At 38.8% G+C, this 60948-nt stretch overlaps 4 protein-coding genes, 1 long non-coding RNA gene and 1 other non-coding gene across 12 annotated transcripts; 2 read left to right on the top strand and 4 right to left on the bottom strand.

The window, feature by feature from the left end:
• Window positions 1-8215: 8215 nt before the first annotated feature.
• Window positions 8216-8316, bottom strand: LOC121766211. The gene has a single exon (XR_006042942.1). It is a non-coding gene; the product is annotated as a U6 spliceosomal RNA (small nuclear RNA).
• A 1609-nt stretch (window positions 8317-9925) lies between these two features.
• LOC121765557 (RNA polymerase II transcriptional coactivator KIWI-like) lies at window positions 9926-13310 on the bottom strand. Of its 7 annotated transcripts, none has more exons than XM_042161759.1 (7): window positions 13067-13310; window positions 12907-12944; window positions 12764-12821; window positions 12536-12675; window positions 12358-12463; window positions 10237-10259; window positions 9926-10149 (listed from the first exon to the last, which is right to left on the bottom strand). In XM_042161759.1, exons 4-7 carry the CDS (start codon window positions 12656-12658, stop codon window positions 10093-10095), a joined length of 309 nt encoding a protein of 102 aa, XP_042017693.1. In that variant the 5' UTR covers window positions 12659-12675; window positions 12764-12821; window positions 12907-12944; window positions 13067-13310; the 3' UTR covers window positions 9926-10092. The 7 variants fall into 7 exon arrangements, with proteins under 7 accessions (XP_042017693.1, XP_042017692.1, XP_042017690.1 ...); XM_042161758.1 differs by having other exon boundaries at window positions 13043-13310; XM_042161756.1 differs by lacking the exon at window positions 12764-12821 and having other exon boundaries at window positions 12536-12664; window positions 12859-12944.
• On the bottom strand, window positions 10914-12349 carry LOC121765558. The gene is made up of 2 exons (XR_006042845.1): window positions 11514-12349; window positions 10914-11425 (listed from the first exon to the last, which is right to left on the bottom strand). It is a non-coding gene; the product is annotated as an uncharacterized LOC121765558 (long non-coding RNA).
• A 17423-nt stretch (window positions 13311-30733) lies between the features above and the next one.
• Window positions 30734-31426, bottom strand: LOC121764186 (secreted RxLR effector protein 161-like). The gene has a single exon (XM_042160242.1). It carries the CDS (start codon window positions 31424-31426, stop codon window positions 30734-30736), a length of 693 nt encoding a protein of 230 aa, XP_042016176.1.
• A 10353-nt stretch (window positions 31427-41779) lies between these two features.
• LOC121764187 (protein FAR1-RELATED SEQUENCE 5-like) lies at window positions 41780-43288 on the top strand. Its single transcript, XM_042160244.1, has 3 exons — window positions 41780-41969; window positions 42115-42847; window positions 43015-43288. The coding sequence occupies exons 1-3, from the start codon at window positions 41780-41782 to the stop codon at window positions 43286-43288; spliced, it is 1197 nt and encodes a 398-aa protein (XP_042016178.1).
• A 93-nt stretch (window positions 43289-43381) lies between these two features.
• LOC121764188 (protein FAR-RED IMPAIRED RESPONSE 1-like) lies at window positions 43382-44525 on the top strand. The gene is made up of 3 exons (XM_042160245.1): window positions 43382-43447; window positions 43543-43953; window positions 44073-44525. The coding sequence occupies exons 1-3, from the start codon at window positions 43382-43384 to the stop codon at window positions 44523-44525; spliced, it is 930 nt and encodes a 309-aa protein (XP_042016179.1).
• Window positions 44526-60948: the final 16423 nt, after the last annotated feature.

The following is a 60948-nucleotide window of genomic DNA, read 5'->3' on the forward strand; positions in this document are numbered from 1 at the left end:
GGTGAGAAAGGAGTGACTGAGTGAATCCAACAGTAGTTTTTAAATTGAGCAATCTTTACAAGCTGACACCTTGATCAAGCAAAGGCGAAAGAGAAGGAACACAAGCTACTGACAAATGGATTGACCTCGACCTCGGGTATGATTGTTGGAAAATTATTCAGTCTAATGCATACATGTGAATACATGTTTTTATCTTAAAGTTTTGTTTTTCTTTTCGTTTTCCTTTACTAGTGAAATAAGTAAACCATGCCTGAAATTTGCCTTATCTTTTTCTTTTATTTTTACTTGAGAACAAGTATGCTTTAAGTGTGAGCAGTTGGATAAGGCTCATTTCATGCATCGGTTTAAGGGTGAAATACATGCTACTTGATCGGTTTATCGCGCAAAACAAGTGTTAAATGTGCAGAAATACCACTTAACCAAGGCAGCAAGGCCGAACTAATCAAGCAAGTACAAAAGGCGATAAAAGGCCAAGAATCGGGGGAGTTGATCAAGGGTGAGTGATCAAGCAGTTAGGTGGGGACCGCTGGCTTCTAGAAGAAGAACACGTGAGGAAATGAGCTGGATATAGCGCACCATTCTGTTATCAAGGACGACGTTCTAGAAGGGGACACGTGCTGGAATATGAGACGCAAGGACGGAACTGAGTCACGAATCTGTTACCAAAAAGCGTCGTCATTCTAGAAGAACAGCACGTAGCAATCAATGAGTCGCTCACTCTCAGAATGAGCGAATATTCCCTGTCAAGATCGTTATCCAACTGGCGGCCGAATCGAGCTTATAAATAGAGGGTGTGCTACCACAAGAAGGCATCGGAGACTTTACTTTCCGTCTAGTTTAGCTTAGCTTAGTTATTTAGCGTAGTTCAGCTCTCTAGCTTAGTTTATTTCAACTCTCTAGCTTAGTTTAGTTCAGTTCTCTAGCTTAGTTAGATAGCTTAGTTTAAAGGGCGACCGAAAGGGAGCGCTGCAGAATACTCATTTCTGTTAGCGTTATCTTAAGTTTCCCGCTGAGATTTTTCTCAGTTTTTACCGCTTTCTTAGATTCCAAAGTGTTAGCTTAGTTTAAATTTCACGTTGTAATCAGCTTTTAGTTTAATCAAAGTTATTTTCACTTTTAATCCGCGCATTTACTTTTCTGTTATTACCTGCAATTCACTTGATCCAGTAGTTAAATTTCCATTGATCAAACTAGCTAGTTTAATTCTGTTTAGATTAAAACCAGTAGTTAAAACTCCCAAGTTAAAGCGTGGCAGCAGCCAACCCCCCTGTTCACTACTCACACACTCGACACACCAACTTCTCTGTGGGATCGACCCCGAACTTGCCGCTTTACTGTTAAAGTTGTGCAAAATTGGGAGTTATAAATTACTTTGGCAAGGCGGAAAGGGCGAGAGCTAGATTGCATTGATTAAGTGGCAACGACATATGCTAACTGATCCAATCGGTTCGGTTATCATTCCATATAACTTGATCCGCATTCTATTCGTGTTTTCGACCTCTTTCCAAGTCCTTCCAATAGTCCCAACAGCTCAGATTTCATTCATATAGTTCACGACCGCATAAATGAACCCAAGCATGATAAGGTATCATCCTTCATAGTTTAGATGAGCATAACACGAACAGATAAGTAAAACACTAACAAGCCCCATGGCTACTTCAGATAGTATGTTAAGCCTCGGATAACACATAGCATGCTCAAACTTATCGGAAGATGCAGATTCAACCATCTCGGTCAAGATATAGTAACTCCAAATCCGTCACCGAGGAAATAAAGCTTCCCCACTAGTAAGCAGTAAAACAGACCATAGAGAAAAGTTTAGGAGAGGGACTTAGCTTCGAGTTGAGTGATACTTGATAGGGGCGGACTACGAAAGCTCTGAAACGGTGACGGTGGCGACGACCCCGTGCTATCCCGAACCAGCAGCACGAATCACGCGGCAACGGTTAGCATAGCCGGTTCCGGCAGCTGTTGTACGAGTGCCGAAGAGGAGATGATGGCGACGGAACTCTCGGCCGGAACCGAGATTCTAGAGGATGGGATGTCCTCATCCCTCTCCCCTACCGAGCGTGACTGCAGCCGACAGCCAAATCGACGGCGGGAGGCGAGCAGCGGAGAAGATGGGCCGGCTCCGGCAATCTGGCCGCGACGAGATGCGCGACGGCCGGTGTAGCGAGAAAGGGGATGACGTACGAATTAAGAAGTCGTCTACCTAGGGTTTGTTCTCCCAAATTTTTGAGATGGAACCGATCGAATCGGAGGTAGAAGAGGCGAGAGAGAGAAGTGAACGGAGGTGGAGAGGAGAGCTGGAGCGGCGACGCTGGTAAGGATCTCCGGCGAGCGAGAAGCAGAAGAGAATGGAAGGGGAGGAAACTAGGGTTTTCTCAATTTGGGGAAAATTGTGAAGAGGAAATGAGAGAGAGAGGTCGACAGATTAGGGTAGTAATTGGGCCATGCCCAGTTATTTTCTTTGGGCCTCAACAGTTCAAAAAAAAGAGAAAGGAGAAGGCTGGGCCTTTTTGCTAAAAAGAAAAAAAATACATTCTAGGCAGGAATAATTAATTCCTAACTGGGCCTGAGAATTTATTTACTGGGACCATTATTTCGGTTGAAGCCATTATCTTAGATTATTTCAAAAGTAACGGAAATGATTTCCCTAAGCCACGGAAGAAGAGAAATTATTAAGCCGTGTTGAAATAGCACCCAGTAAATAAATAAATGAGAATTTCATTAGTCACAGAAAGTATTTCAAAATACTTAAGGAAAAATAATCCGGGAATATAGCATACCCGAGCAGTTCGGCAAGACTCCGAATAAATTAAATCGTTGATTTAATTACAGATTTAAGACTTCTAAATTTAGAAAGAAGGAAGTAAAACAATAAGCACATGCTTAGGCATGCATACATGCAAGATAAATAGTTGCTTAAAGCCTAGTTTAAGTATATTACTTGTTATAAAGGAACGTCGTCGCACGACGAGTAATTTCAAGTCAGGAAGCGTCGGTTTGAAGGAGTTAGGCAAACGAGGTGGGCTTCTTTTCCTTCAGAACGTGTATTATGTGAAAATGTGAATGTTTTTGAATGAGTTGTCATGCCCAGTTTTGATTTATGATTGCCTATCTGTTGGATATGCCCAACCAGTTAAATCGAATTCGGGTCCTAGTAGGGCCGCAAACCCTACTCGGACTAGTGTACACATAGGGACTGTGTGCTAGCGCAAGCGTTGGCCGGTCCAGTGACCGTCGTGGAATGTGGCCACCGTGGAATGTGGCCACATTCCCGGTTCACACAGATCAGATATGGTATTTCATGAGAATTTTATATGACTGCGGTCTACTTTCAGAAAGAAATAAACAGTTTTAGTGACCGAGAATTATTTTTAGAAAAACCCTGTGTTCACTCAAGTTTGGCTGACAACTAAAAGAGAAATGTTTTCGGCATGAGCCCACTGAGTATATCAAGTACTTAGCCCTGTATATTGTTTTCCATAATGTGAAGGTTGATCGGTCGATGCAGAGGAGGTGTTGGGACAGAAATTTAAATAAGTAGGAAGATAGCTGATGTAGTATATCTTCATACATATTGCACCGTCTTGGTACTCTTCCGCTGCGAGAATCTAGACTTTGTTTTTAGAAAAGACAATGCCCAGAAATTGCTCTGATTCAGTATGGTTGTACTCTTTATCGCATTTAGACAATGCTTCTCTTGAATTGATTACCCATTTTCTATGATGAATTTGAGACCATTTAGTAAGTTAGTCGCGAAATAGCTACACTTTCTTTGACTAGGGAGTTGTGGTCGTGACATAAACTAAATAAATATAAGCAAAACAAGACATGTTCAATCTAAGAAAAACTAGATAAAACTTGAAAGAATTAATGGTGTTCATTGTTCTTTCTTGATCTCCCTTGAATTCTCTGCTCCTTGTAGTAGATGGAAGAACTATGGAGAAATTTGTGTGTAAGGTAGGAGATGGAACGAAGGCTCTAAGATTGATGAATAATATGAATTAGGTTATGGTATAGGCTTGAAAAAGGTTTGGAGAAGGTTATATTCATCCTATAAGGAATGGAAAGATTTTGCTTCACAAGGTAATATTTTCTTCCTTGAATTCCTACCTAAATTCCCGCCAACTTTGATTGTATTGCACGACATTCGTAGAATGGCCATAACTTGAAGCTCTTTTAAAGACAAAGAGAATAGTATATAGTATACCTTGATTGGACTTCAGAATATCTGGAAAAATGGGATTCAAGTCGGCCCGTGCGCGAACAATCTCAGTGGGCTGATGGACAGTTTCTGACCTCTCGGGACACATCTCAGCGGCTGCTGGCTAGGGTCCAGCGGACCGCTGGAATGGCTTCTTCTCTAGTTTCTAGAATTCAACCTTTTTCTGTCATTTTTAGGCTTTATTTTGCAGAATTCTCACAAAACACGTTAAAATATCAAAATAGATAAAATATGCAAATAATGGACATGTAGCAATTTTGACACTCAAAACGGACTAAATAAAGCCCTTAAAATAGTGCAAAATTTGAGCGTATAACATATCTCATGCTATAAGTGTTACCAGCTGGTACATGTCTGATTTGGGCAAGGGGCACTGGAGTGCTCTTAAGTGAATTCTCAAGATATTGAAGGGTTCCGGAGATTGTGGTATCTTGTTCAAGAGATGTATTCAAGAAAGTCAAGAAGCACTTGTGGGATATTGTGATGCAAACCATGCTACTTTGGACAATATAAAGTTTTAGTCTGGCTATTTATTCACTTTGTTTGGATACGTTGTAAGTTGGAAGTCTAGTCTACAAAGTCTTGTGGCTCTCTCAACAATTGAGGCGGAATACATGGCTCTTCCTGCGGGTGTGAAGGAGAGCTTTTGGATACAAGGAGTGTCTGTTGATTTTGGTATAAGTCAGAAAACAGTGTTTGTGTTTTGTGATATCGACGTGAAGCTTCATTTTATCAGAGATGGGGTTGAAAAAGTGAGAGTTGAAGTAGTCAAAATTGATACCTTGCTCAATCTGGCTGATATGCTTACAAAGGCTATTGGGAGAGATAAGTTTAAGCATTGTAAAGAGTTAGTGTTTGTGTGTAGTAAGAGTTGATCAGGACATTCAAGGTGGAGTATTATGAAGATTGAATGCTCCAGCTCATCTGCACCGGATCAGTCCCTTGGTAGCTCGGTGTAGCTGCACCAGGAAACATAGCTGGCTTTTGAAAAGACGGTTACTTCGGTTACTCAAAGAACCAAACTGTTACAATAGAACTTGTATAAGAGTGTATACTTAAGTTCAAGACAGTTAGTTAGTCAGTTCATTCTCTCTGTCTCTAATTTAATGTGTATATTCATAAATGAGTATAAACATTAAATTAGTCATGTAGAAGCCCAAATTTCTAACAATCTTCCAGTTGGGCAACACATGACACCAAATAAATGTGTACAAACCGAATGAGCGCTCAAATATGCTATCATGCAGTGTATTCCTGAACAATCTTATCATCCACCATATTGACATAGGACTAAAGAGGTAGTCACCATATTTTTTCATGATTATATCCATAAGTAATCACATATGCAAATATAATCAACAACAGATCAATTATGGAGTGTAGCATGGAAATTTCATGCGATGTGATCGATATATCTAATACCAACTGGTCCTCCTAAATCCTTAGTTAGATCAAACCAAAACCGAATTACACAAGTAATAGACAAAATATAATATTTTAATTCTGCAGAGGATAACATGAGTTTATAAATACATGTTCAAAACACAATATAGAGCCATAACCAAAACTACTCTCACTATATAGAAGCATCCTCAATGACATAACACTCATTCGAGCTACATTCCCATGAAAGACCGTGGGTGATAGTCTCTTAATAAGCAAATCTCATCAAATTTGTTCCATTAGGCTCTATACATATTTTTCCATTTCAAACCCTTTATTTCACAATTAGGAAGGTCGTGATGTTTTGGAATATAATACTGCAGAGTTATTATCACAACATAACTTAAGCAGTCTTTCAATACCTTACAATATGCAGCTTAGTGACAAAATTTTGCAGTCATATTCAATTACTAGATGTCTAAAACAAGCTACGAATTTTGTTGTCATGACAGAGAGTGCTACAAGTGTCTGCTCAACACTTCTCCATGAAATGGCTCCACAGCCAGCCAACACGCCAATAGACATACGTAACTTAAAATTGATCCTTTACTGTATTGGCATCTAACAAAATCAGAATTAGAATGCCTAAAATCTCTCCAAATGATCTGATTTTCTATGTGAGTATGTAATGCTTAGTTCTCTGTATATATTTCATAGCCCTTTTTGCTGCTTCCTAATGAACCATATCGGGTTATTGAGATATCTGCCCAACATATTCAATTAAAACCAAATTGGGTATAATACATACTTGAGCACATGTTAGGCTCCCAATAGCTGAAGCATATGGAACCTTGGGCATTTTCTGAATCTCGAGATTTATCTTAGGGCACTGAATGAGACTAAGTTTGTCTCCCTTAGTCGCAAAGGTATTTCTTTACTTATATTATGCATCTCAAATACTTTAGGCACTTTTTTAGTATATCCAGTATATCCCTTTTGTGATAATCAAAAAATATCTCGAAAGTTATCTCGGTTTATTTCAATTCCAAATACAAAAGAGGCTCCCCTAGATCTTTCATCTAAAAGTTCTTTGAGAGTAAATGTCTTAGTATTGTACAACATTTCCTTATTAATACTGGCAATCAATATGTTATCGACATATAATACCAAGATGATGCATTTGCTCTCACTGAACTTGTGATACACACGACCATCAATAACATTCTTTTCGAATCCAAATGAATGAATTGTTTCATTAAATTTGTGATTTTATTGACGAGACTCTTGCTTGAAGTTGTTGAGGTTGACTTTGAATGATCTCATCGATATGAGGTTGAACGTTTACAACATTACCGTTTTGAGGTTCTTGATTTGCTTCTTCTTCAATTAAAGGAATGGATACCTAACCATAGTCAAAAGTAGTGGTAGGTGTCTATACATACTTCTCCACAAAAGTAATGTCCCTTATTACATTATTCCCCTCAAAGTCAACATCCTCAAGGAATACCACAATTCTCGTCCTTAAATTAGTTCCTTTTGTGGGATTATAAAATTTGAAAACCCCTAGATTTTTCTAGATAACCATAGTGAGAATATATGTTGTAGACTTTAATGCCTTTCCCCCAAAGTGATTGTGACAAGGAGGAATGAAAAAATCATATTCATTCACATATCGTTAAGAGTTATATTTCGTCTTTCAGTTACACTATTCATGCTAGGCGTCCCCAGCATGGTGTACTAAGGGACGATCGCACACTCTTCTAAATAAAAGGCAAAATGTCTTGACATTGTTCACTGAAGCAGCCATTTCTTTTGATAATGTTATTATTCTTATTTGACTATTTAACAAACGCCAAATATATCTATTAATGATAATATTTGAAGCACTATCGAAATATAAAAAGCGATTATAATGCACTCCCTCCATTCAACATTAGTTGGGTCGTATTCTATTTTGGATTGTCCCAAATTAGGTAAGTTATTTCCATTTCTGACAAAACCGGTGTGTGACTAAATATAATTTATTTTTAGGACAAGTACACCATAGTAATAATAAGACACTTGTTCATAGTAACCACGAAACTTTGAGAAAAACGACATTTTCAGAGCTGTCTACCCAACAAAATATTACTGCAAAAAATAAATAAATGTTCATCTCATTGAAAATAGTGATGAGCAACTTTGCACTTAAGACTGAAAACAATAAGAAAAAATCAGAAAAATTACTATATTTAAAATAAAATCTTTATCCTGAAACTTATAATGTTATTTATCGCAAATATACAATCTACATTCTTTAGGAATCAATCTCGTGGCTCACTCATTATAAGTACATAGTTAGAGTTGTCAACTGGGTCGGGCTAGCCCAAGCTCGGCCGAGTTGTCAACTGGGCCGGGCTAGCCCAGGCTCGGCCCACCAGTGAAAAGAAGCGGGCATGGGCTGAGCTCATTAGTTAAGATGGGCTCCTATTGGGCCATTTTGAAAACCCAGGCCCGACCCCGACCCAGGCTCAAGACTATCTGAAGCCCAGCCCAAGCCTAAGCCCATCAGAGGCCCACCTTCTATAATTAGTTTTTTTAATATAATTAGGTATCTAATCACTATTAATAGTATATTTCTCTATTTATGCATGTCATCTTGTGCACGAGACATGCTAATTTTTTTCTATATCATTCCAATTTTTGGATGTCTCCGAATGGACTCAAATAGTAATAGCTTAATATCAACATAAGTTTCCAACTAAATCATGAATGCAACATTCAATCTTGACTACATCTAATTTTTATTTTATTTGATGTTCCGAAGTTTAATTTTAAGAATATTACGTATCAAATATTTGATGAATAATTATAGAATTCTTTAAATTTGTTAGTTAGTTCATATACTTGTAGTTTTAAAAATACAACATCAACCCAAAAATACAACGTCAAGCCATAAGTCATCATCTACTAACAAAACTAACAATATTGGTTATTCCTTTAGTCATATATACTTACTTTTAAATAGAATAAAAAACATCAAAAAATATTGTTAATTCAAAGTTAATCAATGGACATAAATAAATTATTTAAATTTAGATTTAGTTAATGAGATATAAATATAAGTTATATGTTTTATTTTTGTATTATACATTTAGGATATCTTTAAAATATAAAAATAAAAAATTTAAACAAAGCCCGGCCCAGCCCGGGCCCACATGGCAAGTTGGCCTGGGCTGGGCCGAGCTTAGCAAAATTAGAAAAAGCCCGGCCCAGCCCAGCCCGCCTCAGACATGGGCCTGGGCTAGGTTGGGGTTCAATATAAGCGGGCCCGAGCCGGGCTGGGCCAGCCCAGCTCACTTGACAAATTAGTAAGAAGATGTCTGTCTAATCTAGAAAATATATTACTGCTCTAACTAAGATAGTTAAGTGAAGTAAAACGACTTTTCTTATGAATAAAACATTAGACAAACTCAGAAAATAGGAGAATGATTTTTCTCGACTTTTCCTCTGTATCAAACATACACTAAGGAACGTATAACTGGTTTGGTGATTTTCCTCCCTCTTATTTGTATACAAGCTATACTGCCATATGCAAAGTCAGAGAAATGATATGGTACATATCTTGTGTGAGTTCCTTACGTGAGCACCACTCTCGTTTAGACAACTTTTAGCATTGTTCGTTTCGATTTATATATTTAATTTGATTCAAATATATTATAAATTATTGCAATTTTTAATTTCTTAAAATTTATAAAAACCAAAACTCGATTTGCTCGTTTTCTCCATAATTTCAAATAAATTAATAAAATAACAAATCGTGCTTTGATTTTTATGAATTTTGTGTGATTAAAAATTGCAATAACATTTTTTAATGTATTAGAATTAAACTAAATATATAAATCGAAACGAACAACGCTAAACATACATTAAACGAGAGTGGTGCTCACATAAGGAGCCCACATGATCATTCCTTTGCAAAGTTAATGTCTAATGTATTGATAAAATATAAATAAAGAAAGGGAATATGTTTTAATTATAATAAGATTTGACATTATTATTAAGTAAATATGTAACATGCCGACTTTTTCCATCTTTGTGGTTATTCTCGAAATGATATCAAATGTTTAGCCGAAAATTTCAAACTAACTCTGCAAAGCCAAGTCACTACGCATAAATTGGATAAAAGGAGAAAAAAGCCCACTCCTCCAAATCAAAATAACTAAGTATAAATTGGATGAAGGGAGAAAAGCACAATGCCCCAAGATAAAGATGAAATGTTTCAATCTAGGCACATGCTTAGAATTATCAGTGACTAGAGAGGAAAAAAGATGATGAAACAGTCAGCACATTGTATTCGAGAATTATACTGCACATGGGGCTCCTTGTCAAGAAAACATTCTACAGATAGTTACCATACAAAGCAAATGTCATTAGTAAGTTGGAGGTTCCTTGCCAGTTCCTTTCAAGGAACAAAACACATAGATCCATAGACACCATTATGTATTCTCAATCTCCTGGTTAATTTCATCGACGTGATCTCTAAGAATTTTCCACTGCAAGAAGGGATGAACAACAAACACATCTTAAGATAGGGAAAGCATGGAGCATGTGCTTATGAGTGAGTTATAACTGAAACATACCTGGTCCATGGACAATGAGATACCTGTAATCATACATAAAGGAGAGTTACTTACAGCCACCATAAAACAAAACTATACTGTAGTAGTTTCATATCAACAATGTATAAGTTTTACATTATAGGCATCCAGCGGATCACAATACAATACTACAAATTTTTAGCAAACTTTCTCGGTAGTTTAGAAAGACTAGTATGAATATATAAGGTGTAAAGGCGACAGCCGCAAAATCCAAGTGAAGATATCAAAATAACAATGTATCAGAATCCATGTTATGAATTGCGTATGGCAGTGGTTTACTGTGGTTGACTAAAAAACTACCACAAGGATATGGCGGGATATTGCCGCCGCTACATAAAAAAATAAAATAAGACAAAAATTAAGTAAATGATAAAAACATAATATTTCGAATTTTAGAACAATTGAAATATAAAGTCATAACCATTACATAGTATCTCCAATAACTGAAGTTTTAGCTCAATAATTAAAATATAAAACCATCATACATCAATGCTAATTGAGTATAAATTTGAATCCTCCTCAATCAACATCAACAACCTCAACTGCCATCATCATTCTCATTGATATCATCAATATCAGAATGTGTATTTAATGTGTTTGACAAAAGGACCGACTAAATTGTAATGTGCACAAACTGTTAATATAAACGACTGGCCGGATTTATGGAAACGGAAGTCATACGCATCATGCATTCATGAATGTACTGTCGAACTACAAGGGAGATTCATTAACTTAGTCTTCCACGGCACTTTCTGGATTACACGTTCAATTCATAACATAGATAACCACCTTCTCTAATCCAAGTGGTATAAATAATAACTACACATAATAGCATAACTAACTCAACCCACTATTCTAATAACTACCCACAACAACTTCCCCCTACAAAATCCATCTGCACACTTTCTCTGATGGATAATTGGATATTAATAATCCCAATGTCGAAACAGCCTTGTCCTAAGGGAAACGATTAAAACCTAGACACGTTGAGTCTGGAGGTGGCTCATACCCATGCTTGCAGACTTGAGGGAAAGAAACACAAAAGAAGAATTGTCTAGAGGTGGAGACTTGGGCAATGTTGCTGACAACTTCTTTGATGTTCTGGTACTATTCTTGCACTAATAACTTTCAGCCCAAAGTTATCCCCCTTGTGTGTGCGAGATGCTACTAGCTAGTCATAGGAGAGATACTTCAGATATCGAATCACACTTATCTCAAGAATCATCAATCACAAACTGTATACTCCGTTGTCACCTTACCTAAAGGAGCAATTGGCGACAGTGGCTGGACAAGGGCATGATTGTGACAAAGGCACCCAATGAAGGGGCAAAGTAAAGAAGCAAAGCCTAAAAAGAATCATGGTAAACGTGTACTTACACGACCTACAAATAAAAAGAGGGGAAAACACAGACACACATGACACAGCATAAAAAAAACATACATTAAGAGCAAAATAACCAAATTTTTAGAAAGATCAATCTTCTTGGCTCCAACAATAATCTTAAGATATTATCCGATTGTAACAACAAAACTTATAGAACACAGGACAACAAAGAACACTGGTAAAAAGTTTAAGCTAGAAGCCTAAGCTCAACTCCACGTTCACAAGCTTTCCACCACTTCCAAGTCTCTAAAAATGATACACTATATGACACTAAAAGTCTAAAATTGATCAGTCAATGTATCTCATATGTTATCTTTACATCAACATAATGTCTCCTTCACAACTTCCAAGATGGTGATAACAGCACTCATTATCAAATTCGATAGAAACCAAGAATCTAGTAGTCAATGATATAAACAGTCAGAAAACCTAGTTATGAACCACACACCCAAAAACACTAAAGCTTTATGAAGGGGCAGAAACTAATGTATATTATGTAATTGGAGGTAGTTCAACCAAACTCATACACTCAACTTCAAGCACATGTAAACAAGCTATCATCTACACTCACAAGTCACAAAACATAACACCTTGGAGAATGTTGAGTTTGTATGTATAATTTTGTGTTTTCACATAGATACATACAGTTGACATAGCATATTATCAAGCTAAAAGGTCGACAAGAGTTTAAACATAGATTAGAATTGAAAAAGTGGGACCTTTCTTGCCAGGAAATTCCTTGCCGTCTTTGGAATAGAATTCCCTAATGTCAACCACAACCTTTCCCTGCCAGTTCCTCACCGACACTTTCCGATTCTTCGACAACTACATTCCACATAATCAAAATCATGGTTTGAAAAAATAAAGCAAATAATCTTTTACAAAAATCAATTATACCTCACATACTACAATTTGATCAGGGTCATCTGAATCATTGTCGGGCTTCGAAATCTTCTTTGGAGGCTCGTCGCCTTCGGAGAGCGCGCCTTCCTCCTCCCTCTTCTTGCCCTTGTTCGACATTTCCACCTATTTCAACACTATCACACAAAAACATCCACGCGAGCCACCTTAGTTGAAAGTGAGAATTATTATTGTGAGAGAAGAGTGAATGAAGAGAGAGCTAACCACGGAAGTTGGATGATTTTGGGGAAAGATGTGGAATGCGTTAGGGTTTTATTAAAATCTATATATATAAATAATCACATCATTAAAATCAGCACCATTTATGTGAAGAGAGAAATTATGCAAATCCAGGGATAGGTAGCTACTCAGCGAGTGGAGGTCGGCCCGACGGAGAGATCAGCTTCTGGAAGGGAGAGGTATGAATCTGTTAGATGCCTTTTATGTAATCCAACTAAAAAGAATCAAACTTTCAATCATCCAACTAAAACAAATCAAACTTACAGAAATTGAGGACGAAGAGCTTACTGGAGGCTGATAAATCAGGCAGACGGTAAGAAAATCCGGCGAGGAAGCTTGGTGGAGCGGCGAGGCAACACGGCGGAGCAGTGAGGAAGGAGGATCGACGGGGCAAGGCGCCAGTAGCGGCGGCCAGGTAGGCTGGAGGGCGTGGTGGCGTGGGAAGGCTAATTCCGCCGATTGAGAGGGGGCGGAGGCGCCAGAGGGAGAGGGAGAGAGGCGGCTTTTTGTCACGTAGGTTTTGTAGGGAGTATTACTTGTTAGTTTATGTAGAAGTATTTATTTCACAGCATCCGCAATGGTAAATAGGTCAGCATAGGCAAGTCACAACTCCTCATGCCGCATCATCATCAATTAAAAACTCCTCTTGTTACATCATCAGGACAAACAACTGGACAAACAATAGGCTAGCCATAGGCTAGCCACAATAAACAAAATTATAAAAATAAATAATTAACAATCACACAAAATACGGAATTAAATTTACGACACATATACAGAAAAATTAAATAATAATATTAAAATTAAAAATACATTAATTAAAAAAATTACATTAATTTAAAAAAAAAACTCCTCTTCCACACACGAGCCCCCCATCCGCCTCACTCCTCGCCGTCCGGGACCCCAAATCTGCGGCATCTGAGCCCGCGTCTGCGCCCCTCAACTGTGCCGCGGCGGCATCCAAATCGACCTGCATACTCACAAGCATTGAGTGAAGAAAACTCTTCTCCTCGGGGTCAGTTGCCGCCTTCCAGTCAGCTAATATCTTGTAGATCTAAGCCCGCGTTTGTTGACGCGCGAAAAAGACGAGCTCGACTGTCGACTTGCCAACAGGGGGATGCCGACTGGACCTCCCCTGGCGAGCCTGTTGCGCCAGCCTTTGACCAACCGGGCGAGTGCGGCGAGTAAACGCGGGAGGGGACGGGAACTCCTGAACATCCTCGGGGAGGTCGTGGGAACCGCCGCTGCTGCCGCCGCTGTAATCACCGGTATAGTTCAGTCGCTGCTTCTTCGGCCGGCCAGCATCGACACATGCCCGAAACTTCTCGAAGTCCATCACCACCTCATAGCAGTTCCAGTAGCTGAATTCCTTATAAAGCCTGGGCACGGGGAAGGCTTTCTCCGCTATCCTCCTGCAGTCCTCATCAGTTTGGCCACTGGTCTGCATGCGGAGGGCGTTGGTGTACAAGCCCAAAAATCGGGAGACCCCAGCCCTGATTCGGTCCCACCCCTTCCGGCACTCCTCCCCACTGCGTGGCCTCCTCTCCGGGCAAAATGCCTTGTAGGCTACTGCTATTTTAGCCCACAAGTTGACGATCCTCTCATTGTTCGAGGCGAGAGGATCATCACAAACACTCACCCACGCCTTGGACAACGCGACGTTCTCCGCATCCGTCCACTTACTCCGTGTCGGGCTCTCGTCATCAACCGGCTGCGACGACTCGCCGACCATCCTCTTGCCCTTGCCCTTCTTCTTCTTTGGCGCGCCCCGACCCCGCCCTACTCCCCCCGTTTGAACGGGAGTGTCAGCATCCCCGAGATCTATCCCCAACTCCTCTAAGGAGAAAGTATCACACCCAGTGAACTGCGTCTCCGATGGGGTCGATGTGTGCGAAGAAGCAGTCAAAAAATCAAAACTGGGGCGATAGACGTTGTCCCCCCCGGCGTTCCCTGCATCCCCGGATGCCACCCCGGGATCATCTGCATCTCGGGTGCCCACCCCGGCATCATCTGCATCCCGGGATGCATCCCGAGTAACCCCTGCCCACCCGGCATCGCCAACCCGCCCTACATCACCTGCCATCCCGTCATACTACCCCCGGATGCCATCTCGGGCATCATCTGTTGCCAAGAGTACATGTTGTAGTACCCGGCCATTGGACCCCATCCACTTCCCACGGGTACCGTGGGAGTTTGAGACCCGCTCATCACTGGAGTAGACTCGTTGTTGTGCTCCATTTCGCGTTGTAGCTCTTGTACAAAAATTAAGATAGAAAGAAAACTCGTTAAAACAAGTGGTGCGAATGAAAATGACGTGCAAATCGCGTATTATAGTGTTTCAAAAATTAAATAATAAAAAAAAATCGGCTGGCCGATCGGGAGCCTGCAATGGCGGCCAGCCGATCGGCGAGCGCATCGGCCAGCGCCCGAGAATCGGCGTGCGCTCGCCGTTTTTTCTCGTTGATTTGGCGCTCGCCTGCTGCAATGGTTCGGCAAGCGGACCGGCCAGCGCCGGGAATCGGCGTGCGCTCGCCGCCATTATGGATGCTCTTATGTAGGAGTATATAATTTGGACCTTTAATTTGTTGGATTCCTATATTTTGATAAGAGTTCTAAATTGGGTGTTAGGATTAAAAATTTATGTCTTAAAACTTAGGATTTAATTTGACTATTATTTATTGGATTTTATATAATAGTAGTATGTAGTTTTTAAAATAGATTAAGTAATTAAATTTATGTATTAATTTTCCTTATATTTATGTTAGAATTAGAATTGTGCTAAAGAGAGTGTAATTTGTCTTCTATTTTAATTAAATTTTAAATATTACTCATTATTGCAATGCTTCTTCTTCAAATTAATTCATAAGAGAAACAACTACACAAATATTTGACCTTTTCGATTTTCATTCTATATTTACTCGATTAAAATATTTAATATTTTAATTAATCTTCAATTTAATATGTTTTAATTAGTTTCAAATTAATTAAATAATACTACTAAGTTTATAGAATAAATTTTGAAATTTGATGATGTAACATCCCGACTTTTTTCATCTTTGTGGTTATTCTCAAAATGATATCAAATGTTTAGCTGAAAATTTCAAAAGATCTAACGAATAAAATAAGTTATTAAAATTTTAGTAAATGAAATGTCATACATAAATGAGTACATGGTCACCCTAAAGGAACCAAACTTTTCATTTTAGACTATCTCCATCTGTGACACTCACCCAACCCAACCCAAATCAACCTTTTAATAAAATATTCATTTCTCTATCCTCCACATACACAACCCTCCCTCAATTCAACCCCCATCAACTTTTTTACTTTCATTAGTGACCCCAACCCAATCCAATTAAATATTTTCTTTTTCATATATTTTATATTAATATTTGGCTTTATAATTAATTTAGATATTTTAAATAATGTCTAAAAATTGTAATAAAAAAGTATACGATTCAAATTTAAAACAGAAAATATTAGATATTCAAATAATTAAAGCATAATATAATTAAAGCACAATATTAGATATTCAAATAATTAAAGCACAATATTTGGATCCATGAAACCAAATTTATCACAACAAGAATGAAAAGAAAGTTAGTTTGTTTGTGAAGAGTTTTGCATGCTTAGTGGGATATATATAGAAAAAATGAAGCACAATCAAAAAGTAGCAAATAATAAAGAAATACTAAAAAATAATAATTAATCATAAATAAAATGAACTAGTTCACGTGAATTTTTCAGAAGAGGGGCTCACATGAATGTTTGGAAGAATAATTCACATGAGTTTTGAAATGATATATAAAGATAAAAATAATCATAATTAAATAAATTAAATTAATAACTAAAAGTATTAAAAATATCATAAATTCACAATGTTCAAAATATTCAAAATTTGATTATCTAAAATATTTACATTTCATATTTATAGTATACAATTCTCAAACATGTACATAATTAAATAAAGTAGTATAAATCAATAATTAATAGTAAATAAAAAAAGCAAAAACAATAATGCATTGACCCAATAGAAAATGGACATGTGTCCTTTGTCCTCCACTTTAGGTTGGGCCGGCTGACAAGACTACAAAATGGAGATTGGGTTGGGTTATTTCATTTTTACTTTATTTTTATTTTTATTTTTATTTTTATTTTTATTTTTCTCTAGTTTGTCTTATATGCTTGCCCCTCATCACAAAGTAATCGATGGGGGTAGTCTTACAAATCTAAGTACCTGTATGCATTACTAAAACTAGGAAATGAAATTCAAGAAATTAAGGGTGTACAATTTTGGGCCTATCAACTAAATCCCAGCCCACTTCATATTTGTTGGAGTCACCATGGAGAGGCCCAATTCATCTTCTCTTTTTTTTTTCATATGGCAGGCCCAATACACATTACACCTCCCAACTCCACACGTGGATTCCTCAAATTCTTGCCAAATCACTCCACCGCCTTGACAAAATCTCCAACAAAATGCCATCTTTTATGCGTATGTATATACTCTCGTTCCCCCACAAAAAAAAAGAACAATCCAATTACTTCATTCAAATTCAAAGAACGAGATTTGAGAGAGTTTAGAGTTAGCAAGGTAGTTTTTCAACAACAGCAGGTAACTACAACTCTTAGTCCATTCTATTTCTTGTCATCACATGGGAAGCTTGCACAACTTTATGGAAATCACAAACCTCACATGAGTTAACAAATCTTGAGTCTAGCTTTCACAAATTACTCGTTCCAGTGAGCAAAATATGTACATGTCACCTTAGTTAGAATCTTAGTCCTCCACCCAAATAGCTTTATAGCCAAAATAGAATTATGTTCACTTGGAGGCAATCGGGGCAATTCGAAATTAATGAAAACAGAGAAAGAGAAGAGAGGGTTAGGGACTTAGCTTAGTTGCACGAAGGTGAACTTTCCTATCCTACATACTAGTGGATAAAATGTGAAATATTTTCGAGTTCACGTTTACTTATGCAAATAATGTTATCTTACCATAAATAATTTGTTCAGTGTATGAAGCTTAGGGGCGGAGCCAGGAATTGGTAAGAAAGGGGATAAATTTATCTATGAAGAAAATTTAAGAATTCGAGGATGGGCATTTAATGAAAAATTAAAAGAAATAAATTTTATATATACAATATATATATGGAGAGAAAATTTTAATGTGGGGTAAATGCCCCTCCTAGCACTTTACTAGCACTTTATATAGTGGAGGCTGTTGGGAGGTGGCCACCTCCCCGACTGGAGAAAGATGTAGGTGACCGTGGGAGAGCACCATCTCCACATCACTTTGTGTTCAGATATAGTAGAAGTACAGAAAGAACTTAGACTGATCGGCCAAATTTCAGCTCACAGAGAATTTAGTAAGCTCGGGCCTTTTAAAAGAAAACTCTCTAGTGTTATTGTGATGGCATGACAATATTTTCAATGTATGTATGTATATTTCGGTAATGTGTTCACTGAGTACCTTTGTACTCAGCCCTGCATATATAAAGGTACTCAGCCCTGCATATATTTTTAAATGTGTAGGTTGAGCAGTGATGGTGAAGAATGCTGAGGAGAGTTCGATGATTATCCTTTTATTCTAAATATAGTATCTCGGAGATGCATGTCTTCAGACATGTGAACGTGTTCATTCCGTTGCGTACTAAGGTTCTAGATAACATCGACTGTTCTCCTATACTATGATAATTATTTATTGAAAAGTAAGATTTTCATTCAAGTTCTGGATTAAGAGTTCATTTGAAATTGTATCCCCCCTCCCCCTTTATTTCCAAATGAATATTCAGTCATTATTTATCCCCTTTACGTTCCCTTCTTATTTCCCACCCCTTGTCACGGTTTACCAGCCTTGCTATCCTTAGCAAAGTGCGGTCATGACAAAATATATAAAATATTATTATTTAATTATTAAAAAAATTATTACTCTCTCCTTCCCAATTAAGTTGAATAAACTTTTGGGCATATAAATTAAAAATTATATTGAAAAGTAGGAGAGATAAATAAAGTAGAAAATTTATCCAAGCCTCCTAGCTCAACTGGTTGAGAAGGGAGGCAAGGATACCGCGTCATCCTAGAGGTCGCGTGTTCGACCCCTGGGAGGCGCATCTTGGGGATTAATTTCCCTGGGGCCTAGTGGATTTACTGGCCTGACTCCAGAGCTTCGGGAGGTGATTAAGCCAGTACCCGTGCCTGGACCTAGGAGCTGGGGGAGGTGAAAAATCCTGGACCCGTTCCTGCGGGGCTGGTGGACCCATTGGGTCCCACCTTGACAACGAAGCGCAGCTTGGTAAGACGCTTCACCTCCGACCGTTAGGCCGGGGGTCCGAGTCACTTCGGGGGGTAGGTGGGGAACCACCGTCGATCCTCCTTTTTAAAAAAAATAAAATAAAAATAAAGTAGAAAATTTAAAGAGAGTAAAGTAGGTGGTGGAATAAAATAAGACTTATCGAATGTTTTGTTTTTTGTTTAAAAAGGAAATGACTCAAATAAGTTGGGACACCCTAAAAAGGAATACGACTCAACTTAGTTGGAGCGAAGAGAGTATTAAATAAGAAAAATAAACTAATGGAGATTATTCAGAGTTTCCACAACTCATCTCTTACATCTATAATTCTTTACTGTACTCACCCCGTCCTAAAACGCGTCCTAAAATCTATAATTCTTTACTGTACTCACCCCGTCCTAAAACACGTCCTAAAATAGTAGACAGATTTGGAAATAACATAGGTTTTAATGCACAATTAGTAAAGTAAGAAAGAGTTGGAAAAAAGTAAGTGAAAGTAGTGTTAGTGGGTTGTGAGGTCCACATTATTAGGGGTGTGTAATTAGTTAAAAACTTTCCATATTTATTAGACTTGGTCTAATTTTTTGGGACGACCCAAAATAATAAAACTAGTCTATTTTTTTAGGACGAATGAGTACTCCCTCCGTCCCAGCCTAAGTGAGACGTATTCCTTTAAGGTACGTCCCAACCTAAGTGAGACATTTCTTTTTTTGGCAACAATCAACTCACTCCTCTCTCATACTTTATCATCTTATCTCTCCTACTTTATCTTTTCTCTTACTTTATTCTATCTCTTACTATTTTTTTCTTTCTCTTTCTCTTTCCTACTTTACTCTCTCTTACTTTACCATTAATAATTTAATTCACCAAACACTACTACCTAAATTCTTGTGCTAAAACAAAAATGTCTCGCGGAGGGAGTATTATTTAAAGTACCCACAACACTTTTTTATCTCATTTCCTACTCAATAAAGAACATGTACAACTCTTCATTCCTTCACTTCTTACTCAATAAACAACATTTACAACTCTTCATTCCTTCATTTATATACTTACGAGTCTCACCTATTTTTATTTCCTATTCATTTCTTATTTTAATTTATTATTTTCAAATCTAATTAATATTTTAAAATTTATTTAAATACCCGATTCATTTGATTCACATAGTTATATAAATATAAATGTTATTCAAATCAGATTCACTAACAAAAATAAACATACAATTAGAAAAAAGAAAAGGAAAAATGAAATAAAAAAGAAAATGCTAGTATAAAAATAAAAAATAAAAAAATTATTGAATTGGGGTTTGAACTGAACCTTTAGAATTTATCAAAATAAATTTACAACTAGACTAAACATTAATTTTGCACTGTTATCTAACAAATTTATATAAAAAGCAATAAAGTTTTTTAAGTGCAAAACTAATTATCATACATCTAAAATAACCAATGGTGGAGTTGAAAAATTATCTATAAAATACTCTCTTAAATTATACTCCCCCATCTCCAAAGAATATGCACTTTGGGTTTAGCACGAGTTTTAATACAAAATTAGTAAAATAAGAGAGAGGTAGAGAGAAAAAGTAAATAAAATATTGTTAGTGGAGAATGAGCCCCACCTTATTAGAGAGAAAAGAGTTTCCAAAATTAGAAATTGCATATTCTTGTGAGACGGACTAAAAAAGATATAGTGCATATTCTTGTTGGAAAGAGGGAGTAATATTTACTTCTCTATTGTAAAGGATTATACACCAAATATTATTAATATTCAACTTTAAATATGGATCATTGTGAAATCATACTTTTATTTTATTTTAAAAATAGATTTTAATAAATAAAATAATTTTTAATATGTTAAAATTGATTTTTATAATGATATAATATATATAGTGGTACGTTATATTGCTAACTATTTAAGTTGCTAACTCATCAATGCAGTGTATTAAAAATGACAATACAGTGACATTAAAATGTAAAGACATAATGTCAACACAACGTATTGAAATTCAACAAAATTATGTATTGACATTTTAATGTCATCTTATTGACATTTTTAATACACTGCATTTATGAGTTAGTAGAGTTAGCAACTTATATATATAGGAATGTGATCAAATGCAAACTCTAAATATTGTACAAACTCCAAACTATGATCTGGACCGTTAGAAAATGTCAACAGATGATAAAATAGTAGCAACAGAAATGTCAACACAGTGTCAACAGTTGATGCTGTGTTGATATTGTGTTGACATTTTCTGTTGCTACTATTTTGTCATCTGTTGATATTTTTTAATGGTCCAGATCATAGTTTGGAGTTTGTACAATATAGGAGTTTGCATTTTATCACTGCCCTATAGTTAAAGTGACACCATACCATCAGTAACATCCGTTAGATCTCTATATAGACGTTTGAGATTGATTTTGCTCGATGTTAGTTGTTTTTCGATTCGTAAAGTAAGAGAGAGGGGGAGAAAAAAGTAATGGAATTAATGTTAACGGATCATGGGGTCCACTTTAAGTTGTTAATTATAGTGGTATAAGGGGTAAATAAATTGATGTACAGGGGTGTGTAAAGATTTCCTAAAATAGAAAATTCAAAAGTTGTTACTTTTAAAGAACGGACTAAAATGGAAAGAGTTGCTATTTTTAACAATCGGAGGGAGCATGATTAATCTTTCTCTTACAGTTAATTGACCGAAAATAATAAAATTACTCACCTTCCACAAAATTACTCATCTCCATGGCTGTCGGACTAAAATTCACCATGGATAGACGATAACAATTTTTTTTAATTAGGAGACTGTTATGCAAAGAGAAAGACTGATTTAAGATAGATGAAGAAGATGATGATTGCGTAAAGATCTTACGTGAATTTAGGAGTGAGAAAAATAGGAAAATAACATGAATTGAGGACGGGTCTCCTTATATGCACAACACCTCCTTAGTGTAGAACTAGAGACCAAATATTATCCATTGGATATAATTTTTGGTGGATGAGATGAGATACTGTACAAATAATTTTCGCCGTTCATCCAAAGAAAAAATTACTTCATACCAGGGGTTATTTAGTCATAATACATTATTATAAGTTATTTTCATTTCTCGGGTGAAGTTATTTGAGTTTAAGATGAAGCAATGTAATTATAAGATGGAGAAATTATGCCATAAGATGAATTTATTTATTTAGGACTGTTCAAATTTTGGCTCATTTTAACCGAAATGTTTCTATTTATCGGGTGAAGTTATTTCATTATAAGATGAAGTACAGTGATTATAAGATGAAGTAATTGAACGACGGTACTGTAGCAGCGGCGGCGGTGGCACACTACATTGGGGCCGAGTTGCGGGTGAATTTCAACTCGAGACTGACCTCAAGTCGGTGCCTGAACAACAACGCTGTACCACGAGTAGGGAGGGCCGAGGTGCGGCGTTGGGAGCCGAGTTATGGCGGTAACTGACGCTGGATATCAAGGGTGGCTAGCTATAAGTTGCTGAGAGAGGAGATTGATGAAGCGGATTTTTTGGATTGCTAGGGTTCGAAATTTGGGGCAGGGATGAGAGTGAACGAGTTTGAGCGAGAGCAAATAGTGAGAGAGAGAAAGAGAGGGGCCAGACGTGAGTGAGAGGGGGAATGATGGGTAGCATGCTGCCACTCGACGGTGAAGGCAGAGGCACGGTAGAGAGATGCAATGAGTGAGAGGTAGAAGATGGATGAGAGAGGTTTTAACCGAAATGTTTCCATTTCTTGGGTGAAGTTATTTCATTATAAGATGAGGTACAGTGATTATAAGATGAAATGATTAACGACAGCAGTGTAGCAGCGGCAGCAGTGGCATACTACATTGGTTCATTTGAGCTAGAGCAGATAGTGAGAGAGAGAAAGAGGCCAGACGTGAGTGAGAGGAGGAATGACAGGTGGCCTGCCGCCACTCGCCGGCGAAGGCAGAGGCAGGGGAGAGAGAGGCAGTGAGCGAGAGGTAGAAGATGGAGGAGGGAGGTAGAACAATTTTTGGGGTGAATCATGTATAGAAATAATCAATCTTGTATGTTGGTTTCCATTAATACCCTTAAGCAATTATTTTGTGAATAAAATAATGAAATTATGGTAAATTATATTTGACCACAAGATTATATCAGTAAAATCAGTTTATAAAAATGGGTGCACATGATTTATTCTCTAGTTCGGCATTTAAAATTGGTTCGACATTGAATATAATCCTGATGTACTAACATGTCAACAACATTTATACTAACAACGTACCACCAATATAACACCATTAGATTTTGAAATCTGGTGGCTTACAGCCTGCCACGTGGCAGGCAAAATTCAATCAAAAAATTGATTTTTCAGCGTGAAAGGGTAAAGAGGGCATATAGATTTTGAGCGGTTATTCTCATCCCTCAATTCACGTTATTTTCCTTATCTCCCTCCTAATTTCAACTCATATCATAATTATAAATTTCTTATTATTGTTTAATGGAGATTAGTGATGCTATAGTGGAGATTAGTAATTTTTCATTGACAAGAAAAGTCTTAAAGATGGTAATCGAGAGAGGTGAGATTGATAGTAGAAGTCATCGGTTTTGTATTTCTTTTTTTTGTATAATTTGTGTATAATACATCACCTTATATAGGCATAGACATATGATAACTAAGGAAAGATCAATCAGCCCTAATTGTATCAATTCCCTATCAATTCTCTATCAATTTGATTCTTCTACCTAAAATAGAATGATTTACTCTTTTTCCCTTTCTTGAGAATAATTTACTCTTCTTTCCTTTCTTGACACTCACCTCAAGTTGAGTAACGGCATCTCCGATACTTAACTTGGTCAGAACTTCTTTGAAGACCTTGGCATGTACCGCCTTAGTTAGAATATCCGCCAGTTGTTCTTCAGACCGAACGAATGGAAGTTCGATGATGCCCCCATCTAACTTTTCTTTGATGAAGTGATGGTCGACTTCCACGTGCTTGGTCCTATCATGTTGGACTGGATTTTCCGAGATACTAATGGTTGCTTTGTTGTCACAAAAAAGTCAACTTTTCTCTTTTGGAGGGAAACCAATCTCTGTGAGTAATCTTCGCAACCACAAGATCTCGGTGATTCCACTTTTAACTCCACGGAACTCTGCCTCTGCACTAGATAGTGCCACCACTTTCTGCTTTTTACTTCTCCAAGTGACTAAGTTTCCACCAACGAAGGTGAAATATCCTGCTGTAGATCTTCTGTCGTTCGGGTTACTGGCCCAATCAGCGTCCGTGTACCCCTCTATTTCCAAATTCTCCTTTTTTTTGAGCAGTACGCCATATCCTGTTGTCCCCTTTAGGTACCGCACAATTCTAAGGGCGACTTCCATGTGTTATTCCCGAGGTTTGTGCATGAACCGACTTACCACTCCTACAGCATATGCGCAATGTCTGGCCTTGTATGGGCGATGTAGATCAGTTTCCCCACAAGGCGTTGATACCTTTCTCGGTCAGTCATAGTGGCCCCTTCAGTGATCTTCAGACCGTGATTCATCATGATCGGAGTCTCAGCTGGTTTACATTCGAGTAGTCCGGTTTCTGCGAGTAAGTCTAAGACATATTTTTTCTGCCTTAGGAAGATTCCCCTTTTTTATCTCAGGACTTCGATCCCCAGAAAGTACTTCATTGCCCCAAAGTTTTTATCTCGAATTCCTGTGACGGATTCTTTTTCAGCCCTTCAATTTCCTCGATGTCATCACCCGTAATGATCATGTCGTCAACATAGATGATTAGACACGTTATCTTTCCTTCCCTTTTCTTCAAGAACAGAGTATGATCTGCATTACTCTGTTTATAGCCATATTTTGTCATGGCTTGGCAGAATCGCCCAAACCACACTCTAGGTGAATGCTTCAGCCCGTAGAGAGTCTTCCTTAGCTTTCATAGTTGCCCTCTTCCAAACTCTTCCGAGAATCCTGGGGGACCTCCATATACACTTCCTCATTCTTCTTCAACTCTCCATGTAGAAAGGCGTTAGTTACATCAAACTAGTGTAGTGGCCAGTGTTTGTGTTCCATCGCCTCTCCCCATGACCGAGGAATATGGACTTCTTCCTAAAGTGTTGCTTCGAAAGCCCGGGCCATCTCTGTGTATTGTCCTTGAATAGTGTTTGCTATTGAGTATCTAGGTTTCCGCCCCTGCCAATCTGGAGAGTACCGTTTTGGTGGTATACCCCTCGTACTCCTGGGTGGTAAGTATTCTCTCGATCTACTCGTGCTTGGATCCTCCTGTTGAGCCTCATTGTTTTCCTGTCTTACATTGTCAGTGCTAACTTGGGGACTGTTATGAGTACTGGGGCTTACCTCAGGACTTGAAGACGGAGTTAACAGAGGGGTAGAAGCGTTGAACCTCTCGGGCTGTACATGGGCGGATGAGGTCGGCTCGGCGGGTATGCTAACCTCCTCTGGTGGACCGACATCTAGCGCAGATTCTGGCATTGGACTGGAGGTAGGGACTTGTTGGTTTGGGGCTTGGTTTGGGATAGGTAGGGATGATGGTGTATGGAGCCAACTTAGCGAGTCTGTATCCTTATTCTCCCCCTGACTACTAAGGTGGTGGTAAAAGTATTCGGACTCGACAAAGTCACAATTCAAGGTGGTATGTAGGTGTTGTGTTTTGGGGTCATAGCATCGGTATCCTTTTTGGTTTTTTTCCGTACCCCAAAAACACACACTTAACAGCATTTGGGGAAAATTTTGATCGATTTTGTTTCGGAATATGGACGAACACTGAGCATCCAAACACTTTTGGTTCGAGGGTAAGAGATGATGGGATACTCGTATAGGCTGAGAGATAGTCTAGGGGGGTCTTAAGGTGTAAGGCATGGGTTGGGAGTCGATTGAGGAGGTAAACTGCGGTGGCTACGGCTTCGGGCCAAAAGGAGTTTGGGATACGAGATTCGATGAGTAGGACCCGGGTCATTTCTAAGAGTATCCTATTTTTCCTTTCCGCTAGCCCATTTTGTTCAGGTGTATACGCACAGGTGGTTTGGTGGACAAGGCCCTTTTCAGTGAAGAAATTTTTCATATTGGTGTTTACATACTCTCCCCCATTATCTGATCTAAGAATTTGAATATTTTGTTTGTATTGGGTTTGTATGAGGTTATAGAATTGGGTAAATTTGTCGAAAACTTCGGATTTAGAATTTAACAATCGAAAGCCATTATCACTAGTAACAGTCATCAACGAATAGCAAAAAATATCGAAAGTCATTATCACTAGTAACAGGTGTGGGTCCCCAGACATCAGAGTGGATTAAAGAGAAAACAGATTTTGCACGAGTATTATTGAGTTTATATGAATGTCGATGGATTTTGGCCAAAAAACATGTGTCACAATTCAATGGGTGTGAAGTGGCTAAATTTGAAAAAAGCAAACGTAAATATCATACGGATGGATGTCCTAACCGACGGTGCCAAAGTCAGGTTTGTCTGTCAATCAGTCCTTGAGTCAGCATCGCGGTACCCTGTTGAGTCATCCTATCCACGTAGTAGAGTCCTCGGTGTTCAGTGCCACGCCCAACTATCTCCCTCGTCCTCATATCCTGTAAAACGCAAAACCCAGGTTTCATTAGTAAGTTACAGTAAGTTCCCTCGTCGCTTGACTAACAGACACCAGCTTATGGGACAAGGAAGGGACGTATAAACAATTTGAAAGACTCAATTTAGGCGAGATGGTAATAGTCCCCGCCCCTTGAACATGTGCAACTTCCCCACTAGCAGTTCGAATGTATTTTTTTCAAGTACTAGAGACTTCCTTAAAATCAGAGATATCAAATGACATGGTATCCGTGGCCCCACAATCAAAAATCCAATGGTAGTCTTTTTCTTGGGTTTCGGTAAAGGTGGATGAGAGAGCTAAGGATTGGAAGGAATTTGTACATGCTATATTGGGCTCAATGTCAAGGTATGTATTATATTGGGCCTTGGGTTTCATCATGTGAGTTTTTTGGGGTTATTTTTGAATTTTTCGGAGTCTTTGGGTGTGTAAGTGAATACATGGGTAGGATGGGGCTGACTGTATACATCAAGGATATTAGGAGGACTAAAATGTTAATGAAGGAGAATTATGGGGCATAAAAGGGGTTTGTTGAAAAACTGAGGGGTTAAAATTGATTAACCCTCCATTACCTCCAGAAGCCCTAATCAACATCGCCGCTCCCCCTTCTTCTCCCGACTGATTCCTTGTTGGCGGCGCACCGCTGCTGCTCGCCGGTGTTGCACAGGTGGTGCCGGTGCTGGTAGCGTGGGTCTCCCCGTTCCAGCCTCCAGTTGCGGCTGCCGTCGATGGTCCTTGATTCCAGAATTGATTCTCGGTTGTCTGGACGCCGGTTATCAGTGTTCCTTGCATCGCCGCCGTGACCCCACGGCTGGTCGCTGGTGACGATGGCCGCCCGTCCCCTTGGATTTCGATTTCGAGCGGCCCTTGCCTTCTTCATCTCATCCCACCACTCTGGATAGCCAATTCAGAGGAAGCATCCTTCTCGGGTGTGCCTCTTTCCCCCACAATGGGTGCAGGTAAGCTTGCTTTTGTCTTCTTCCGGTTTCCGGTTGTTCCACGTCCGGTTGGATGTATGTGGAGGGTGGTTGGGCTGTTGTGGTGGCCGGCTTCTGTTAATGGCAGCGAGTCCGGAGCCTATTCCACTCTTTGGTGGCTCTGTGACTCCGAGAACGCCGTCGTTAATTGCCTGCCTTCGTACCATTCCGTAAGCTTTCCGGACTGATAGTAATGTAATGGGTCTTTATCCATGATTTCTCTTTTGATGCTCGCATATCTGTCGTCTAGGGCACTCAGGAATTGGTATAGGCGATGACGCTGTTCTCGTTTGTTGTAGTTTTCCACATCTGTTGGGCTGGGGCCTCGGGTATCAAGTGATATCCACAAGTCTTGCATCTTGTTCCATAGGTCTTCCAAGGTCGTGTTTCCCTGTTTGATTCTCATAGCTTGTCTGTGCAGGTCGTAGATCTGGAATGGATCAGACCCGCTTCCATAAGTAACCGCCAGACCTTCCCAAAGGTCCCTGGCTGTCGCGTACCTTGACAGTTCGTTCACAAGTTCTGTTTCGAGATTGTTGATAATCCAGTTGAACACGCAGTGATCCCGTTGCTGCCATTTCGTGTAGCCGGGATTGCCAGTTGGGGGGGTTTGAAACTCCAACAATGTTAGAGGTCAATCCCTTCCCCCCAATTGCTCGTTCCATGAGATTAACCCATAAGGGGTAATTATCCCCATTGAGTTTGATTTTGATGGAGATTTCTCCAAAGGATTCGGGTTGGTTTGAATTTGGTGGTTGGGAGGTCGATGACGAGTCCGATTTTTCGGGAATTCTGAGACTTTGTTTGAGAAATTCTGCAAACTGGGCAGCAAATTCCATTGGGAAGTTTGTGGTGGTTGTTGGATTGGCTTTTGGTGTTTTTGGAGGTGATCATGTGTCCGAGTTTTCTGTCTCTGACATGGTTATTTTGGTTTTGCAGGGCTGAGGTTTTAGTTGCTGGAAGGGAGGAGGACAACCTGCTCTGATACCATCTTAAAGATGGTAATCGAGAGAGGAGAGATTGATAGTAGAAGTCATCGGTTTTGTATTTCTTTTTTTTTGTATAATTTGTGTATAATACATCACCTTATATAGGCATAGACATATGATAACTAAGGAAAGATCAATCGGCCCTAATTGTATCAATTCCCTATCAATTCTCTATCAATTTGATTCTTCTACCTAAAATAGAATGATTTACTCTTATTTCCTTTCTTGACAATGAGGACCATGGTTTTCGAGACGATCTGCAATATGATATCATTAATGATGAGCATTAGAAGAACCGTGAGGATTGTCTGGAGATCAGTAATTTGTTTGTAGATAAGTAATTCCTTAATTGAGTAGAAAAGCAATTCTAATTTTATAAAATTGATATCATTTATCAATGGAGATGGTAAATCGGGATGTCGTGGAGATGAGTACTTGTTGATTTGTTCTTACTAGATAAGCTAGGTTTTGTTTTCTTACTAATTATAATCCCAGATTACTTGGCCGTGCAATATATACCGCATTACACAGACGGGGTATTTGCATTGTTGTACATGTGTAATTTAATTTACATTTTTACATAAAATGGGTGTGAACCATTGTAGCAATATTTTTTGTGGTTCACCAATAAGATAGTGGAAGATTTTTCAATCGGATGTAGTTGCAGTTCAAATGACGAAAGTGGTGAAGATGGGCAACAATTCTGCTAGCCGTTTAATGTCAATAAAGAGAAGGCTTTGAAGTTGGTAAGCAAACCTTTGCGTTGGTGTGCGAAATGTCTGGGATCTGTGTCCTTATTACTCCTGGAATTGCGACAAACAAAAAGAAAAAAATAGGCACTCGTTATTGTTTGTTTCGGATTATCCAGTTACACTCTCCGAACTGCAATGTTATTTATTGGATATTGCATGTTACTTCTATATGGTTTGCATATTACAAATTTCATTCTTGTGTCTTGTTCCAAATCAAATTGTATTTTTCCTTTTTGCGAATGACTACCAGTTTGTAGATTAATCTCTTGGATATTGCTTGCTACTAAATTAAGATTTGCATACTACATGACTACCACACTTCACTCAATTGTATTGTCGTAGATAGTATGATTAGTATATTGCTGCAGATTAATCCCTTGGATATTGCTTGCTACCATATTCAGAATTGCATACTACATGACTACCACACTTCACTCAATTGTATTGTCGTTGATAATGTGATTATCAGATTGCATAGTATTACGTTTGGTATTGCTTTTTCATGAGAGAATGTTTGCATGTTAATTATGAATACACCTCACATTGAAATTTATTTATGTTTAATACTTGCAATACAACGCTTCACATCTTGCGTTGTAACGATGTCGATATTTTCATAATTAAATGTATAACATGATTACAAAAATTATTTGAACCCAACATAATTGACCTTCCAAAACATCATTGTCTACGCCAAAATAAAATCATCACGTTCTCGATGACCAAAAGTTAGTAAAACACCATCATTCAATTTGTCTACACCCTCTTTCATGTTCTGAAGTTTCTTCATCTTCTGATTGCAAATTATATTCCTCTTCCTCCTCGTCATTTGGCTCTCTCCTCTTGTGGCCTTTCATGACGAACAATTAATCTGTGCAATTCAGAATAAAAAATGGTGTAGGTTTTCAGTTTCTACAAGGTCAAAGCAGAATCGAAACAAGGCCAGGCGACCACTATTATCAAGCAATTTTGTAGAAGTATAGAAATTCATAATAGAAGCTCCATAAATGGAGAAGAATATTATTCACTCAAAAATAGAGGAATACAAGATACAAAACGTGATTTCAGAATGGAAACCTATTTATATGAGCTAACACAAAATTTCTTCTAACTAACTACTCAACTAACTTCTCAACTAACTCTCTTCCATTTCACACTCAACGTCCACTTGTAGATGACGTGTAAGTGATTAGGATCCAGCTCAGCTCCAGCTCATCACTCCAAAGTTCCTCTGCATGCACTCGTTTATTATCTTCAATATGCCCCATCAAGATGGACCATATATAGTGTTGAAGTTCATCTTGCTCAGAATGGATTTGAAAGCAGTTTCTGCTAGCGGCTTAGTGAATACATCCACTAATTACAGATTGTTGCGTATGTGTAAAGGCTTGATCACACCCTTTAAATACTTCTCTCTCACTGTATGACAATCAATTTCTATATGTTTTGTTCTCTCATGGAAAACCGGATTGGAGCATATGTGAATAGCTGATTGATTATCACAATACAGAGGAACTGCCTTTTCAGTTTTTACTCCAAAATCACCAAGTATAGCTATAGCCCATACAACTTCGCAAGTGGCTTGAGCCATGGCTCTATATTCTGCCTCTGCAGAAGATCTGGATATAGTACTTTGCTTCTTAGCTTTCCAAGATATCATGGAGTTTCCAAGGAGAAGGCAGTACCCGGTCATGGACTTTCTTGTATCAGGACAAGCGGCCCAATCCGCATCAGAGAATATACTCAGAGTCGGTTTACTACTGCTTGAATAGAACAAACCATGAGCTGGGCTTCCTTTCAAATATTTTAGGACTTTTTCTGCTGCTTGCCAATGTTCAGCACACGGATTTGAGACATATTGGCTCAATTTATGAACAGCAAAGGTAATGTTGGGCCTTGTAATGCAGAGATAGAGAAGCCTCCCAATTAATCTTCTATATTTAGAAGCATCTTCCATAGGAGTTCCTGAGTTTAACTGTAATTTCTTCAGAGGATCCATGGGAGTTGCTGATGGTTTGCTGCCTATAAAACCTGTATCTTTTAGTAAATCCATAGCATACTTTCTCTATGATACTTGAATTCCTTTCTTATTTCTGGCTATCTCGAGTCCAAGAAAGTACTTAGGTACACCAAGATCTTTGAACTTAAAGTGTTGAGTCAGAAATTTCTTGAACTCATTTGTCATCTCTGGATCTGTGGTGGCAACTAAGATATCATCCACATAAACTACTATTCCAAATAATCCAGCAGCACCATCAGATTTCTAGAAAAAAGAGTGATCATAAGCTGACTGGTGCAATCCAAAACCCTTGAGAACTTCTGATAATTTTAGGTACCATTGCCTCGAAGCCTGCTTCAAACCATACAGAGATTTCTTCAGTTTGCAAACTAGAGTTGACTCATGAGTGGCCCCTTCAACAGTCAGCCTATCTACCTCAAGTCCAGGTGGTAAGGTCATATAGATATCCTCTTCTAAATCTCCATAGAGAAATGCATTATTGATATCTAAATGAGTAAGAGACCAGCCATTAATTGCAGCCAAGGCAAGCATTAGTTTCACAGTTGTGAGCTTTGCAACTGGAGAAAATGTATCTAGGAAATCAATTCCTTCTAGCCGTGTGAATCCTTTGGCTACTAATCTAGCTTTATATCTCTCTACTGAGCATCAGCATTATACTTCACCTTATAAATCCATTTGCAATCGATTGGTATTTGCCCGGAGGTAGCACAGTGATGAACCAAGTATTGGTTCTGTCAAAAGCAGAAAGCTCCTCTTGCATAGCCAGCTGCCATTCTTTTATAGGTGAGGCTTGTTTGTAGGTAGTGGGCTCATAGATAGCAGACATGAGGACAACATATTACAAGTATTCAGGAGTGAGTTTTGACAGAGAGAAATGGGCTGAAATGGGATAGTGAGAAGAAGATGAAACATTATTGCAGACAAAGTCTGTCAAGTGAGTTGGCTGTTTGGTGGGTCTGCCTGCTCTACTTGTTGTGGAGCTAGGCTGATTATTTGATGGAGAAGAGGTTACTGGAGAAGGAGGTATGTTTGTGGTTTGAGAGGATGGTATATGTGTTTGGGATTTTTCTGGAAAAGGTGATGGTGGAAGATGTGAGAAAGCGAAGATATTCTCATGAAAAACATGTCTTGATATGATTTCTTGTTTTGAATCTATATCAAGTAGCTTGTACCCTTGTAATCAGAAGGATAGCCTAGAAAAACACATTTTGTGGCTCTAGGAGAGAACTTATCCCTGCCTCTGTGTAAAGTTGAGGCATAGCAGAGGGATCCAATTACTCTTAAGTGAGTATATGAAGGAGCCTTTTGAAAAAGGGCTTGAAAAGGAGTGATATTGTCTGGTAGGACATATGAAGGGGTTCTATTTATAAGGTATGAGACATTTAAAATGCAATCTCCCCAATACTCAATGGGTAAATGAGACTGAAACAAAAGACTTCGGGCAACATTCAACAAATGCTTGTGTTTCCTCTCTACCTGGGCATTTTGTTCACTGATACCATGTAGAAGTATAGGAATTCATAATAGAAGCTCCATAAATGGAGAAGAATATTATTCACTCAAAAATAGAGGAATACAAGATACAAAACGTGATTTCAGAATGGAAACCTATTTATATGAGCTAACACAAAATTTCTTCTAACTAACTACTCAACAACTTCTCAACTAACTCTCTTCCATTTCACACTCAACGTCCACTTGTAGATGACGTGTAAGTGATTAGGATCCAGCTCAGCTCCAGCTCATCACTCCAAAGTTCCTCTTGCATGCTCTCATGCATGCACTCGTTTATTATCTTCAATAAATTTCGAATCATAAATCAAGCAATTTTGAATCATAAAGAACGCAATCACCTAACCTTTACAAACGCAGTCAAAGAAAGAGCAGGCAGATATGAAGGAAATCAAAAGAGCTTAGGCGACCACGATTATCAAGCAATTTCGAACAATAAATCAAGCAATTACCAAACCATTGCAAACGCAAGTATTAGAAATATACCGTGCACCGAGATTCAGCTCATGCTACACTTAGCTCGTGATATTGAAGATAGAAGTTAACAGAGTTTGTACAGCTGTCAATGAGCTGTTGGAGGTTCAGTTAGTTAGTTAAACCGTTGTATTAGTTAGATGGTTAGTTCCGTTTGTTATTGTGTGTTCTTGTTGTAGCTACACCACCATAGGCTTAGTATATAAGGTGGTGCTCTCGGTTGTATCTTTTAATTCAATCAATAAGAAACAGAATAAGTCTTTTCTCCAAGATATTTTTCTCTTCTCTAAATGCAGCAATGCTGCGATTGTAGTTTTGTCATGGTACCAGAGCGTACATCTTCCGCTACGTCTCATCAATCTCTTTTATCTCTCTTAGTCTAAAATCAATCGATCAAAATGAATGGCAGAGGTGGTCGTGGCCCTCAGGCTCCACAAGAAGATACATCCAGCCCATACTTTCTTCACCCAAGCGACAATCCTGGAGTTGTGCTTGTTCCTCAGCTGCTTATCGGCTCAAACTACATCACATGGAGTCGATCCTTCACAACGGCTCTACTTGCAAAGAATAAACTGGTTTTTGTTGATGGATCAATACCGAGGCCTAACCGAGAAGATCTTCTCTATCAATCATGGATTAGATGCAATAGTATGGTCACAGCATGGTTGAGAAACTCAGTCTCACCTCAGATATGCTCAAGCATTATGTATTTGGATGATGCGAATGAGATTTGGTCAGATCTCAAAGAGCGTTTCTCTCTTGGAGATTCAGCTCGATTATATCAGTTAAGGCAGCAACTTATGTCTCTATCACAGGGAAACTCTGATGTCAGTAGCTACTTCACGAATTTGAGGATTATTTGGGATGAATTTAAGAATTCTCAGCCAATTTCATGGTGTACCTGCGCTAGATGCAATTGTCAGAGTGCAGCACGTTGGCAACAACATCAGGAAAATGACTGCACTATGCAGTTCTTAATTGGTTTGAATTCCTCTTTCTCACAAATTAGATCTCATATTTTGTCTATGACTCCTTTACCTTCACTTTCGAAGGTGTTCGCCTTAGTGATTCAAGAGGAAAGACAGAGGCATATTGAAGGTAATCAATCCACACTTCAACCTACACTTCCAGTTTCTAGTGAGCAACCTTTTGCAAATGCTACCTCAAACTATGGCAGAAGCTTGAACAATTTTTTATGTACTCACTATGGAAGGAACAATCATAGTGTGGATAGATGTTTTTACTTACACGGATTCCCCCCTGGTTTTGGTCGAGGAAGGGGCAAACCATCAGGTATAACTAGATATGGATCTGGATATTCAAAGCCTGCAGCTGGATCTGCAGGATCAGCTTTCTCAAAGCCCTATCAACACAAATCTGTGAATTTTGTTGAAGAAAACTCATCTGGTTCAGAGTTGCAATCTCCTCTGAATGCTATGAATTTGCCTAGCATGGATCAGTATCAACAACTTGTGAACCTCTTGCAGAGTCAATTACACACTCAGAATTCCAACCCTCCACCTGAATCTACTGCACAGCCACCTAGCTCTTTTTCTGGTACAGTTTCTTTCTCCTCCACCATTAATTCTGTTAAATCATCATATTCCAGTTCATCTACTTGGATTTTAGATACAGGTGCTACTCACCATGTATGCTATGATCAATCTCTTTTCTCTTCTATATCTCCAATAGCTAATGCCTCTGTGAACCTTCCAAATGGACAGACAGCACCTGTGACTCACATAGGTACTATCAAATTAACTCCTCTGATTACCCTATCCTCAGCTCTATATGTTCCATCATTCTCTTTCAATTTAATATCTGCCAGCTCTCTCACCAAAAACTCCTCTTACACTGTTTCTTTTACTCACAATCAGTTCAAAATTCAGGAAGCTACACAGGGGATTCTGATTGGGAGGGGTAATCGTGTGGGAAATCTTTACATCCTTGAGCTTGCTGCTTCATCATCTACTGTTGATCATAACAGAACATACTCTTCCAGTAGTATACCTGATAGCTCTTCATCCTATACTCATTTGGCTTCTGTAAATGCTGTAGTAAGCCTTGATATATGGCACCAACGTTTGGGCCATCCATCTTTGAATAAAATGAAGTTGATATCAGATTCTTTGCCTACTTCAAACACACATTTATCTTCTTGTCACATATGTCCCTTAGCCAAACAGAAAAAGCTACCTTTTCCTATATCTACACACAATTCATCTGATATTTTTGACATGATTCATTGTAATGTTTGGGGACCTTTTTCAACCCCTACACACACTGGACATAAATTCTTTCTAACCATAGTGGATGATCACTCAAGATTTGTATGGACTTTTCTCTTCTCTAAAAAATCAGAGGTTCAATCCATAATGACTCAATTCTTTGCCACTGTGCACACTCAATTTTCCAAGAAAATCAAAATCTTGAGGAGTGATAATGCACCAGAATTTAACCTCACCAATTTGCTCTCTGAATATGGAACTGTCATCCAGCGTTCTTGTGTAGAAACACCTCAACAAAACGCTAGAGTTGAGAGGAAGCACCAACACCTATTGAATGTTGCAAGGAGTTTGTTATTCCAATCCCATCTCTCTTTAGAATTCTGGGGAAAATGCATACTCACAGCATCTTTCTTAATAAACAGACTACCCTCCTCAGCTCTTCCAAACAACTCCACACCTTTTCAAGTCCTATTCAGAAAATCAGCAAATTATTCACATCTTAAGGTGTTTGGTTGCCTTTGCTTTGCCTCAACTTTAGACAAGAGCAAAAACAAATTTTCTCCAAGAGCTATAAAGTGTGTATTCATTGGATATCCCTCTGAATATAAAGGTTACAAAGTCATGGATTTGGAGACTAACCATATATTCATTAGCCGAAATGTTGTGTTCCATGAGTGTGAATTTCCTCTTTCACACCAGCCACCTTCTTTATTTCCTGATCATAATTCTCCACATATCACCAGCTCTTCACAAAATATTCTGCCTCTCCAATCTAATCCACAGACTGATAACTCTAAAACCAACAGTGACATATCACCACCTATCCAATCCTCTTCTGGAAGAACACTCAAGAAACCTTCTCACCTTACTGATTATATATGCAACGCTGTTGTCTCATCATCAAAATATCCCATCTCATCATACTTCTCTTTGGACAAACTTTCTCAGCCTTACCAAAAATTCATCATCCTTCTTTCAAACCTCACTGAACCCACTTCCTACAAACAAGCAGCCCAACACCCTGAGTGGATATTGGCTATGCAAGAGGAATTACAAGCCTTGGTGAGAACTGACACATGGCTAATCACTACCTTACCACCAGGAAAGATTCCTATATCTTGCAAGTGGGTTTACAAGATCAAATTTAAGGCAGATGCTACGGTGGAAAGGTATAAGGCACGGCTAGTTGCAAAGGGTTTTACACAGCAGGCAGGGGTGGATTTTCATGATACATTCTCACCCGTTGCTAAGCTCACCACAGTGAAGCTGCTCTTAGCCTTAGCTGCTGTCAATGGTTGGCATCTTGCTCATTTAGACATCAACAACGCTTTCCTATATGGTGATCTTGATGAGGAAATATACATGAGCCTACCTCCTGGATTAGAGGTCCAACAGCCACCATCAGGTTCTGGAAGACTAGTTTGTCGATTGAAGAAGTCACTTTATGGTTTAAAACAGGCTTCAAGGCAGTGGTACTTGAAGTTTTCTCAAGTTTTGTCTGGTTTTGGCTTGTCTCAATCAGCATCTGACCATTCTTATTTCTACAAGAGATCAGAAAATGGTGGTTTCTTTGGAGTGGTAATATACGTGGATGATATTCTTATTGCTAGCAGTGATACAACACTTATTGCCAGCTTCAAAGACTTTCTTGCTGCTCATTTTAAATTGAAGGATCTGGGGAATCCCAAATATTTTCTGGGAATCGAAATAGCAAGGAATAAGAGTGGTTTGTTTATCTCACAGCACAAGTATGCTCTAGACCTTGTGTCTGACTCTGGCCTTCTTGGTTGTAAACCCTCAACTACACCAATGGATTCAACTAAACATCTACAACAGGAAGATGGTGAAGTCCTCGATGATCCAACTACTTATAGAAGGCTGGTAGGTCGACTTGTATACTTGTGTATAACTCGACCGGACATCACTTTTGCTGTTAATAAATTGAGTCAATATTTGTCCAAGCCTCACACTGGACACATGCTTGCTGCTGAAAAGGTTTTGCGCTACCTAAAGGGAACTATTGGTCATGGTTTGCACTACTCAACAAAATCAGATCTATCTTTGAGTATATTTTCGGATGCCGACTGGGCTGCCTGCCCTGACACTAGAAGGAGTATATCTGGCTTTTGCCTATTTCTAGGCACCTCCCTTATATCTTGGAGATCAAAGAAACAACATACCGTGTCAAGATCCTCAGCAGAGGCTGAGTATCGTGCGATGGCGCTTGCTTGTTGTGAAGTGGTCTGGATAATTGCCTTGCTTAAAGACTTTAACATAGAGATAAAGCTGCCAGTGCCTCTTTATTGTGACAATCAAGCAGCGGTTTATATCAGCTCAAATCCTGTTTTTCACGAGCGAACTAAGCACATTGAGATTGACTGTCACACGGTTAGGGAGAAGCTGGTCGAAGGAGTTATTAAACCAATGCACGTCAAGAACGATCTTCAACTCGCAGACATTTTTACTAAACCCCTAGCTTCAGGTCCGTTTCATAATCTTTTGTTCAAGATGGACTTTACATCGGTCTATAGTCCATCTTGAGGGGGGACTATTAGAAATATACCGTGCACCGAGATTCAGCTCATGCTACACTTAGCTCGTGATATTGAAGATAGAAGTTAACAGAGTTTGTACAGCTGTCAATGAGCTGTTGGAGGTTCAGTTAGTTAGTTAAACCGTTGTATTAGTTAGATGGTTAGTTCCGTTTGTTATTGTGTGTTCTTGTTGTAGCTACACCACCATAGGCTTAGTATATAAGGTGGTGCTCTCGGTTGTATCTTTTAATTCAATCAATAAGAAACAGAATAAGTCTTTTCTCCAAGATATTTTTCTCTTCTCTAAATGCAGCAATGCTGCGATTGTAGTTTTGTCAGCAAGCAATATACGAAGTAAATCAAAATGGAGCAAAATGACAAACGAGTAAAAATCGAGTCACAATTCTCAATTCACGGCAAAATCTAAGAAAATTTGAGCTACGATGCTCAATTTAAAGTATGAATAAAATCGATCCCCGGTTAGTTCGCACCAGCCGAGCAAGTTTTCAACAAAATAGAGCAACAACTCAGAATAATCGAAAAATAACTCAGGCCAATCGAAAAACAACAAAAATGGACCAACAACTAAGAAGAATCGAAAAAAAGAACCTTATGGGTCTACATTGGGAGTTCAATACACAGCAACAAAGATAGGAAAACGTAGTTGATAATAGAGGGGTAGAACACACCCTGTTCTGATCTGAAAATCTAACGGCTAAATTATATTCCCAGTCGCGGAGTCCAGGGCAACGCTCTTTAATGAAGAATCGGCTGGTCAAAGTCGTCTCAAACTTGCTGATAAGGGTTTTACGAAAGGAGAAGAACGGCTGGTGGCAGTGGCGGATCCAGGATTTTCTGTTTGAGGTACCATAAATAATTATAACACTTCGAAGCTTCAAAATCTAATTGATTCCTTTTATTTTCTTTAATTTGTTTTCTCAATCATAATTGATTATTTTATTTTAGTTATTAAAAACATTATAGATATGTGCATAAGAAGAGATTGGATATATGTTGTGACTAAACGATATGCAACTAAAATACATTATAATATTTTTTAAAAGCTAAAATAATCAAGATAATGGAAAATATCTTTTAAAGATTTGAAAACAGAAAGAATCAATATATGTGTGAATTGATGATGCAGGTGTAAAAAATGTTTTTAAAGATTTGAAAAAATAGAAAATATAAATATATATGTGAATAGTGTAGATTTCAAATGAATTAGAATATAAAAAAAGAATGAAAAATATAGAAATGCATGAGATTTAATAAACAAAAGATGTGTGCATTAAATGGGTTTCTATTTTAGAGTCCATATAAAAAAGATAAAAAGATTTGAATAAACAAAATTAGGAGAGTAAATAAAAAAACACAAAAGATTTGAATAAACAAATGAAGGAGCAGTAGGAAGATTTGAATAAACAAAATTAGGAGAGTAAATAAAAAAACATAAAAGATTTGAATAAACAAAATTAGGAGAGTAAATAAAAAAACACAAAAGATTTGAATAAACAAATGAAGGATGAAGGAGCAGTGGGAAAAAAGATATACAAGGGCATTTGTTAGGAATCGAACTTGGGACTACTATGCTAAATAAGAGCGGATTACCGCTGGACCAAGGATGCGAATTGTTATTAGGTATACCTAAATTCATTATGATGATAAGTTTTGGGGTACAGTGGTACCCCTTGTTCCCATGTGGCTTCGCCACTGGCTGGTGGTTGAAGAGAGAGTAATTGAGGAGTAGGGAAGAGAGATTAATGGAGGAGTGGGGAAGAGAGACTCGTTGCAATCTAGATTTTAATTCAACCAATATAATACACCTAAACTAGTGGGTTTTTCCAATCTAATTCAGTTTCAAATATAGTAAAATGACCAAATTATCCAACACAAGCAATATCTTGTACATTAACATGCAATCCAGACTCTATTTCTACAACTCAATCTCAAGCGTCCATATAGAGATCTAACGGTTGTTATTGGTGGTAAGATGTCACTTTAATTATGGTGGCACCCAAATGCACCCAAGCGTCCATATAGAGATCTAACGGTTGTTATCTGTGGTAAGAACCGTTAGATCTAAAGTGACATCTTACCACAAATAACAACCGTTAGATCTCTATATGGACGCTTGAGATTGAGTTGTAGAAATAGAGTCCGGATTGCATGTTAATGTACAAGATATTGCTTGTGTAGGGTAATTTGGTCATATATATATAGGGAGATGATCAAAATAAAAATGCATTTAAATCCAGAAATGCAGCCCAAATCTTGGCCCTAGGATTAGATGATCTAATGGTCAATAATTAACCAAAAACACGGAAGGTCATAATTAAGCAATTTTAGGTCATATTATAATATTTTGGTTAATGTCATGCTAAGATCATTTTAGGCCATGCTTTGTTAGCATGACTTAAAAATGAACTAACTATGACCTAAAAGTGCCCTACGTAAGAAAAATAATACATTTTAGCTAAGTTACATTATTTGACTAATAATCTATATTATTAGATGACATGTGGCATTAATCTAACAATTAGATCACAAGGTATTTTAATTTGAACAATATTTGCAAGTTGAAAGTGAATACATACATCCCTATAGGGGTGCGTTAGGGTGACACCACATTTAAAGTGACAACATGACAACAAGTAACATGCAATACATATGCAAGCAATATATGATACATAGGCAAGCAATTCGGCATATGGTTCCAAGCAATATGAGATACGAAATCATAGAACTATAGTGACACCATAGTTAAAATGACAATATAGGCAAGCAATCTGCGATACATATGCAAGCATTCTTCGATACATGGGCAAGCAACTCGGCATATGGTTTCAAACAATCTGCGATACGATGCCAAAGATAATCAAGCAATCTACGATACATAGGCAAGCAAGTCTGCCACGTGGCAGGCTGAGGTTGAATCTGCTCCTAAATCTAACGACTGTCCTTGGTGGTACAATGTCATCTTAAATGGTGTTGTCATTTTAACACAAACTCATCCATATATATATATATATATATAGGATTATATTCAATGTCGAACCAATTTAAACGACCGAACTAGAGAACAAATCATGTCCACCCATTTTGTTAATCTTATGGTCATAATTAATTCTCTCAAATATTATTAAATATTGCCTACATTGAATATAATATTATAAAAATAACGTGTGGGATGATTTTGTAATTTTAACTTTGGCAGTTATTGTCATTTCCTTGATTTCAGACAAGTTAATTTGGGAATGCATTTCACACGATTTTAATGCCCTCTTCACAAGTTAATTCAATCTTGAAATATATTCAAACATGTTAATATGATTGCATAATATTCACACGATTCAATCTGCTAATTTTCAGATTCCAATATCTCTACATAAACTAATCCCAATTCCATTCATTCGCAATATTCATGTGAATATGATACTGATATTCACACGATTCTAAGACACTCTGCATGTTCCATTGAATATGCTAATTTGCAGAGTTCATTGTCTCTATATAAACTAATCCCAATTCCATTCATTCGCAATCTTCAGCTATCGCATCTCTACTTCTTCGTCTTATTTGGTTGTATGGATTCGTCAAACAGCTTTACGCATAAAACGAACTTTACTAGTTCATCAATGGACGACTCGAGCAATCCTTCTCACACAACTGAATTTTTTCCCGAAGCAAGAAAAATACATGGAACTACTTCTATAGAAAATATTAACGACAATCATGGGTCTATTTTCGATGAGTTACAATCTCCGGTTGGTGGCTCACTTTTTGATTCTGACTCCGATTCATCCGAGGATGAAGAACTAGAGCCAGGTACTAGGAATACTTCTTCTGTTTATCGCAGTTAATATTTGTCATATAAAACATATTGATGTATACTTTTGTTCGTTGTAGTGAAACATATTTCGTATTGGATGAAATAAACTTCTTAATGAATGAACTCTTTTTTTAATCTCAGTGTCATACATCCCTGAATGTCCTTCCCAAATGAAGCCACATATTGGCCAGGTTTTTCATACCTTGGATGATGCTACAGTCTTCTATAATAAATATGCACGGCAGGTAAGGTTTGACACCCGTAAACGTGGATCTAAAAGGGTTGGAGATCTGGTCACATGGCTATACGTTGTGTGTAGTAGAGAAGGTGAGAAGCGAGTGAATTATAAACAGCCTGAGACTATACGTAGACGTTCATCTAGAAAGTGTCTTTGTAAGGCTAAAGTTGCTTTTAAGTTTTGCAAGGGTACTGGTTATGTTGTTAAACAGTTTGAAGTTCGACATAATCACGATATGGTTCAATTACGTCACAAGCGATTTATGAGGCTCAATCGCAATATTGACCCAGTGCATCAGAAATTCATAGCAGATTGCGCAAGTGCAAATATCGGGCCCACGTTGACTTTTAGTCTGCTTAGCGAGGTCTTAGGTGGTTTGGATTACGTCGGATGCACCATTGTCGAGGTTCGCAACTATAGGCGTGATCTTAGAGCATATGTGGATGGTGCTGATGCGCAAATGGTATTAAATGATATGAAGCGGAAGAAGGAGATATGCTCGTCGTTCACCTACGACTTTGAGGTAAACTCTAAGGGTAGGCTTACACGTCTTTTCTGGTGTGATCCTATTGCCAAGCACAATTACCATTTGTACGGTGACATTGTCTCTTTCGACACAACCTACTCAACAAATAGGTACGACCAATAAGCAGTCACTGTTTTAGATTGCTCCATTTTGTTTGATTAGTTATATTTGTTTATGTTTGAATGATGAATTATTTATAGTTCCGGGTGATATAACATAATTACGGGATGAACTATTTTATCCACTATGATATGTGTCCCTTTTTGATGGAATGTAGGTATTGTATGATTTTTGCACCATTCACGGGCAAAGACAATCAGGGCAGAGCCGTTACATTTGGTGCAGGATTGTTATCAAAAGAGAATGCTCCTTCTTTCGAATGGTTGTTCAAAAAGTTTGTTAAATGCATGGGCGCTGCTCCCAAATTGATCATTACTGATCAGGATTTGGGAATGAAGGTGGCTGTTGATAGTGTTCTAGTTGATACAAGACATCGATGGTGCATGTGGCACATCATGTTTAAGGTCGTTGAAAAATTGCCCAAGAATTAGCTCCACAATGAGGATTTAAAGAAGGAGTTAAATAAATGTGTGTGGTCGGAGTTGACAGATCCTGAAGAATTCGAAGAAACCTGGCAAGAAATTATGGAAAAATACGGCCTTACAAACAACGAGTGGTTTTCGACAATGTTTGCCAATCGAAAATTCTGGGTATGTCCACAACATACTGCGCTGTACAAATTTTGCTTAGTTATGATCTTATTTAATGTAATTATGAATCTATCTGCATATGCGACGATATACAGGTTCCAGCCTACTTCAGGGATTTTCCAATGAGTTCATTGATTAAGACCACCTCTGTATCCGAGTCTCAGAACAGTTTCTTCAAGAGATACACTAAGTCTCGATGTAATCTAGTCGAGTTTCTTATGCATTACAACAATGCATTGGATGCCCAAAGGAGCAATAGCAACAGGTTTGAATATCATGACTCCAACACTACCCCAATGTTGAAAACAAATTCTGCACTTGAGAGGCATGCGTCAACAATCTACAGTGACGGTGGGTTTAAGGCAATTCAGGAAGAGATTGAAGACGCAATTGATTGTTGCACCATGGTAAAGACTTCAATCGAGGATGACACTGAAATATATGTGATCAATGACAAGTTCTCTAAGGATTGGTCCGTGTCTTATTCCGCCACTAGAGATTCATATGTATGTGGTGTAAACTATTTCAAAGACTTGGACTCGTATGCAGCCATATTTTTTGGGTCTTACGAAACAAAAAATTGAAGCTGGTTCCTGATCACTTACATGGGGGACGTTGGTTGAAGTCTAATTTTGTCAAGCCTGTTCATTGTGGTTTTGTTGACGATATTGAAAAAGCTCTCATTATCGATTTGGCAACACAAGAATGGAGGGATATGCATGGTGATTATTTTGAGGTTGCACAGACTATTAAGGGAAACGTTGACCAAATTCGTGCATTCAGACAAATTATTGCTGAAGGGAAGAAAGCGATATTCGGTGAAGGGATTGTATTGTCTATTAGTGATAAGAGGCAGATGATTGAGAATTTATATGGGTCTCAAGCCCCTAGCGAAATAGATGTCCATCCTCCCGACGTTGTCAAAACCAAGGGTTCAGGAAGACGGCCTCTTACACGCCTTGAGCAAGCTATGAAGATGAAGGCAAAGTCTGGTCGTAAATGTGCCGAATGCGGCGAGGTTGGTAATCATGATGCAAGAAATTGCAAAAAGATTAAGGAGAAGCAGAAGACAAAGTAATACTAGATATCTTTCGTCACGATGTGTTGATGTATTTTCTCTGTTTTATAACTTTTTTATATTTTTCTTAGATTAATATATTTTCTGTTGCGATGAACATAGTTTCATAACAAATGAAGTAATTACGCCATTCAAACTACGTTCTACCTGGATGAACTAATATGCTGGTTTGATGAATAAATATCTACACAGAATGAACAATTTTTAATATTCTGTGATCTCTATATATTATCAACTATGTTTTATTGAACTCATAAAATGTTTATTCATATTGTAGTCAACTTAATTCATAGTAAAACCATGTTTCCGCAGCCCTCAGTATAAACATTCCATCATATATTATTTAAGCTAATAAAAATGACTAAAAACTGAAACGGTCTCAATATACCAGTTTTGGTTACATTAAGCATAAAACACAAGAAGATTTAGACTATTCGGTTTATGGGAAAAATTGTTCCGATTTCAAATAACAAAACATCACTTCTTCTTAAGGTAACATGTTATCATCATTTCAACATCAATGTCCTTGTTTTTGCTTTCCTCTACGTAGTATCTCGTTGTGATGCGCTTGTTGTTGAGGCATTCATGACTGATTATTGCATTCATCAAAGTTGAACAGTATTTGGCCCTCAAGCTCTGCAGTAATCCTTTGCTAGTTTTTTTTAGCCCACAATTCCAATATTCAACGCTTTCACCCTTGTACGTTTCCATGTGTCTCATCAGAAAGACACCACAATAGACACCATTCATTTTTGTCCTCCATGGCATTGCCATCCTCTCTATTCTTGCAGAGGAAATGGTTTTGCATTGTTGTACAAGGCCAATCTGTGTCAAATAATGACAGAAAAACAACCTCTGCAGACACAGTAAATCTGAGTTCAGAGATTTATTATTTTGTTATGTAGGAAGAACGTTCACTATAGAAGCAAAGAACACTGACCAGTGTCTCTGGAATGTCTCCGTAGTTCTTTGTAATATCGTTGTCGTCCCCATTTTTTAAATTGTCTATAACAGTGACAGCTCTTCTTTGAAAGCAATAACATACAGCATAGTAGTGTTCATTTGCACATATCGGGAAGAAGACCTATTCAATGAAATAGTATGAAGCATGAAATGACATAGTAAATATTGAGAAGAAAACCTATTCAAATCTTAGACATGCCAGAAGTTCCATTATCCATGTATTTTACCGTTTGCACGTCTACCCAATTGTAATTAGGAATTCCCTTCACTTCGGCTTCTAAGTAGTTACAAAACTTAGCACATATGGTGTTGGTGTCAACATTTTGAGGCCTTGTCACAATGGTGTACAGCTGTACATTAACAAAGTCAGGCACCGCACTGCACGTAGAATTCATGTATATTAACCATGTGTACTTACACATGGGTACGTTGTGAAGAATAGTCGTCTTGAAGAGTACGGTTGTCGCCCCTCTTCCATGTTATTCATGTAGGAAGCCCATGCATCGATAACTCCAACCACTACTAACTTCCGAGGCATTAACGAACATAATTCCAGTTTTGTAACTTTGACAACATCGTCATCGTAAACGAGCATATTCCTGCGCATTTTTAAACACGTGTTGTAGTGGCTTCTTCATATAAAATAAACCAGCACATTAGTTTTCAAAAGTATAGTTTGTGTTGTAATTTATTCATTATATATTGTTCACCCTATAATCACTTTACTTCAAATTATAACAAAATAAGAAATCATACTCGTCTGTTTTATTGGTAGTAAGAATCCAATAATATGCTTCACTCTCCTCTTGAGATAGCTTATTTGTGAGCTTGACTGGTCGTACGGCGTATGGAGATCGTAACGCGTTGGAAACTTTCCTCTGCGTTCGCTTACGTACATCCATCTTCTCCATCACATTTTTGCTCTACATTTCGTAGTTATAAAAGCACTTCAAGACAGTGTAACATTCGTTTCAAAATAATGCCATTTCTAACCTGCCTTTGTAAATCCTTACCTTGTTTTTGTCATAAACTACTAGCGTTGTTGTTTGCACTGGAGTTGCTGAGACAGGCACGCCATCATTTGATTTGGCATTCAACCTTAGTCACGAAATCATCATCGACATCTATTTCTTGAAACGCATCCAATACAGACTGTATTTCCGCCTCCACACTAAAATTCTATTAGGAAACGTATATGTAAACGTTTTGTTTCAACTATTATCAATAAACAAAAAGTCATACTTTTACTTAGTATTTGTACCTGCACTCCAACATCACTTCGCTGCTTATCTTGATGTAGCCTGGAATTGCTAGTTGCGTTTTGTACATAATTGTCAGTTGTTGTCGTCGTCATAACACCCTGACAGTTGTAGAGTAAGATTTCAGTGTTTGGCTAAAATACTTCAGACAATCCAAATATTGTTTCATATTACAGAGTATTTGGTTCATCATATGTGATCATCCATTACACAATGAAGAATTGGTTCACATAAATTAATACATGTACCCTATTATAATTTGGCTCCTTTTCTTGTTGTAGTATGTCAACGGACGTTGTGTTTTGGTCGATGTGGATACCGGTTGGTGTCATATGCACAGCCTGTCAATTGTATTCACCGAATTCAGTAAATGGCTAAATGTCTTCATCCCTAAACAACTTTGTTACATATTCTGAAGAATTTTGTTCATCAAATTTGCTTTATCATTAACTAATCAACAATAGGTTAACTGTAGTTCAGTGCTATCGAACTATGTTTCAGACTATAGAACAAATTAGTTTCCCGAATGCGATTACACTAGTGCGAGAAAAGAAGTTCATTCATTTAACATTTATGTTCAACATTAGGACAGATTATTTCAAACAATGTAATAAGTCCAAAACAATTTTGCAAGAGATTTATTTACCTATTTGCCAGTTTTGTTTTGAAGAACGAGACTCATTTGGGAAGCAGTGATTTAAATTAACGCAACTTGGTGGTGTAGTACGATCCTGCCAACTGTTAAAGATTAAAAAAACTAAAGACATCCCCAATCAATCACACCACACGAAAAGTAAGTATATCAGGTGCTAGGGAGTTGAAACATTATACAAAATACATATTAATTTGGTTCGCACACAGTTCGGCAGGGGCCATATTTAATTCATTACATACCAAGGTTAGATGTCTACGAATTACATTCCCGTTAACAATTGCCAAAAAAATAAAGTTCACATCACCAAAACACATGAAAAGTCAGTCTTCAACCTACCTGTTTACCACCAACGTCAAAACCAAAATCAAATGATGCTCCATCAGTAGCCAATCTATTCCTTGTCTCAGCCACGCGCATCACCTTCTCCAAGACAGAAAGAAAGTCAGGATTCACAATTTCTTCTTCCTCCATAGCTTGCGTCATCTTTTCTACTTGATTCGCATCATCTTTTGGGTCCATCGCGTGCACGCCAATCATCTTCAATGAAGCCTTTGCTGCAATTTTGGAGCACTGGTCATCCTCCACATCAATAGAGACCTCTTCCATCATTCTCATCAGTTTGGCAATGGCATCTGCAGTCTTGTCCATGGTATCCATAAAAGCACGCCTACGTTTTTCACGTGCACTGCCAATATTGTCTCTGGACTTCACCCCGTTGGAAACTTTATTCAAATGTTCAGTTGACCCCCAGTTCTTCACATCAAGGATTGGCTCCTTGTGACCTCTACCGAACGGCCCTGGGTTGAGTTCCATCTTCTGCCGTTCGTTCAGAAGTTGTGACGTCCAGCCCCTGATCGTTGGGAACGCACGTGGAACGAGACGTGTCCTCAAAATGATCCTATCCACATAGCAAGGCTACAACGACAAACTTTTGGTCAGAATATTTCACTAGGAGGTACTGAATACGTCATACAATCGAATAATTTGACCAATATGAATAGATATTCAACCTACCACAACAAAAGAAATCGGGCCAGTGAATGCCTTGCTCTTATCAGTAGCCCAATTCTTATGAGCTGCTACAACCATGTCCAAGACATACCCACACCAGTTGTACTCCTGCACATTCCATATATCATCAATGCAATCCATGATTTGTGAGCTACAATAACCATCTGCCGCGGGGTTGACTAAGATAGAATCAAAAAGAAAGATAAAGTTCTTCCTGGAAAACTCCCCTCCTGCTGTATGACCTAGCATTTTTTCAATTAGAATCGTTGGACCCAGGTTTTTCCGTGTCCTTTTCACTGCAGCGGCAAGCTCATCAATGAACTTCCCTTTCTTTTGATGGCCATTAGGCCTGATCCTATTTGGACCTTTAGGCAACCCAAATGTCGCATGCACGTCTTCATGACAGAGATGGAGTATGCCACGTTGATACTTCACCCCGCAACTGTCTTGATCAAAGGCATCAATTATTTCATACGCGAGTTTATGTGGAATTGATGTCACCTTGTAGTGTACTAGGTGGATGAACCCCATTTCTTCTACGGCTGCCATCTGCTCATCGTTTAGCATCCCCATCATTTTGACAAACTGTCTGGGGCCTCTCTTTAAGCATAGACTCTCGACTTCATCATCAGAATTTGCTGATTTGCTCCTCTGTCCAGTTGACTGCTTAGCAGCTTCCTTTCTCTGTTTCTTCCCTTTTCCTCCAGCTTTTGTGGAGTCTTTATCACCTTCCCCAACACACTCTTCATCCATTGCTCTGTTTCTCTTTGATCCTAAAATAAGAATTATTTGTTAGTCTGTATAACCATACAGAATGTACTACGATTACAATTTAATAAAACACACCTTTGGCATTATCGACTCATGAAGTAGTATCATTGTTGCCACTGACGTTGTTCGCTTCTGAAGTAGAAACTTTGTTCCCATCATTGTTTTTACTGCACTTGCCTTTCTGTACTCTGTCGTTGTTCTGTTTTGACCTTCTTTCTTTATTAGCTCGTTCTACATCAACTTTTGAAGCTCCTAAAAGTATCAGATGATAAACAAAAACGTAGAACCACTTTATTCCCAAACTGCATACATGCATTTTATGATATACTTCAGCTTATTAAATAATTAATTCATCATTATATACAATATGCGAACCTAAAATTTGGTCTCACAACCGATTGCATGACTCACCTTCTACTTGTGGTATAAATATCATTTGCTGATTCCTCCCAGCTGTATCATTTCCACCACATACTAACGTCGACCCACCAGTTTTCATCATTTCTACCACACAAAAACAAATTATTCAATTCGATTCACAAGTATCACATTTTGTACTTAACAAACAAACAATAAATGTCTCGTAATTCAAACCTTTCAGCACGCTGACCGGCGTACAAGAATCAAGTAATTTCTGAACCATCTCTTGTTGATCATTTACAGTTTCGCCTTTATTTGTGTCAGCACCGATATCCTTTCTAGATGCAGCTATCGTTTTCTCTATGCACACCAAGTTCAAATAGACAAATCATACATGATGAATCAAATGCATAGAATGGATTGCTCTTAGAAGTCGTGTCATATACACATCCTGTCAATATTTTTCCAAACCATATTACTATTACCTTGTGCTTTTAGAATAACATCCGACATTTTGTTGCGTGGTGGTAGCTTGGCTAATCGGCTGGAAGATTGCGTTGACTTTGCACTAGCAGGAGTTTTTCCTATGTTTCCATCTGCAAGAAAAGGATCATACCAACACCATCAAAGAGATAAAATAATCATTTCATTTCATCCTACACCCACATTTATTCATCTTATTCATATATTTTTAATGACCTTGACACAATTCAGAGATTAGAACAAGTTCATCTTAAAATGAACACACTTCATATACCACACACATAAATCATTCACAAGCCCCCAACTGACACAAATCAGAAGTAAATACTTCATCAGATGCAGAAAAGATTTCATCTTATAATTGTAAACCTTCAGATATACATACATACATACTACTTCAGCTAGTGTCGTCAAGATTTCAGCTTACAATTGTATACGTTCAGATCACATCTTTAAAACCTTCACCCAACTCACCAATTTTGGACAGAATTCAGCCGAATCTAAACATACTTCATCTTATACGTCGATAGGTTCATTTATAGCAGTTTAACATACTTTATCCAACAAATTCATAACACATCTATAGAACCTTCACCCAACACAACAATTTTGGACATACTTTAGCGTTATCTTATCTTTCAAAAAGAAAGATAAGTTAACGCTAAAGTTCTTTGCACATTCCATATATCATCAATGCAATCCAAACCATATCAATATTACCTTGTGCTTTTAGAATAACATCCGGCATTTTGTTGAGTGGTGGTAACTTGGCTAATCGGCTAGAAGCTGGCCCTGACTTTGCACTAGCATGAGTTTTTTCTATGTTTCTATCTGCAAGAAAAAGGATCATACCAGCGCCATCAAAGAGATAAAATAATCATTTCATTTCATCATACAACCACATGTATTCATCTTATTCACATATTTTTAATGACCTTTACACAATACAGTGATTAGAACAAGTTCACCTTAAAATGAACACACTTCATATACCACACACATAAATCATTCACACACCCCCAACTGACACAAATCAGAAGTAAATACTTTATCAGATGCAGAAAAGATTTCATCTTATAATTGTATACCTTCAGATATACATACATACTACTTCAGCTAGTGTCGTCAAGACTTCATCTTATAATTGTATACATTCAGATCACATCTTTAAAACCTTCACCCAACTCACCACTTTTAGACAGAATTCAGCCGTTTCTGAAGATACTTCATAACACATCGATAAAATCTTCACCCAACATCTATAAAACCTTCACCCAACATAACAATTTTGGCCATACTTCAGACGAATCTGAACATATTTCATCTTATAGGTTGATATGTTCAGTACATTAGTCCAACATACTTCAACCAACAAATTCATCAAAGTTTCATTTAAAAACAAGAACCTCAGTGAACTAAATACAAGTGAAACCGTGAAAAAAATATAAATTCCAGAATTCGGGTAAGCTCACCCGAAACGTTTGGTTCAATCCGGCGTGGGCTAGTACTAGGTTTGGCTTTTGGCGGGCGTGGCGGTGTAGTTTTTCCAGAGGAATGTCTTGGTACTAATTATAAGACAAACGATAATCAGCATCTGAACTAAATTAACACATGCAATGAACTAATTTGAAGTTCCGGCACGCGATTTGCAAAACCCAGATTCTGGACTAAATTAAAGAACGAACTAAACTCACCGTGACCGGATCCAGTGTTGGAACGCAACGACCGCTCATCTACAACAAAAAAGAACGAGATTAGTTCAAATCGTTTTGGTAGAATGTAACCATTATTAACGACAATGAATACCCTTCAATTTGCTCCGCCTCGTGTCTACCATGGTGAGAATCTGTAGAAGAATAGTGTTGAGGAAAGGAAGGGAGAGCGCTACGGTTGAGAAATGGTGTAGTGAAACGGCGGAGAAGAGAGTGGGGGTAAAGCTGAAGCGGTGGAGATTAGAGCGGGAAGTGGAATGGGTGCGATTTTTACCCTAATTCACAATACCGTCATTAACTCCCTCTCATTTTTACCATATTTGACCACATTAATAAAAGACTAAGATGCCCTTGGCTGAACAATTTAATTCATGGGATGAATTTCGGATTTAAGATGTAGGATCTTTAATCTCAGCCACTAAATTAAAATCCATTGGCTAATATTTAGTCTCTAGTTCTACACTAAGAAGGTGTTGTGGGAATAAGGGGAACCTATATATATATATATATATATATATATATATCTATTAAATTTTAAAATATGATAAACAAAACTCACTCGCAAGCCCGTGAATGGGTTTCACAGCCGCTTCCCATCGGTCTACAAGGGGGTACATGGTTGGATAATAGCTAGGGAACACTAGCTTGCAACATACCTTATCTCGTCTCGTCCCTGAAACCACCCAAATTTCAAATAATAGTTAGGGCATTGGCAATGGTGGCCGATTGCCACAGCCGATCGATCGGCCACCACATCACCACCGATCGGCCTCCATTACGGAGGGAAGGCCGATCGGCCTTCTCCAACGCCTCCGCCCTTCCGCCGATAAACGGGCTCAGCCGATGCCCCCATCGGCTCAGCGTCGACCCTCGATAGGCCTCCATTGCGGAGGCTTGGGCCGATGGCGGAGCCAATTTTCATTTTTTTAATTATTAATTTTTTAATTTTCTTCTCCTATATAAATACCTCAATCTACTCTCCTTCATTTCACACACCTACATCTTTCTTTATTTCACATTTTTTTTCACACTAGAAATGTTTAATTTTACCCCCAATTCGGATTCGGATTCGGATTCCGATTCCGACATCGACGAGAGCAACCCAATCATTGTCCAGATGTGGAGCGCGCATTAGAGATTGCTGAACAACAGCAGAGGGAACAGGTACAGGCGGCAGTACCTAGGCCAATTACTTTGCCAAGGAGCCACGCTATCCGGCGACAATTTTCCGTCAACGTTTCAGAATGCAGAAGGAGCTTTTCTTGCGCATTGTAAATGTGTTTTCGGTGCATTATGAGTACTTCCAGCTCCGCACCGACGCCACCGGAAGGATCGGTCTATCGCCGCTGCAGAAATGCACGGTTGCCATACGACAGTTGGCTTACGGAGGAACTGCCGATATGTTCGATGAATATCTTCAAGTCGGCGAGTCGACTGGACACGAGTGTCTGAAGAGTTTCTGTCACTTGATCCCAGTGCTTGCGGAGTTGCTCACGTTTGGCTTGTACGCGGTCGGCGGCTTGGCCTCATCGGCGATGCACTCCCAGTACGCGACCTGCCTCTGGTTGTTCGCAAAAATCGGGTCTTCCGATATATCTACCCAACACCGGGCCAAAATGAGGGTTTCGTCGTCGGTGTAGTTCGTACGACCGGGGGCGTACTCATCTCACTTTTCGGGAGGCGTCAACTTCTGCGCCCGCTGCCGGTTCCGCTTCTTTTTGGCTGCGGCGGAAGCGGTCGCGACGGGTTCGGGATCGGCCGCTGCGGCGTCACGGCGGGAGGGAGCGCTTGGTCGGTTTAGAGACGGCTCCATGTTAGACAACCCGTAAGATTCCGTACTGAAATCGGGATCGTACTGGGTGTCGGCGTCGAACGAACGATATTCGACGGGTTCTGTACCCGGCCAACGCGCCTCTCCGCTAAACATAGGACTATTGGGACTTGAATCCATTTCGTAGTACTTATGTAAATGTAATAAGTTTCGAAAGTGAAATCGTGAAATGAAATTACAAATGAACTCTATTTATAAAAAAACGAAACCGCGTGCCATCGTCCGCCTAGCCCACAGTGGGCAGGACGATAGCGCGGACGATGGGCATCGTCTGCGCTATACTCCGCGCCCTTAGTATAGGGCGCGACAATCATCCGCGGCCTATGTCACGGACCCGCAATGGGGCGGACGATGGCGGGCGCGGACGATGCGCGCCATCGGTCGCGCCATCGTCCGCCCCATTGCGGATGGCGTAATCAATCAACATACAGGTTTTCATGCGAAGAGCACGTGATAGCATCGTGACGAGGATTAATCATATTCGTTTTAAAATATGCCAATATAATTATTTCTATACATTAGAAAAAGAAATGTTAATTAGAAAACAAAAATTGAGCCCTAATTCTCAAACCTCCCTCTCTACCGGCCGCCACCTATCTTCCTCTCAACATCATGGAATTCACAGGATTTGTAAAATCCCATTTCCACATCATTCTTTCTCAACTAAGAGGAGACGTCAGATAGAGTAGAAGTGGATCAACTTACTTCCTCAAGGATACATTTTGGTGGATTGACGGTTGGATTATCTTATCAATTTGTAATCCTCGTTTGCTTATCGGGATTTACTGAATCTTAAGAGTGATGAAGTATGAATATATTTATGAAATCTCAACAGCCCACAGGGGAGCTTTTCGAAGCTTATCTTCGTAAGCATGAATTGCTAGCTCAGATTTTATTTTTAATGTTGCAATCATTATTAAAATATAAATTGTTTCGTAGTACTATATTTTCTGTTGATATTCTATAAACTCTCAACTTAGCTGTAATGTTACTTGTAGCTTAATTAGAAATGTTTACTTTAAAAAAATTGCTTTTTCCAAACACTTTTTTCCCTGCACTATCGGTGCTCACTAATTCCAGCTGCATTCCGAGCAAAATTAAAACCACGGTGCAGTTTTGAAAACTATCGAGCTCTTAATTTTAGTAAACAATTGTGTTAGTTTGTGTTTTTTGGATTGATGGGGGCCGGATCTTCGACGTCAGCGAGGTTTCGTTGTTATTTGGTATTGAGGATTTGTGTTTATTTTGATTGTTTACTTTATTAGATTGGCGACTGCATGTTTGATTTTATGTTTGATCTTCAAAGCCTATGTTTAGCATCTGCATGTGTACGAATTTTATGTTTGATTGTGTACGGATTAAGATATTTGGCTGAAATTGGGACATTCCTTATTAGGTAATATGCCAAAGATATTGATTACTTGATAGATATTGATTACTTGATTCAATCAGGCTGATGATTTCACTCTTCTGCATTAAGTGAATAAGTTCAATTTCTATTATAATATCCTGTTTTTATTTTTGCATCAAATGGATAGTAGCTCCCAATCAAATGACAAATGATCGTGAAGCTAACCGAAAAGGGGCCTGAAAGTAAATGATCCATAGAGGAATGCTCACTGTTTAAGGAATGAACTGGCCTTATGCTTTTTCAGCTTTTCTGTTTTTTGGGTTATTTTCTTATGTGATGTGCAAGATCATGACAAATCATTGTTAGCTTGTTATCTATTGAATGTTATTGCCATGCTTCTGATATCTTTAACACGCTATAAGTTCGTTTGCATAGAAGTTGGTTTGTTTATAACCCATAGGAAACAATGAGTATAAAAAAGTGATGGAATGACTTTTAGAAATTTATTATTTAACCGTTGTGAACTTTAATTTCATTGAGAAGACATCTTATTGATAACTAAATGAAATGTGTATAGTTACACCTTCATTACTCGGTGATTTAAATTATTTTTGGTTAGAAATTATGTGTTGCAAATGTCACAAATGTATTCTACGGTTTATAGTATTTATATCGAACAATAATGTACTATCTTTTGCATGGTAGAAATGCCTCGTGGAGGATATACAAGACGCAGAACTTCATCTTCCATTGACACTCCACTGGAGCATGTCTTGGACCGATCCGATGCTGAATTGTTAGCGGATGATGCTGAGGAACAAAATAATATCGAAGGAGAACAAGATATAGTTGGGGGTCATCGACTACCACCTCCGCTAGATGAATATGGAAGAAAGTATATACACCTCGATAGTAAGTGAATATAAATAATATTACCTCCGTCCCATAAAAATATGAGCGGATGAGATGGTACGGGAATTAAGACAAAATTGGTAAAGTAAGAGAGATGGGGAGAATGGTATGGTGAAAGTAAGAGAGAGGAGGAGAATGGTAGTTAAAGTAGAATTAGTGGACAATAAGACCTACAATATTTAATTGATATAACTTTCAAAAAATGGAATGCACATTTTTGTGGGACGGACGGAAATAGAAAGTGCACATATTTTTATGAGACAAAGGGAGTACGTTTTTATAATCTTTTTGAAGTTACTAACCATTTATTGATATTGATGCGGATTGTATCCTTCCAGAGCCGCGGCCAATATATGTAGTGATATATTCCATAAGATAGTTCTCCCTCAAGTATTCCCCCAAAGAAAACTTTCTAAACCTCACATTGACATTTATTGGGCAGAGTTAAAGGTAATTGTGCATTTTACATTTGTGTATGTGATTCTGTGTTCTAAAATTTTATGGAGTGTGGACTACAGTGAGTTGTTTGACTTGATTCAAGTCACTTGAATATTTATACGAATATAGTATGTGTTTATAGTGGTCTATTTTATAGGACTATTTGCTCGTAAAAATGTGACCTTGGATATCAATATATTCTGTTAATCAGTTGACTCTGGAACTTGTCTTAAAATATGTTTATGCTCAAATAAGCTATAAAAAAATCCATTTATACGAAATGGTGACCTTGAATTTAAGAAACCAGGAAGAAAGTGAAGCAGCAGTTAACATATGATAATCTTGAATTATCAATGTTGCATTTGGTTTTGTTTCATTGTTTGTGTTTGATGGTTTTTAGTGCTAATGCTTAGTAATTTAATCTTGGATTAGTAGAGTTATATATGAATCTGTTGTATCTACTCATCATTTCTATATTTTAAACACTTGATATTTATCGATATTTAATACAAGTTTTTGAATCAGATATGATTATCAATAAAGGTTGAGAATTGGTGCAATAGTATGTAGAATATACGAAAAAAATACCAGAGGGCTTGTTTATTTTTATGTCATGTTTAGCGGAGTACTAGTGCAAGCTCTCAAAAACCTGGCTTGTGAAAATTGCATAGCGATCAAGTCAATTTATGTGTGTGTGTATATCTGATATATTATGTGCTAGGCATATATTTATATATCTGTATGTGTCTATGTGTGTAGTAGAGTAGATTTTGTGCTTTCTGCAAGTTGCTGCTCTAGTAAATGTTAGTACTACTTCTTTACATTTGTCCTTTCTCTAATAAGTATGTGTCTTTGTCTAGACTTGTAGTTGAAGATGCAAAATTAGAGTCTCTCACCCAAGATGCAAAATTATCAGCCAAACCTCGATATGCTTGAAGATATAGAAGTTGAACAACTAGGGCTCGAGGGAGAGGGAATAGTGCCGAAGGCATCAAAAAAGCATAAACACGTAGTCAGGTCAGATATATGGAAAGAATTTGATAGAGTGATTGAAGATTCGAAGAACAATGGCACACCAGCTATGTGAAAGAATCAAACACCACTTAGCCAATATGAATTGCGGCAAGACATCCAAGAAAGAGGTAGATATGCTTTATGCAGGATGATTATTCTTGATGAACAACAATTCAGATGCGTGGAACGAGAGGGATTTCGTTTATTCTGCCGTGATATGTTACCAAACTTTAAGATCCCGAGCAGATACACGATAAGATCTGATTGTGTGAAGATGTTTCTAGAGGAGAGGGAACTATTGAAAGTGGTTTTCTCCAGACTAGGCATGGGTAGAGGTAGAGTATCAATTACTACCGACTGTTGGATTGAGTCAATGACACGAGCTTTATTTATGTTACATCACATTTCATCGACAAGGATTGGAGGCTGCACAAGAAAATAATCACCTTCTTTGACATTACTAATCATAATATTGCTAAGGTTTTGATAAAGGCTCTTACGAACTGGGGCATGGGTATACAGAGGCTTTTTTGTTGCACCATGGACAATGTTAAAAACAATGGTGTAGCAATCAAGGAAATGAAGTCCACCTTCAATGCGAGAGACATGCTTGTTGCCAATGGGAAATATTTTCATCAGAGGTGTGTTGCACACATACTTAACTTGGTTGTCGAAGACGACATGAAACAAATAGGCATGACTGTTGTACAAGTTAAAGAATCCGTGAAATGGATAAAGGGTTCATTAGCTAGGCCTTCAAAGATATTGCCAAGGTATGTAAGGTTGATACTAAAAAATTCTTGTGTCAAGATCTACTACTAGATGGAACCTGACTTACTTAATGCTTGAGGCGGCATTACTATATGAGCCAGCTATGAAGTGGTTTAGCAACGTCACTCCCCAGTTTGTTAGGGATTTGAGAAACCTGAAACAAAACGACCTCACAGTTGGTGTACCTGGAGAAGAAGATTGGATTGAAGTGAGGAACATGTGTAGTTTTTTCCACTCGTTTTATGATATGACTCGTCTTGTCTCTAGCACCACATACGCCACATCACATTCATTTTTTATAGAGATGTGTGACTTATTCATTATCATAAAAAGGTTGGAAAATGATGAAGATGCTGAGGTTATATATATGACCAAGAAGTTGATGGAAAAGCTTGGTAAGTATTGGTTAGAGGAATATGAGCTTAATCCAAACATGAATAAAATTTTGTACATTGCTGCAATGCTGGATCCTAGTCAAAAGATGAAGAATGTGCAGTATTGTTTGAAGATGGTGCACGAGCAAATGAGTTGGTATAGGAGTTGAGAAAGCCAATCTTTAACTTATTTGAGTTGTATAAGAAAGAATTCACTCCAATGGCCGACCAAACACAACCACGAACAACTTCAGCTAGCCAAGTGTTGAATAGATCGACTGATCTATGATTTCTTGGTAAAAGTTCTTGTAACATTCTGTGTTGCTAGTGAGGATGATGATGATGAAGATGGTAGCTCAGAGCTCGCTCGTTACTTAGCAGAGAAACAATACAAGGCTAGTGAACATGAACATTTTGACATTCTTATGTGGTGGAAGACATACAGGTGCAAAGGGGTGTCCAACTCCAATGATCTCAAGTTCAGAGTTGAGCAAGCATTCTGGGGAACCTATATATGATTCAAAATTTTACAGGAGCGTAGTTGGAGACTTGCAATATGCTGCAATCACTAGGCCAGACATCAACATTGCTGTAAACAAAGTGAGTCAGTATATGGCAGAACCATTGGACACACATTGGAGGGCAGTTAAAAGGATCTTGAGATATCTCTCAGGAACTTTAGATCATGGAGTTCAGATTAGGAAATCGACTGGTGACATTTCTACCTTTTCAAACTCAGACTGGGCATCAAACTTGGATGATAGGAGGTCTACTACGGGTGTTTGTGCTTATCATGGAAGGAATCTTGTCTCATGGTGTGTGAATGATACGCCTGGAGCATGGAGGGTCTACCGCCGTGGAACTAGGGGGTGGTTTGGCCGGTGGAGAAGATTGGGGAGGCAGGCGCGGCAGGTGGAGGAAAATAAGGAGGCAGCGAGGAAAGAGTGTGAAGTGGATAGTTTGTTTTAGTTTGTTCCTATTTTCTTGTAATGCAATTATTTTCTGTTGGATCCAGAGTCTATAAATATAGAGACGCTAGAAGAGAATAGGATCTTAGTTAGTGATCATTTGTTTTGGACGACGGATTGTCGTAGGCCTCCGTAGTGAGGATTGTCTTTCGCTACTTCGATTTCTATCAATAAAAGTCCGCTACTTCCTCTACAAGCATATTGTGTGTGCGTGTGCGTGTGGAGATTACATCTCAGTGGGTACAACTCGTGCCCCATCAATCTATCTGCCTTTACTCCGCTAACAATTGGTGCGGTGAACAATGGTGAACTCTCGAGGTGATTCTCGCCTTGACGCGGTGGAGAAGGCAAACGAGACTCTCAACGACCGGGTCAAAACATTGGAGTCCAAGCTCGACTCCTTGCTAGTCAAGATGCGCACAGGGTTTGCGTCCCTCACCCCCGGTGCTAAGGGCCCTCCGACGGACGAGGCGTCCTCCGAGAACCGGGAATCAAATTCAGTTTCAACCGGCAACAATTCCCCATCCCCTATGCCGACGTTTGACGGTAGCAATTCGCATGGCTGGCAAGGGCGGAGCAATACTTCCTGATTTCGGATACGGCGCCCGAGAAGCGGGTGGGCGTAGCCATGGTGGCGTTGGCTGGCGCCGCCCTCCCCTGGTATCAGCTTCTGCGGAGACGGAATCCAGACCTCTCCTGGGCCCTGTTTGCTCGTGAGTTGATGAAGCGTTTCGGGGGAAATGGGGCCCTGGACGAGTACGAGGCCTTTGCAGCAGTCTGGCACACGGGCTCCCTCGCAGAATATGTAGCGGCATTCGAGGCACGCCTCGCTCTGGTACCGGATATAGCCTGCCACCAGTACCTCAGATTTTTCATGGCGGCCCTCCGCCCGGAGGTGCGCCTCCGGATGAAGGCTGCAAAGATCACATCATATGAAGATGCAGTAGAATTGGCACTAGACATCGATATGCTCGCATCACAGCATCCTCCGATGGCAGCCCCTGCCCCCGCCCACACGGTGTCGCAGCCCTACACCGGGCAACAGCGTCGCCCGTCGACCACCGGATACTCAAGCGCGCCCTCTCAGCTCTCTTCCACAGGATCGTCCCGGCCAGTGTCCAAACGCTTCCGGAACATCTCCCCGGAGGAATATAGGCGGCATATCGCGGCTGACACCTGTGTCAAGTGCGGCCTCAAGTTTAGCCCGACTCACAGGTGCCCGCCCAAGACCCTCAATGTCCTCATCTGCGAGGAAGACGAGCTGCCGGTACAGGACCAGGAGCTCGAGGAACCAACGGAGATGGACGAGTTGAGTAAACCGGAGCTGTCCGTTCTTTCTTTAAATGGCTTAGACACGGCAAACACCATGAAGCTGTTCGGACGGATAGGCCAACAGCAGGTCAAGATAATGGTGGATAGCGGGGAGAACTATTGCTTCATCTCCGAGCAATGCGTGCAACAGCTCCGACTGCAGATCACACCCACGTCGCCCTACTCTGTCATCCTAGGGGACGGCTCCACGCGTCGTGCAGCGGGCATATGCAAGGGGG

The sequence above is a fragment of the Salvia splendens genome, chromosome 14 (assembly GCF_004379255.2).
Source record: "Salvia splendens isolate huo1 chromosome 14, SspV2, whole genome shotgun sequence".
Classification (NCBI taxonomy): domain Eukaryota; kingdom Viridiplantae; phylum Streptophyta; class Magnoliopsida; order Lamiales; family Lamiaceae; genus Salvia; species Salvia splendens.

Excerpts from the sequence above, each read along its gene's own strand:
- LOC121764188 (XM_042160245.1), top strand. The coding sequence starts at position 43,382 with ATGGAAAAATACGGCCTTACAAACAACGAGTGGTTTTCGACAATGTTT. Across the intron at positions 43,448-43,542 it reads TTGCCAATCGAAAATTCTGG|GTTCCAGCCTACTTCAGGGA; the intron begins GTATGTCCACAA and ends GACGATATACAG. Across the intron at positions 43,954-44,072 it reads CCGCCACTAGAGATTCATAT|TCTAATTTTGTCAAGCCTGT; the intron begins GTATGTGGTGTA and ends CGTTGGTTGAAG.
- LOC121765557 (XM_042161756.1), bottom strand. Across the intron at positions 12,464-12,535 it reads ATCAAATTGTAGTATGTGAG|TTGTCGAAGAATCGGAAAGT; the intron begins GTATAATTGATT and ends TGTGGAATGTAG. Across the intron at positions 10,260-12,357 it reads GGAATTTCCTGGCAAGAAAG|GTATCTCATTGTCCATGGAC; the intron begins GTCCCACTTTTT and ends GTATGATTACAG.
- LOC121764186 (XM_042160242.1), bottom strand. The coding sequence starts at position 31,426 with ATGGATTTACTAAAAGATACAGGTTTTATAGGCAGCAAACCATCAGCA.
- LOC121764187 (XM_042160244.1), top strand. The coding sequence starts at position 41,780 with ATGGACGACTCGAGCAATCCTTCTCACACAACTGAATTTTTTCCCGAA. Across the intron at positions 41,970-42,114 it reads GGATGAAGAACTAGAGCCAG|TGTCATACATCCCTGAATGT; the intron begins GTACTAGGAATA and ends TTTTAATCTCAG. Across the intron at positions 42,848-43,014 it reads ACAACCTACTCAACAAATAG|GTATTGTATGATTTTTGCAC; the intron begins GTACGACCAATA and ends GATGGAATGTAG.